The sequence below is a fragment of the Muscardinus avellanarius genome (assembly GCF_963383645.1).
Source record: "Muscardinus avellanarius genome assembly, chromosome: 18".
Taxonomy (NCBI): domain Eukaryota; kingdom Metazoa; phylum Chordata; class Mammalia; order Rodentia; family Gliridae; genus Muscardinus; species Muscardinus avellanarius.
The window spans coordinates 9,222,201-9,293,312 of record NC_137804.1 but is presented as its reverse complement, the minus strand read 5'-3'; the positions used below and the strand labels follow the sequence as shown (position 1 = coordinate 9,293,312).

Here is a 71,112-nt window from a genome sequence, read left to right as displayed (position 1 = left end):
CCTCCGAGGCCTGGATTGGAGCCTGCCGAGGGGTTAGGCCGATGCCGGGGCATCGGCTAACATCGGAGCCTGCTGTGAGGAAGGCCAGAGCTGGGGTCTCTGAGGCCAGGATCGGAGCCAGCTGAGGGGTTAGGCCGGTGTCGGAGTCAGTGAGGCCAGAACCGGGGTCTCCCATGAGGCAAGGCCACTGCTTGAGCCAGCGAGGTCTGGATCAGTCCACCGGGTAGCCAGGCCACAACTGGGGCTGTCAAGAGTGGGATCGGTATTTGCAACGCGGCATGCACAGAGAAATATCGCAGAAAATTAAAACCAGATGCTTCCCCTAATCAGCAATAACTAGGAGGAAAGGGGCAACAGGAAGTGGTCGAGCTATAGAAAGGGCCCTATAGTGAAGCAATTAAGGTGACCAATCAGAGGGTATGGAATAGGGGAGGATGGAGCCTCTTTAAAAAGCAGGAGGTACACAAACATATGTATCAAAGTTAATCACCAAACAAGCATGGGATCGAGGGAGGGGGAGAGAATGGGATGGGGGCTGGATGAGGGCTAATTGGATGATGTGTGCGTGTATATCCTCTCAAGTCTTATATTCCAATGTGATGTATGATTACAATGCACCAATAAAAATAAATTTTAAAAAAAGGTTTATTGGAAGCAACAGGGAATAGGGAAAAGTGGCCGAACACCCCTAAGGGCTGTCGGAACTTTTGATGCCCAGCAGCTGCCTTCAGGTCACTACCCGAGTGTATCCCAGGCCAAGTGCCTTCAGTTGCAAGCTGTTTTCTCCCAAAGTCCACGCGATCTGCCAGAAAAGAAGTACAGGTCACCCCTAGGGGCCCTGGTCGGCCTTGATGCCCAGCAGCTGCCTTCAGGTCACTACCCAAGTGTATCCTGGGCCAAATGCCTTCAATCGCACCCCACCTTCTCTCAAAGCTAACGCAACCTGTGAGAGAGAGAGAAAAGCTCCCCAATGGGGAGGGGTTCCCGGAGTGGGTAACCATCCTGGTGAACGGTCTAGGGGTTTATATATCTCTGCATGTCTTCTATTACTTGGAGTTAGTTCTTAAAATTTGCATAGGGTATTTGCATGTCCTTTGAGGGGTCTCCTTTCAGTCGAGGTGTCAGACTTGCTCCAGTGATGTCTCCTGGGTTTGTTGATTAGTAAACAGATGGTTTTGTGAAGCTTTGGTCATTCTTATCTCTGAACCTTGAAAAAGCTGGTCTCTTTTAGGAGCCTTGGAAGTTAATTAGTATTCGTCGCCCCTCAGGAAATTAAGTTTTTTCTACCTAGGCCTCTTCCCTATCTGCCTACTTCCTTTCTACCTCCTCAGTACTATTGCCAGCCAGGCGTGGTGGTGCACGCTTGTAATCACAGCGCTTAGGAGGCTGAGACACAAGGATCACACAGGTTCAAAGCCAGCCTCAGCTGCTTAGTAAAGCTCTCAGCAACTTAGAGAGACCCTGTTTCCAAATAAAATAGAAAATAGATCTGGGAGTGTAGACCAGAGGTAGAAGACTCCTGGGTTCCATCCCCAGTCACACAAAAAAAGTATTATTATTATATTTTGAAACAGGACCTGGCCAAGTTGCCAAGGGTCTCAGTAAATGGCTGAGGCTAGCCTTGAACCTGCAATCCTCCTGCCTCAGCCTCCCAAGTACTGGGATTACAAGTGTACACCACTATGCCCAGCTCAGAGCTGAGTTTTTGTTTTGTTTGTTTTATTTTGCGACTGTTGTTGTTTCTTTTTTGTCAGACTGGGGATGGAACCCAGGGGCATTCTACCTCCGAACTACACCCCCAGCCTTATTTTTTATTCCTTATTTTGAAACAGGGTCTCACTAAGCTGCAGAAAGCCTCACCAAGTAGCTGAGGCTGGCTTTGAACCTGCGATCCTCCTGTCTCAGCCTCCCAAGTACTGGGATTACAAGCGTGCGCCACCACGCCCGGCTGAGCTGAGTTTTCATTTCTGACTTTGACAAGTTACTTCTTTAGCTTTACTGTTTGCACCTGCAAAGTGGAACAAATAGTACTGGCGGTGATGAACTCTGTTTATTTGAGCAAAATATTTAGCATCTCTTCCTATAGCAGAAATATTCGTCTTAGGCTCGCTTGTGAAATTACAATAGTCAGTAGAATATTGTGTGTGTGTGTGTGTATCCGTGCGTTCGTGTGTGTGTGTGTGTGTGTGTGTGTGTGTGTGTGTGCACGTGCGCGGTTACTGGGGATTGAACTCAGGGGCATTTTGCCACTAAGCTACACCTCTACCCTTATTTTATTTATTATCTTTTTTTTTTTCTCTCTCTGCAGGTCTGGGGATGGAACCCAGGGGCATTCTACCTCCGAGCTACACCCCCCTGCCCTATTTTTTTTTATTCTTTATTTTAAAACAGAGTCTCACTAAGTTGTGAAGGGCCTCACTGAGTAGCTGAGGCTGTCCGTTAGCATTGAGCCTCCCGAATCCTGGGATTATAAGTGTGCGCCACCATGCCTGGCTTATTTCTTTTTTTTTTTTTTTTTTCCCTTTTTGCAGGTGTGGGGATGGAACCAGAAGCATTCGACCTCTGAGCTACACCCCCTGCCCTATTTTTTATTCTTTATTTTGAAACAGGGTCTCTCTAAGTTGCAGAGGGCCTCACTAAGTAGCTGAGGCTGTCCCTGAACCACAATCCTCTCATCTCAGCCTCCCAAATGCTGGGATTACAAGCGTGCACCACCATGCCTGGTTTATTTATTATCTTGAAATAAGGTCTCACTAAGTTGCAGAGGGCCTCACTAAATAGCTGAGGCTGGCCGCAAAATGCGATCCTCCTGTCTCAGCCTCCCAAGTACTGGGATTACAAGCGTGCGCCACCACGCCCTGGCCATTGGAATATGAGGTCATGTATGCCACTTGCAAATGTAAGTTTAAGAAATGTCCTGCAGCCAGCCATGGTGGCCCATGCCTGTAATCCTAATACTTTGGGGAGGCTGAGACAAGAAGATTGCATGTTTAAGACCAGCCTCAGCAACTTAGGGAGACCATTAGAAATTGAAAAATAAAAACAGAGCTGGGGGTTTAGCTCAGAGGTGAGCTCAATCGTGAGTACCAAAATAAGTAAATAAAATCTGTCATACAGACTTAGTCTCTCTCTCTCTCTCTCTCTCTCTCTCTCTCTCTCTCTGTACTAGGAATGGAACCCAGGGACATTCTATCTCTGAGCTCCACTCCCCACCCTATTATTTATTCTCTATTATAAAACACTGTCTCACTAAGTTGCAAAGGGCCTCACTAAGTAGCTGAGGCTGTCCTCGAACCATGATCCTCCTGTCTTAGCCTCCCAAGTACTGGGATTACAATCGTGAGCCACCATGCCCAGCTTGCTGAGCCTCGTCTGGAACCTGCAATCCTCCTGTATCGGCCTCCAAAATACTGGGATTACAAGCATGCGCCACTACACCAGGAGTAAAACATTTTAAGCCGCTGAGATAGTAGCACTTTTTTTTAACCCCAGCATATCTGTGCCTAAGGCAACTGCTAGGTTGATTCGTACCAGAGTGTTCATTAAAATTCCCTCATGAAGCCAGGTGTGGTGGCACACACGTGTAACTCCTGTTCCTGGGAGGCTGAGACAGGATGAATATAGGTTCCCAGCCAGCCTCAGCAATTTAGTGAGGAACTCTGCAACTTAGTGAGACCCTGTTTCAAAATAAAGAATGAAAGCCTGGTGTGGTGGTGCACACTTGTAATCCCAGCATTTGGAGGGCTAAGACAGGAGGATCACGGTTCAAGGCCAGCCTCAGCTACTTAGCGAGGGCTTTGCAACTCAGTGAGACCCTGTTTCAAAATAAAGAATAAAAAATAGGGCTGGGGGTGGAGCTCAGAGGTAGAATGCCCCTGGGTTCTGTTCCCCAGAACCACAAAAAAAAGAGAGAGAGAAATAAAGAAATAAAGAAATGAAAGAAAGAAAGAAAGAAAGAAAGAAAGAAAGAAAGAAAGAAAGAGGAGGGAAGGAGGGAAGGAGGAAGGAAGGAAGAAGAGAAGAAAGAGAGAGAAAGAAAGAGAAAGAAAAAAGAAAGAAAGAGAGAGAGAAAGAAATGAACCGAGCGTGGTGGCGCACACTTGTAATCCCTGTGCTTGGGAGGCAGAAACAGGCCTCGCTGGCTTAAAAGCCCCTGAGTTTGATTCCCAGTACCAAAAACATACAATAATAATTTAAAAATAATGAATGTTTTACAGAGAGTAACACATTTATTCCCGCAGCAACCACATAAGGAAAGCGGCGGTTTTTATTCCAGTGTTACAGATAGAGGAAAGGGAATCAAAGAGAAGTCAAGCGACGTCCTCCGGCCTGCCCCACCCACCCCACCAATGCTCGTGCGGCCAGGACTGAAATCAGGCATCCGATCACTGCGCGTCAGTTCTTAACCACATTCTCCTACTTGGGATATTTTATAATGGATCCAGTTTCATTTCCTGTACTTAATGAAACCGCTGAAAGTGCTGCCCAGCGCCTGGAATCCCATTTCCTGTGATATTTTTGCTCGTTTAGGAACTGATTCTCCCATTACTGCTCTAAGGGAAGCAGGGAGGTGCTTGGGCTCCTAGCACCCAGCCACAGGGCCAGCACCCAAAGGAGGCTCGATAAATGTCTATTGTCTGAAGCTCAGTTTTATGAGAGCGACTCAGAGAGGAGAAACCAATATTTTTTTTCTTTTTTTATTTATTATATTTTTTAATGGCGGTACTGGGGATTGAACCCAGAGGCATTCTACCTCAGAGCTACATCCCCAGCCCTATTATTTATTTATTTATTTATTTATTTATTTATTTTGCTCTATTTTTTATTCTTTATTTTGAAACAGGGTTTCGCTGAGTTGCAGAGGGCCTCACTAAGTAGCTGGGGCTGTCCACGAACTGCGATCCTCCAGTCTCAGCCTCCCAAATGCTGGAATTACAAGCGTGCGCCATCACACCCAGCTTATCCTTTATTTATTTTATTTTTATTTTTTTGGTACTGGGGGTGGAACCCAGGGACTTTTCTACCTCCAGTTTATACCCCCCAGACCCATTTTTATATTTTATTTGGAAACAGGGTCTCACTAAGTTGCTGAGAACCTCACTAAACTGCCTAGGTGGCTTTGAACCTGCAATCCTCCTGTCTCAGCCTCCCAAGTACTGGGATTGCAAGCGTGCGCCACCACGCCCAGCTAGGAGGACCCAGTATTGAACCAAGTCCAGTTTCTTGCGAATACAGTGCACTGCTTGGACTTTAGCTGCGACATGTACCTGCGACTTTGCCAATCCGTGGGAAGAAAGGAAGACCAGAACTAAAGGGTGGCCAGCCCACCGCCCTATGCATGAGCAGCCTTAGAGTTCTGTCCAGAGAAATCAAATAGCTACAAGAGCTATGTGCAGCTTTGCATGCAGCTAGATAGGCACTATTAATATGGTTTCCAACGTAGAAATAACACCACTGTTGTTTTGTGCTCAGCTTTGCCAGCGTGGTTTTACCCACTTGTAATTCCAGTACTTGGGAGACTGAGACGGGAGGATCAAAGGTTCAAGGCCAACTTCTGCAACTTAGGAGATTCTCAGCAACCTAGTAAGACCCTGTTTCCAAACAATAACTAAGCAAATAAATAAATATAGAAACGGCTGGAGGTATCACTCAGAAGTAGAATGCCCCTGGGTTCAGTCCCCAGCACCAAAAAAGTTAAAAAGTACAGATACAGATAAAAGACTGAAATGACAAATCAGGTCCTGGGAGAATATTTAGGAAGCCCACATTTAACAAAGGACCTCTCTCCAGAAGTGCAAAGAACTCTCACAAGGCAGAAATAAGAAAATAAGCCGGGCATGGCAGCAGCACATGCTTATAATTTCAGCATTTGGCGGGCTGAGACAGGAGGATCGTGATTCAAGGACAGCCTCAGCTACTTAGTGAGGCCCTCCGCAACTTGGTGAGACCATGTTTCAAAATGAAGAATAAAGCCAGGGTGGTGGTGCATGCTGGTAATCCCCTCACATGGGAGGCTGAGACAGGAGGATCGCACAGGTTCAAAGTCAGCCTCAGCTACTTAGTGAGGCTCTCAGCAACCCTGTTTCCAAATAAAATATAAAATAGGTCTGGGAGTGTAGCCTGGAGGTTGAAAGCCCCTGGGTTCCACCCTCAGTACTACAAATAAATAAATAAATAAATAAATAAATAAATAAATAAATAAGGCAGGGGGTGTAGCTCAGAGGTCAAATGCCCCTGGGTTCCATCCCCAGACCCACAAAAAAAAGAAAGGAAGAAAGGAAGAAAGAAATAGAAAGAAAGAAAAGAACATAGGGCTGGTGTAACTCAGAGGTAGGACACCCCTGGGTTCCATCCCCAATACTGGAAAGAAAAAATATTTTTGAAAAGATATAGAGGCCAGGCATGGTGGCGCACACTTGTAATCCCAGGTTTTGGGAGGCTGAGATCAGAGGATCACGGTTTGCAGACAGCCTCAGCTACTTAGTGAAGCCCTCTGCAACCTGGTTTCAAAATGAAGAATAAAAAAATAGGGCAGGGGCTGTAGCTTGGAGGTCGAATGTTCCTGGGTTCTATCCCCAGACACGCAAAAAAAAAAAAAAAAAGAAAGAAAAGAAAAAATAAAGCTATAGAGATGGTAGAGAAGCACATGAGATGCTTGACATCACTAATCATAAAAATTAAGACTACAATAAAATACTATTAGTACTTGTATGTTAGCTTAACTAAACACACACACACACACACACACACACACACACACACACACACACACACCTAAGGATACCAAGTGCTGGGAAGGGCTAGAACTATGATGTGTTGCTAGTGAGATTGCAAAATAATACAGCCACCCTGGAAAATTGCTGGGCAGGTTTTGATGTTTTTATTTTATTTTCTCTAGTAATGAGGATTGAACCCAGAGCTGCTGTAGCACTGAGCTACATCCCCAGCCCTTTTTATTTTACTTTGAGACAGTCTTACTAAATTGCCCAAGCTGGCCTCGAACTTACAATCCTCCTCCCTCAGCTTCTCTCAGCCTCCTGAACCACTGGGATTACTGCCTCAGCAATTTAGTGAGACCCTCTTTCAAGATTTAAAAAAAAAAAAAAAGGAGCCGGGCATGGGGGCGCGCGCTTGTCATTCCAGCTTTCAGGAGGCTGAAACAGGAGGATCATGGTCCGAGGACAGCCTCAGCTACTTAGCGAGGCCCTTTGCAACTCACTGAGAACCTGTTTCAAAATAAAGAATAAAAAATAGGGCTGGGGGTGTAGCTCGGAGGTAGAATGTCCCTGGGTTCCATCCCCAGTACCGTAAAAAAAATAAAAATAAAAAAAATATTTCCACACAGCTCAGCGCCTCGCTTTCTGACAAGACACATTTCAGATTATCATATTCTCCAATTCACGGGCAGGCATTCTGCAGTAAATTATTTTGGGCTGTAAAAGTGTGCCCGATTTATGCGCATGGCAGAGCCCCGTAAGTATGACTATTACAATGTCAATAGACAGTGGTTAAGTCCTAATCATCTCCCAGTGAGCATTTATGTGCATCATTCATTTCATTCATTTTTATTTATGGATGGATGGATGCGTGTATTGCACAGGGCTGGGGATGGAAGCCGGAGCTCCGTGTCAGCTGGGTGAGCGCCGGGCCCCTGAGAGGCACCCCCAGGCCCATCGTTCATATTTACATACAGGAGCTTAGTGAGTTGGCAGATGTCAGACAGAAGAAGGATTCTGTTTTGTTTTTACTTGCCATATCAAATCATCCACTTTTAACAGATGTCATCAGAGTCATCTTGGAGCTGGGCCTGGCAGCGCACACTGGGAATCCCAGGACTTGGGAGGCAGAGACAGAAGGATCTCAGGCTCGAAGCCAGCCTCAGTAACCACGATCCTCTGGTCTCAGCCTCCATCCCCAGTACCACAATAAATAAATAAACAAATAAATGTATAAATAAATAAAAACTGAAATAGGGCTGAGGGTGTGGCTTAGAGGTAAATCACCCCAATACAAAAAGAAAAAATTCTCTCCGATCTCGTGGATTGCTTTTGGGTTCAGAAATTGGCTCCGTCCGCAGTACCCTAGAGTCAGGACCAGGACTGCCTCCCACAGCCTGCCCGCCCCCATGCTCAGCTTTGTAATGAAGCTGGCCCACTCCCGCTCAAAGGGATTCTCCTACTTTAGCAGAATGAGACTTGCGCAGGTGTCTCACCTTGGGTCAGTGCTGAGCTGTGCCCCCTGGCGCACTCCAGGTGACCCCCCCTTCCTTCTGAGCATCCCCCGACTCTGGCCTCTGCTGCTCTCCTCCAGTGTAAGGGCTTCTTGGTGGGGAAGGTCATCTCTGGGCCAGAAATTTCAGTCCGCTGAAATTACATGAGGCTTTCTTTCTGCTGCTAGGAAGTGAAACTTCATTTTTCTGTTGTTGTTTTTTTTTTTTAATTTCTTTATGTGAGTGTGTGTGTGTGTGTGTGTGTGTACCTCTGAGCTACACCCTCCAGTGCCATTTATTTTGGAAACTGGGTCTTTTTTTTTTTTTTTTTTCCTGTGGCACTGGGGATAGAACCCAGGGGCCTTGTACCTCCAGGCTACACCCCCAGACCTATTTTATACTTTATTTGGAAACAGGGTCTCACTAAGTTGCTGAGCGCCTCACTAAGTAGCTGAGGCTGGCTTTGAACCTGTGTGATCGTCCTCCAGTCTCAGCCTCCCAAGTACTGGGATTCACAAGCGTGCGCCACCTCGCCCAGCTCATGGAAACTGGGTCTTGCTAAACTGTCACAGTCTCCTATGAACCGGGATTATAGGTATGCGCCATCAATTGCTTCAATGCTCAGATAAAATAAAATAAAATAAAAATAAAAGCCCAGACCATCCTTCTCTGAGGGGAATGGCCTTGGGAATTGGGTCCCGGGACCTGGAGCTGTGGCTGTGTCTGCTGTGTCTGCTGTGTGCCGGCTCTGGGTGCAGGACGAGAGAACCAAGCCAGGGCACCTGCAGAGCCGAGAGGTGAGCCGAGGCGTCTGGCGGCATTCCTCTGTCCTCTGCGGAATGAGTCCTCAGGTCCAGGGGCACGTCCGGTCTCCCCCGAGGCGAGCTATTTAGCTCGCATCTTGTGTCATGGGCTCCCCCATTTTTCCAGGTGGGGCTCTGAGCTTGCACCCAAAAGATGCCCAAGATAAGGGGCTAACATAGGCATTCAGGCAGGACGCGTCCCTGGAGATTGCCCCCTGGGCAGCCCTTCGGTAAGAGCTCGGGTTATTACCTGAGCATTGCACATCTGTCAGTAGGCTAAATTATCCTTTCAAAAGGCGAAACGGGACTTATGCAAATGTTGAAATAAGCACCTGCCAAGGGCTTTTTTTATTTATATCCCTGATTCATAGGAAACCAGTAAGGTGTTGCAACTGGTCCAAATAAGAATTGAATTACAAAGATTTATATCCTCTACCAGACCAAATTAATTGTTAGAGTGTGCTCTGTTATCCCAGTATTTGAGAGGCCGAGACAGGAGAATGGCAGGTTTGAGGCCAGCCTCAGCAACTTAGCAAGACCTTCAATACCTTAGTGATACCTTGTCTCAAATAAAGGGGCCCGAGCCGAGTGTGGTGGCGCACGCTTGTAATCCCAGTGCTTGGGTGGCTGAGACAGGAGGATCGCAGGTTCGCAGCCAGCCTCAGCAATTTAGCAAGGCCCTAAGCTGGGCGTGGTGGTGCACGCTTGTAATCCCCGCAGCTGGGAGCTGAGACAGGATGATTGCACGGGTTCCAAGCCAGCCTCAGCTACTTAGTGAGGCTCTCAGCAACTTAGTGAGACCCTGTTTCCAAATAAAATAGAAAATAGGTCTGGGAGTATAGCCCGGAGGTAGAAAGCCCCTGGGTTCCACTCTCAATACCACCAAAAAAAAAAAAAAAAGGACAAAAAAACAGGACTTGCTTTTCAATTTTGAGCCTCAAAAAATGCAGTAGGAAAACTAGAAAATCTTGTTTCCAGGCACCACATTCTTCAGTTCTTCCGTTTTTCTAAGCTTCTGAGGAATGTATAAATTGGTTTCTAAAAATCTTCTGAACCACGTGGTACGTACCTGTGCTCTCAGTGCTTGGGAGGCTGAGACAGGAGGATCGCAGGTTTGAGAGCAGCCTCAGCAAACAAGCAGAGACCTGCAGCAACCTAGAGAGACCTGGTTTCAAAACAATATATAAGCCGGGCGTGGTAGTGCTCGCTTGTAATCCCAGCATTCCGAGAGGCTGAGACCAGAGGATTGAGGTTCGCGGACAGCCTCAGCTATTTAGTGAGGCCCTCCGCAATCAGCTATTTAGTGAGGCCCTCCGCAACTCAGTGAGACCCCGTTTTAAAATAAAGAATAAGGCCGGGCGTGGTGGCGCACGCCTGTAATCCCAGCATTCGGGAGGCTGAGACCTGGAGGATCGCGGTTCGCGGACAGCCTCAGCTACTTAGTGAGGCCCTCTGCAACTCAGTGAGACCCGGTTTCAAAATAAAGAATAAAAAATAGGACAGGGGGTGTAGCTCGGAGGTCAAATGTCCCTGGGTTTCATCCCCAGACCCGCAAAAAAAAATAAAATAAAATAAAGAATAAAAAATAGGGGAGGGGGTGTAGCTGGGAGGTCAAATGCCCCTGGGTTAAATCTCCAGTACCGCAAATAAATAAATAAATAAATAAATAAATAAATAAATAAATCAGTCTGGTGTGTGTACCTAAGAGGTCAAACGGCCCTGGGTTCAGTCCCCAGTATCACCTTAGAAGGAGGAGGAACCAGACGTAGTTGTGCACGCTTGTACTCCCAGCTTGGGAGGCTGAGACAAGACCGGCCTCAGCAACTTAGTGGGATTCTAAGCAACCTAGCAAAACTCTGTTTCCAGAACAAAAACTGAAAAGCTCAAGGGTTGTACCTCAAAGGTAGAATGCCCCTGGGTCCAATCTCTAGTACCAAAAACAACAAATAAAGAAAGAAAGAAACTCAATAATTTTGGCAGTCACAGCCGAGCTGGGCGATACCGTCAGCCTCCCATTCGTTTAGTGTCAGCGACCGCTCTGATTGAAGCCGCCTGACGGGCCAAGATTGTTCTCTGACTAAGAAAGCCTTTGGCTTTCCTCCCTGTTCTGTATCTTAAACGACTGACTCCAAGGTTGGCTATTCCTAGAAAAAGAAACATCCTAATCAGAGGCTTCACTGCAGACTTAAAGCGCCCGCAACATCTCTGACCTCCAGAGGCAGCGGCCGCCGCATCCCAGGGTAGGGATCTGACCAGAGAACCGGGGACCGCCCGCCCTGTGCCCGGCCCGGGCAGGTGGCTCTGGAGGACGGAAGTCCATCTTCCAGCTCCCCACTGTTTGCCAGTAAAGCTCTTTCCTCCTCGTCAATCTGCTTCTAACGTTACTGCTTGAATCAGGCAGCAAAGAAAGCAGATCTTTTTTTTTCTTTTTTTTCTTTTTTTTTTCAGGTCTGGGGATGGAACCCAGGGGCATTCGACCTCCAAGCTATACTCCCTGACCTATTTTTTTATTATTTATTTTGAAACCAGGTCTCACTGAGCTGCAGAGGGCCTCACTAAGTAGCTGAGGCTGTCTGCGAACCGCGATCCTCCTGTCTCAGCCTCCCACATGCTGGGATTACAAATGTGTGCCACCACGCCCGGCTTTTTTTTTTTTTTTTTTTGTACTGGGGCTTGAACCCAGAGACATTTTACCTCCAAGCTATATTCCTAGCCTGATTTTATTTCTTATTTGGAAACAGGTGTCACTAGGATGCTGAGTGCCAAGCTCAATTGCTGAGGCTGGCTTTGAACCTGTGATTCTCCTGTCTCCTCAGCCTCCCAAGTACTGGGATTACAAGTGTGCGCCACCATGCCCGCCTGGAATCAAACATTTTAGTTTAGTTTAGTTTGTACTAGAAGTTGAACCCAGGAGTATTCTGCCTCGGGGCTATACCCCCATCCCTATTTTATTATTTATTTTGAAACTGGGTCATGCTAACTTGCGGAGGCTGACCTCAAACCTGCCATCCACCTGTTTCGGCCTCCCAAGTACTGAGATTACAGGCATGCACCACAATGCCCAGCTGGAACCAAACCTTTTATGGGTCCAATCCCTAACTCACAGGTTTACTGAAAGTTCAATGAAATGAGAGACTGCATATAAAGACTTGCACTCCCAGGCGTGGTAGTACACGCCTGTGGTTCCAGTACTTGGGAGGCTGAGACAGGAGGACCACAGGTTGAGACCAGCCTCATCTACGCAGCTAGACTCTCAAAAACCTAGCGAGACCCTGTTTTAAAACAACAGTTTTTTTGTTTTTGTTTTTGTTTTGTTTTTTGGTGGTACTGGGGTTCCTGGAAGTCCTTCTACATCCGGGCTACACTCCCAGACCTATTTTTATATTTATATATTTTTTATTTTTTATTTTATTTTATTTTATTTTTTATTTTATTGGTGGCACTGGAGTTCCTGGAAGCCCTTCCTACCTCCGGGCTACACTCCCAGACCTATTTTATACTTTTATATTTGGAAACAGGGTCTCTTAGGCCAGCACGGCTGGCTTAGAACCTGCGCGATCCTCCTGTCTCTGCCTCCCACGCGCAGGGATTACAAGCGTGCGCCACCACGGCCGGCTACTTTTTTTATATTTTTATTTAGAAACAGGGTCTCTTAAGCCAGCAACGCTGGCTCCGAACCAATGCGATCCTCCTGTCTCCGCCTCCCAAGCGCAGGGATTACAAGCGTGCGCCACCACACCCGGCTAAAACAACAATTTTAAAAAAGGATGCATGGAAAGAGAATGCCTCTGGGTTCAATCCCCTGTGCCCCTGCACACACACACACACACACACACACACATACAAAGTAAATAAATAAAAATAAAAGCCAGCCGTGGTGGCGCACACTTATAATCCCAACATTCGTTGGCTGAGACCAGAGGATCGCGGCTCGCGGACAGCCTCAGCGATTTAGTGAGGCCCTTTGCAACTCAGGGAGACCCTGTTTCAAAATAAAGAATAAAAAGCCGGGTGTGGTGGAGCATGCTTGTAATCCCAGCATTCCTTGGCTGAGACCAGAGGATCGCGGTTCGCGGCCAGCCTCAGCTACCTAGTGAGGCCCTCTGCAACTCAGTGAGACCCGGTTTCAAAATAAAGAATAAAAAATAGGGCAGGGGGTGTAGCTCAGAGGTCAAATGCCCTGGGTTCCATCCCCAGACCCACAAAAAAAAAAAAAAGAATAAAAAATAGGGCAGCGGGTGTAGCTCAGAGGTAGAATGCCCCTGGGTTCCATCTCCAGACTAATAATAATAATAATAATAATAATAATAATAATAAATAAAGCCGGGCGTGGTGGCTCACTCTTGTAATCCCAACATTTGGGAGGCTGAGACTGGAGAATCGCAGTTCGTGGCTAGCCTCAGCTACAACTCTGTGAGACCCGGTTTCAAAATAAAGAATAAAAAATAGGGCAGGGGGTGTAGCTTGGAGGTCGAATGCCCCTGGGTTCCGTCCTCAGACCCGCAAAAAAAATTTAATTCAAATAAATAAATAAATAAATAAATAAGTAAATAAATGAAGAGCCAGCCGGTCTCGTGACACGTAGCTGGTGGTAGAATGCCCGGGGTTCAATTGCCAGCACCAAAGTCAAAGGCAGCTGAGCATTAGCCGTCCTGCCAAACGAGCAGCTGGAGGAACAGACGGGGCGTCTGTGATCCCACCAACTGTTGACTCCCGCAGCTTCAGTTGGCTTTTCAAGCGAATGGAGATCATTCTAATACTTATCTGTTTGCCTACAAAGACTCCTTGCAGATATTAAAATCAGGGAGTAGATGCGAAACCACACTGAGGGGAAAAGGTTACTACAAAAGGGCTGTAAAAATAGGAACTGTTTAGTCGGGCTTGGTGGCTCACACTTGTGCTGCCAGTACTTGAAGGCTGAAACAGGAGGGTCGCAGGTTCGCAGCCAGCCTCAGCCACTTAGGCCCTCCACAACTTAGTGAGACCCTGTTTCAAAATAAAGAATAAGAAATAGGGCTGGGGGTGTAGCACGGAGGTAGAATGCTCCTTGGTTCCGTCCCCAGTATAGCAAAAAAAAAAAAAAAAATGGGGGAGGTTCACAATGGAGGAGAGGGGAAAATAAGAGGAGGAAGAGATGGAAAAACAAAAAGAAAAACATTTTGGGTTTTTTTTGAGGGGGGTACTAGAGATGAAACCCAGGGGCATTCTACCAAGTTACACCCCCAGCCTTGTTTTTTTTTTTTTTAGGGATTACAAACATGCACCACCACACCCGGCTTAAAAAAAAAAAAAAGGTATTTTTGAGAGAGAGCCTGAGCCACTTATAGATCCTCCATAAAGTAGTTGGAAGAAGATGGGGTGGGGTGGCACCATCCTTTAGGAGAGAATAAAGTTATTCTCCTGTTTCGCCACCAGGGGGTGGAACATCCCAGCCAATCCATCCCGCCTTTAGGGCCCATTACCCAAAGCAGGGTGCCCTGAAGCTACGGCAGGAAGGAGACTCTGTTTCATACGTTCAAGAATAACTGGCAACATATTTACTCAAATAATGATGCTTAAAGAAGAAATGAACTGTGGCGTTGCATTAGAGCGAACTCTTTAGGGAGTTGCATTTTATTTTAAGGCCAGCACAGGAATTTGTAACACGTAGAGATGTGTCATGGGAGAAGGTTCTGAAGAGAGAAATCCACTTGGAAGATAGAAGGTTGCCACTAAGTTTCTATTATAGTTGAGCGAGAACGCATCTTAACCCAGGTGTGCTGGTGCACTGCTTGGGAGGCTGAGACGGGGGATGGCTGGTTGGAGGCCAGCCTCAGCAATTTAGGGAAACCTCAGCCACTCAGCAATAAACCCACAGTCCTCCTGACTTCTTAGCCTCCCAGGTACTGGAATTATAGGCATAAGCCATCATGTCTGGCTCCCTGTTTAATTTAATTTAATTTAATTTTTTTGATGGTACTGGGGTGGAACCCAGAGGCTTTCTACCTCCAGGCTATACTCCCGGAACTATTTTCTATTTTATTTGGAAACAGGGTCTCACTAAGTTGCTGAGAGCCTCACTAAGTAGCTGAGGCTGGCTTTGAACCTGCGCGATCCTCCTGTCTCAGCCTCCCAAGCGTGGGGATTACAAGCGTGCGTCAACACGCCTAGCTGGCTCCCTGTTTAAAAAAAAAAAAAGAAAAGAAAAAAGAGGGCTGGGATATGCCTTTAGGTTCATCCCCACTAAAACCAAACAAACAAAAAACTTCAACCCAAATTTTTTTTTTCAGTACTGGGGGTAGAACCCAGGGGCATGCTACCTCTGAGCATTTTTTGTATTCTTTATTTGGAAACAGGGTCTCACGAACGTTGCAGAGGGCCTCACTGATAGGTCAGGTCCCTCCCTTCTCCCACAGGACCCCGCAGCAGGAAAGGAGGTGGAACCCCGGAAGCCAGAAGTGGAGCTGTTTCGAGACGGCAGGTGTCACGAGACTCCAGATGTTGTGAGAGGACCGGCTATCCCCACCCCAGGTTATTTGGCTACATAAATACCCTTAACTTCCTCTCTGCAGCATGACTCTGCCGACCGTCTGACAGTGACTCTTCCTACCGTGCCTCTGCTGACCATGTGACAGTTTGATTAAAGAGGCCTTTAATAACTTGGCTAGTAGCCGGGCGTGGTGGCGCACGCTTGTAATCCCCACCCTCCGGAGGCTGAGACAGGAGGATTGCACGGGTTTGAAGCCAGCCTCAGCTACTTAGGCTCTCAGCAACCTAGTGAGACCCTGTTTCCAAATAAAATATAAAAAAGGTCTGGGAGTATAGCCCGGAGGTAGAAAGCCTCTGGATTACACTCCTAGTACCACCAAAAAAAAATAAAAAATAAATAACTTGGCTGGTGTTTTCCCTCCTTTGGGACCCCGAACTCCATTTTAATGTTACACTCACCAAGTAGCTGAGGTTGTTCAAGAACCCGGATCCTCTTGTCTCAGCCTCCCCAGTACTGGAATTACAAGCGTGCGCCACCACACTCGACTAACCCAATTTTTTTCAATTGCAATATAAAATTACTAGCAGAGCCGGGCATGGTGGCGCATGCTTGTAATCCCAGCCTTCGGGAGGCTGAGACCTGGAGGACCGCGGTTCGCGGACAGCCTCAGCTACTTAGTGAGGCCCTCTGCAACTCAGTGAGACCCGGTTTCAAAATAAAGAATAAAAATAGGGCAGGGGGTGTAGCTTGAAGGTCGAATGCCCCTGGGTTCCAACCCCAGACCTGCAAAACAAACAAACAAAAAAAGAATAAAACATAGGGCTGGGAGCCTGGCATGGTGGCGCATGTTTGTAATCCCAGCATTCGGGAGGCTGACACCAGGGGATCGCGGTTCGCGGACAGCCTCAGCTACTTAGTGAGGTCCTCTGCAACTCAGTGAGACACTTTCAAAATAAAGAATAAAAAATAAAATTGGGCAGGGGGTGTAACTCAGAGGTCAAATACCTCTGTGTTCCTTCCCCAGACCTCCCCACCACACACACACAAAAACAAAACAAAACAAAACATAGGGCTGGGGATATAGCTCAGAGGTAAAATGCCCCTGGGTGTCATCCCTAGTACCACACACACACACACACACACAAAAAAAAAAAAAAAAAAATGCACAGGATAAGGAGATGATTTCAACGCAGATGGTGGCATACACCTGTAATTCTAGTTCTTCAGAGGCTGAGACAGGAGGATCGCAGGTTCACAGCCAGCTTCAGCAACTTAGTGAGTCTTTCAAAATTAAAAAATAAAGCCGGGCATGGTAGCGCAACCTTGTAATCCCAGCATTCGGGAGGCTGAGACTGGAGGATCACAGTTCGCGGGCAGCCTCAGCTACTTAGTGGAGGCCCTCTGCAGCTCAGTGAGACCCGGTTTCAAAGTAAAGATTAAAAAATAGGGGAGGGGGTGTAGCTCTGAGGGAGAGTGCCCTGGGTTCCATCCCCAGACCCACAAAAAAAATTTTTTAATTAAATTAAAAAATTTAAAAATTAAATAGGGCTGGGAATGTATCTAAGAGAAAAATGCCCCTGGGTTCAATTCTCAGTAACTGACCCCTCAAAATAAAGAAAAAAAAAAAAGGTTTCATCTAAGCTACTGTACCAGGCAGAAGACTAACTACTGAAGAACATCTCCCAGGCAAAGGGCCTGGAATGTCTGAAGCAGGGGAAGGAGGGCCCTCAGTAGGTCTTTCTGGACTCATGAGGCCAGATGGAAAGAAATACACAAGAGGAGGGGGTTGCAAGAGTTTGCCCAGGCTGCTGTAACAAAATACCATGAGCCACGTGCTTTAAGCAACAGAAACCGATTCTGTCTTTAATTATTTAGCTGGCTGGGCGTGGTGGCGCGCGCTTGTAATCCCAGCATTCAGGAGGCTGAGACCGGAGGATCGTGGTTCGCAGACAGCCTCAGCAACTTAGTGAGGCCCTCTGCAACTCAGTGAGACCCTGTTTCAAAATAAAGAATAAAATTAGGACTGGGGTTGTGGCTCAGAGGTAGAATGCCCCTGGGTTATATGCCCAGTATCGCCCCCCAAAAATTAATTATTTAGCTAATTAGTTTGTATTGAGGATTGAACCTAGTAGCAGTCTAGCTCGGAGCCACACCTCAGCCCTTTTTATTTTATATTTTATTTTATTTTATTTATTTATTTTTGGTGGTACTGGGGGTGGAACCCAGAGGCTTTCTACCTCCGGGCTATACTCCCAGACCTATTTTATATTTTATTTGGAAACAGGGTCTCACTAAGTTGCTGAGAGCCTCACTAGGTAGCTGAGGCTGGCTTCGAACCTGTGCGATCCTCCTGTCTCAGCCTCCCAAGCGCGGGGATTACAGGCGTGCGCCACCATGCCCGGCTTTATTTTATATTTTAAAACAGGGTCTTACTAAGTTACTGAGGGTCTCGCTAAATTGCTGAGGCTGGCTTCGAACCTGCAATCCTCCGGTCTTGGCCTCCCAAGGACTGTGATTACAGCCCCTACATGTATATTGGGCTTAGGTGTCTCCAGCCATTCAGAGCAGCAGTCACAGAGGATGACTCAGAAGTTCATTCTTCCAAGAAAGAGCTGGGGTGTTACCTTTTGCCTACTGAACGGAGATAGTTCCAGGGAAATGACCAGCGTGCTATAATTCCATTGATTTCAAAATAGGGAGCGCTCGCAGCTGCATTTTTCAGATGGTGAACAGCTTCTGCTATTTTTAGCCCTAGACTGAGGACACAGGCCACAATTCAAGTTCCCCACGGAACCTTTCTTACTTCCTTACCAGCTTCTCCTATTTTAGGGGGGAGGTACTGGGGAGGGAACCCAGGGGCATTCTACCTCCAAGCTCCACCCCCAGCCCTATTTTCTATTCTTCATTTTGAAACAGGGTCTCACTGACTTGCAAAGGGCCTCACCAGGTCACTGAGGCTGGCCGCGAACCGAGATCCTCCTGTCTCTGTCTCCCAAGTACTGGGACTCCAGGTGTTACCACCACGCCCAGCCTGTATGCTTTTCTTAAAATAGCAGGAACTACGTTTGTGGTGGCACGCGCTTGTAATCCCAGGACTTGAGAGGCTGGGACAGGAGGATCACAATTCGCAGCCAGCCTCAGCTACTTAGTGAGGCCCTCTGCAACTTAATGAGACCCTATTTCTTTTTTTTCTTTTTTTTTTTCGGATCTGGGGATGGAACCCAGGGGCATTTGACCTCCGAGCTACACCTCCTGCCCTATTTTTTCTTTAATTTGAAACCGGGTCTCACTGAGTTGCAGAGGCCTCACTAAGTAGCTGAGGCTGTCCGCGAACCGCGATCCTCCAGGTCTCAGCCTCCCGAATGCTGGGATTACAAGCGTCCGCCACCACGCCCGGCTGAGACCCTATTTCAAAATAACAAAATAGCCGGGCGTGGTGGCGGACGCTTGTGATCCCAGCACTCAGGAGGCTGAGACCGGAGGAGGATCGTGGTTCGCAGACAGCCTCTGCTACTTAGTGAGGCCCTCTGCAGCTCAGTGAGACCCGGTTTCAAAATAAAGAATAAAAAATAGGGCTGGGGGTGTAGCTCGGAGGTCGAATGCCCCTGGGTTCCATCCCCAGACCCGCAAAAAATAAATAAATAAATAAATAAATAAATAAATATAAATAAAGAATAAAAAATAGGGCTGGGATGTAGCTCAAAGGTAGAATATCCCTGGGTTCCATCTCCCCCCCCCAAAAAAAAAGGATGAAATGAAAAGAAGGTGAAAATACATCATCTTCTGCTGACCTGTGTCCTGTCTCCAGAAGGGAAAATATCTGACATAGAGCCAGAGAAACCATTTAGAGACACATGGTTTTTATTTGCCAGATAATAGGGCAATGACTATGTGTTCTTTATGCTTCTCCTAGCTCTAAGCACAACCACTGGCAATCAGCAAATAATTCTTAATAATAGTAATAATAATGTTATATCTGAGGACAATAAATACTATAACCGTGCCCATTAAAAGTAGCCTCCAAACCATTTCTTGAAATTACTTTCCAGCCAGTTTCAAACACAGCTCTATTAAGCCATTAAATAAAAGAGAAGAGACTGTGTCATAAAATGAGGATGAAAATTATGTTGGAGAAGGTTAGAAGCTAAATTTATGGTATCTGATTTTCTTAAGGCAGCAAGTGATAAAATTTTACCAAGCACAATTCATAAGTTACATAAAATAGTCTTAGGTTGAAATCTTTTTCTTTTTGGTCCAATAGCAGTTTTTTTTTTTTTTATCTCAGGGGAGTGATAAGATAATATGAAATATTTTAACAAAGGAAACAAAGAAAGATTGAAAATAATTAAAGCCGGGTGTGGTGGCACATGTCTGTAATCCCCGCGCTTGGGAGGCTGAGACAGGAGGATCGCGCAGGTTCGAACCCAGCCTCAGCTACTTAGTGAGGCTCTCAGCAACTTAGTGAGACCCTGTTTCCAAATAAAACATAAAATAGGTCTGGGAGTATAGCCCAGAGGTAGGGGGGAAAAAAGCCTTTGGGTTCCACTCCCAATACAAATAATAATAATAATAATAATAATAATAATAATAATAAAAAATAACAACAACAACAACTAAAATAGGTAGGACTAGGGTGTAGCTCAGAGGTAGAATGTCCCTGGGTTCAATCACATAAATAAAAGGTAAACAGAGAGAGAAAGAGAAAGAGAGAGAGAGAGAGAGAGAGAGAGAGAGATGAGAATTTAAGTAAACTTCATCTGGCAAAAAAAGTGAAACACTTCAAATTTTGCAGTTTTGGGGATAGTAAGCAATTGGCTTTGTCAAACATAAATCCAAAATGATTTTTTTATGGGGGTGGGGGTGATGGGAGACTGGGGATTGAACTCAGGGTATTCTACCTCTGAGCCGCATCCCAACTCTATCTTATTTTTTATCTTGAAACAGTCTCATTAAGTTGCTGAGGCTCCCACCATGTGGCTGAGGCTGTCCTCCAACCTGTGGTCCTCTCGTCTCTGCCTCCCAAATACTGGGATTCCAGGTGTGGCCATAATGCCATTTCCAAAATGTAGGTGCATATTACCTTCTATACGTGAGACTCTCTGCAGAGTAACAAGATGCAATTTCCAAATAAAAAATAAAATGGAGCTTGGGATGCAAGTCAGAGGTAAAAGGCCCCTGGCTTCCATCCCCAGCACCATAAGAAGAAAAAAATATTAATGCTTCTTGCTGGTAGACAAATTTAGGAGTTTGCTGAATTTTAATTGATGGATTTTCTTAAGCATGTTCTTAGAGTTTCATAATTTGTATTTCACTGAATAGTTTCCCTCTTACTTCCAACGCCATAAAACAACTTGAAATATATAGTAAATCTCAGTGATTTTGTAGTTATTTTTGTCCAACTTGTCAAAATATGAGAATCTGAAGAGCTGTTTTAATTCCAAAACTGCTTTCAAATATGTGTATAAATTTTGTAAGATTAATTTTCATCTTAACAGGAAGTCTTATATTTTAGTACCTAGAATTAATTAACTTGAACTTAACATGGTCCTGTAGAATTTAAAATCTGACAGACCATGATGCTGGTCCTAAGGTTAGGAATTTAATTATAAAGTACTTGGCACCTAAAAGATACTCCCTGAATGGGCCGGATGGGATGGAGGACCACACGTGCTAATAAAAGCCTGTGATCCCAGTATTGGGAGGCTGAGACAGGAGGATCGCAGGTTCAAGGACAGCCTCAGCAAGTAGTGAGGCTCTCAGCCATTTAGTGAGACCCTGTTTCCAAATAAAGAATAAAATAGGTCTGTGAGTATAGCCCAGAGGTAGAAAAGCCCCTGGGTTCTACCCTAGTACCACAAGAAAAAAAAAAAAAAAAAAACCAGAAAAAGAATAAAAAATAGAGCTGGGGTATAGTTTAGAGGTAGAATGCCCCTGGGTTCCGTCCCCAGGTCTGCAAATAAATAAGTAAATAAATAAAATTAAGTGGATTGGTAGCTGGACGTGGTGGCACACGCTTGTAATCCCAGTATTTGTGAAGGGTCCAAGAATTGCCCACCAACCCAAATATCGAAGGACTCACAAGAGATGTAAAATGCAAGCGAGGTTTATTGTGCTGCAGCTGTCCCGGCTAGCCAGGGGTCGAGACCCAGACACCATGGCCGAGGTTCGACCCCTCCCCACTCCACGCTCTGAATTTTATAACCCTAGGAGGGAGTGGTTACACACGAGGGAGTGGTTACACATGTCAGAGCCCGCCAACCTTAGAATACAACCAATCAGATACAAGGACAAACAAGTACAACCAATAATTTTAAAACATGCATCCACACACGTCAGAGCCTGCTCTGCCTTTCCCACCCACCTTGGCTGGGCCAGGCTTATCTCTGCACTGAAGAATCTGCCTGGAGAGCAGATCAGCCTGGACTTGTTTGCTGATCTGGCTCAGAGATATGGGGATGGGGTCCCATTTACAAAGACCTTGGCCGGCAAGCTGGAGATCAGAGGCTTTGACCTTGTGGGTCCCCTGCCCTCGTCCTTGAATCCTGCAACCTGGGCAGCTGGGCTTATGGATCTTCATTCTATTTCTAATCCTACCTTACTTCTATATCTTAACTCTATATTTTAATACCTTATTTCTAATCCTAACATGGAAGAAGACTTCTCTAGTTAACCTCTCATACTGGGGGGAAAGCGCTTCTTCCAGCCTGCTTTCCAGCACCCCTACACTTGGAGTGCTGAAGCAGAGGTATTACAGGTTTGAAGTCACCCTCTTTAACTTAGTGAGACCCTATTTCAAAATAAGAAATGGGGGGTGTACTTGGAGGTAGAATCCCTCTGGGTTCCATCCCCAGGACCACAAGAGTAAAAAAAATAAAGAAGCTGGGCATGGCGGTGCATGCTTGTAATCCCAGTATAAAGAATAAAAAACAAATCCGGGCATGGTGGCGCACGCTTGTCATCCCAGCATTAGGGAGGCTGAGACCCGGAGGATCGCGGTTCGCAGCCAGCCTCAGCTACTTAGTGAGGCCCTCCACAACTTCGTGAGGCCCGGTTTCAAAATAAAGAATAAAAATAGGGCAAGGGGTGTGGCTCAGAGGTCGAATGCCCCTGGGTTCCATCCCAGACCCACAAAAAAAAAAAAGGTCTGGGAGCATAGCCCGGAGGTAGAAGGCCCCTGGGTTCCATCCCCAGTACTACCACGAATAATAAAAAATAAAATAAAGAAAGAATAAAAAACAGGACAGGGGGTGTAGCTCGGAGGTGAATGTCCTGGTGAATTGCCAGACCTTGAAAAAAATAATAATAATAACAAAAATTTAAAAAAATAAAGAGAATGGTTTAAGGATGGCACAGGCCCCCTGCTGGGAAGGGATCCAAGAACCTTTTGTTCAAAGGTCTTTTTCCCTTTGCAGTGCTAGGGGTGGAGCCCAGGGGCATCTACCTCTGATCTACACCCTCTGCCCTATTTTTAATCTTTATTTTGAAACCGGGTCTCACTGAGTTGCAGAGGGCCTCACTAACTAGCTGAGGCTGGCCGCGAACTGCGATCCTCCCGTCTCAGCCTCCCGAATGCTGGGATTACAAGCGTGCTCACCATGCCATGCTGCACGTAGCTTTGCACAGTTGCAAGAAAACACCCATGAGCTAGTGTCCAGAGCACTAATGTGGGTTGTGAAAGTAAGTTTCAAAATCAGCTGTGTGAGTGATTAGGACAGGAGTGAATTTATGCTTCCAGATCAATTTGCAGAAAGACAGCCGGGACTGTTGGGTAAGAGCCTGGGAGAGGGGGCGAAGGGTAAAGCTTTGCGAACAGTGAAAGTCAGCAGGAGACAGAAGATTAGCAATGGAATGACGGGCCGCTCCGCCCTCCCGCGGAGGGAGTTCCCGAATTCTGCCTTCCAGGCCAGAGGAGTTTCAAACTGACTGCTTTAGCCTGTGCATAGAATTGGCCAGGACAGAAAGGGGGGAGGGGGAGAGGGAGAGGGAGAGAGAGGAGGAGGAGGAGGAGGAGGAGGAGGAGGAGGAGGAGGAGGAGGGGGAGGAAGAAGAAGAAGAAGAAGAAGAAGAAGAAGAAGAAGAAGAAGAAGAAGAAGAAGAAGAGGAGGAGGAGGAGGAGGAGGAGGAGGAGGAGGAGGAGGAGGAGGAGGAGGAGGAGGAGGAGGAGGAAGAGGAAGAGGGAAAGAGAAAATGTGTGTGTGTGTGTGTGTGTGTGTGTGTGTGTGTGTGTGTGTGTGTGTATACTGAGGATGGAATAACCCCAGGAGCATTCTACCTTCTAGCAAAACCCTTAGCCGGATTTTTTTTTTTTTTTTTTTTTTTTTTTGCGGTGCTGGCGATGGAACCCAGGGGCATTCTACCTCGGAGCTCCACCCTCAGCCCTAGTTTTTATATTTTGAAACAGGGTCTCACCGAGTTACAAAGGGCCTCACTAAGTAGCTAAGGCTATCCTCCAATCACATTCCTCCCGTCTCAGCCTCCCAAATGCTAGGATTACAAGCATGCGCCACCATGCCCAGCTTTGAAATTTTTAACAATAAAATGTCAAGCCAGGCAAGGTGGCACATACCTGTAATCCTAGTATTTAGGAGGCTGAGACAGGAGGATTGCAGGTTTGAGGCCAGCTGCAGCAATGTAGTAAGTCCCCTGGGTAACTTAGGGAGACCCTGTTTCAAAGTAAAAACATAAAATAGGGCTGGTGTGTAGCTCAGAGGTAGAATGCTCCTGGAGTTAGTCCCCAGTACCAGAAAAATATAGAGTAAAATAAAATGTTGGATCCAGATGTAGTGGTGTGTGCTTTTAATCCCAGTACTTCGGAGACAGAAGGATCACAGGGTCACAGCCAGCTTCAGCAACTTAGAGAGACCCTGTTAAAAAAATAAATAAATAAGCCGGGCGTGGTGGCGCACGCTTGTAATCCCCGTGCTTGGGAGGCGGAGACAGGAGGATCGCGCAGGTTCGAAGCCAGCCTCAGCTACTTAGTGAGGCTCTCAGCAACTTAGTGAGACCCTGTTTCCAAATAAAATATAAATAGGCCTGGGAGTACAGCCCGGAGGTAGAAAGCCTCTGGGTTCCACTCCCAGTACCACCATATATATAAATAAATAAATAAATAAATAAATAAATAAATAAAATAGGACTGGAGGTATAGTTCACCTCTAGGTTTAATTTCTAGTACCACACATACAAAAAGGGGGGCCTAGGGGTATAGTTTGGGGTAGAATGCTCCTGTATTCAATTCTGAGTACAAAAAGAAACAAAAAAGACGAAGAACAAATGCTTCTTTATCTACAGTAAAATTAAAGGCACCTACGTATCACCATCCGGTCACTAGTGGACACCTAGTGAAGCCCTTGTTGGAAAACCTCCAGTGGCGCACGCTTGTGATCCCCGCGCTTGGCAAGCTGAGACAGGAGGATCGCGCAGGTTCAAAGCCAGCCTCAGCTACTTACTGAGACCCTGTTTCCAAATGAAATATAAAAAATGTCTGGGAGTATAGCCCACAGGTAGAAGTTTCCATCCCTAGCACCACACACACACACACACACACACACACACACACACACACACGAATAAAATGGGGCTAGGAGTGGAGCTTAGAGGTAGAATGCACTTGGCTTCAATCCCCAGCCCTGCAAAAAATTAATTAATTTAGCCGGACGTGGTGGTGCACGCTTGTAATCCCAGTACTTGGGAAGATGAGACAGGAGGATCGCCTTTTAAGGCCAACCTCAGCTACTTAGTGAGGCCCTCTGCAACTTAGGGAGACCCTGTTTCAAGATAAAGAATAAAAAAATAGGGCAGGGGGTGTAGCTCAGAGGTCGAATGCCCCTGGGTTCCATCCCCATTAACTAATTAATTAATTAAAATAAGGCTATCCGTCCCATTTCTTTTCGGCTTCTTTTCAGAAGCAAGCAAGATAATGAATTCTACCAAACAGAAAGGATTTTTGTCCCTTTTTTTTTTTTTTTTTACCTTGAATATGCGGCGGAAGCAAACCCTGATATTAGTCCCGTGTCTTGGATAACCCAAGTTACAGCAGTTTATGTACTAAAAATATTTGCGTGTTTCAGTTCTGGGTGAGCGACCTCGCCAGCGCCTGGTTTCTGGGTCCAGCTCTCTGGGTCGCCGCTGAGCTGGCTGGGGCTCACTGCAGGAACAGAACCACGGAATGTCGCCTTCCCTCCGGAGCATGCCGGGCTGACGCTAACCTACTCTCAGGGGAGCAACAGCTGCTACCTATTTTTAACCACAAAACAAGTGACCACTTCCCGGGGAATCCTGCGGTGGGACAGGCAGGGAGCAGGGTTAGAGCTCCTTGCTACAGGCCCAGGGATAAACAGACCGAGGCCGTCTCTGCAACCAGACTTGGGGGGAAGAAGGCTCCGGGCCACCAGGGACTGGTAGGTCCCCTTCTCATGAACAACACTGGTGTAGCCGGCGCACCTGTGTGGTACACACCTGTAACCCCCCGCACTTGGGAAGCTGAAACAGGAGGATCACAGGTTTAAGACCAGTCTCAGCAACTTAGCGAGCTCCATCCTTGGGAGGGTGAGAGAGGAGGACCCCTGATTTTTGAAGCTAGCCTCCACAATTCAGTGAGGTTCCCAGCAACTTAGGTAGACCCTGCTTCTGAATAAAAAAAATTAAAAGGGCTAGGGGTGTAGTTTGGAGATAATATCTCTGGGTTTAATCTCCAGTACCAAAACACAACAAAAAATGAAAAAAGAAGAAAGAAAAAAAAAAGAATGAAAAAATGATATGTATAAGCCGGGCATGGTGGTTCACGCTTGTAATCACATCGCTTGGGAGGCTGAGACAGGAGGATCGCAGAGGTCCGAAGCCAGCCTCTGGTACTGAGTGAGGCTCTCAGCAACTTAGTGAGACCCTGTTTCCAAATAAAGTATAAAATAGGTCTGGGAGTATAGCCCGGAGGTAGAAAAGTACCAGTACCACACACATACAAAAAAGATATGTATAAACATATTTATTTATTTATTTATTTATTTGTTTATGAGTTTATTGGTACTGGGGATAGAACCCAGGGGCATTCTACCTCCAATCTACACCCCCTGCCCTAGTTTTTATTCTTTATTTGGAAAGAGGGTCTAAGGTGCAGAGGACCTCACTAAGTAGCTGAGGCTGTCCGCGAACTGCGATCCTCTGGTCTCAGCCTCCCGATTGCTGGTATTACAAGCATGCGCCACCATGCCCAGCGTTTATATTCTTTATTTTGAAACAGGGTCTCACTGAGCTGCACAGGGCCTCCTCACTAAGTAGTTGAGACTGTCCTCGAACCGCAATCCTCCTGTCTCAGCCTCCCAAATGCTGGGATTACAAGCGTGTGCCACCACGCCCGGCTCCCCTAGTCCTTTTTACTTTTTATTTTGAGATTGGAATTTGCGAAGCTGCCCAGGCTGGCCTCGAACTTGCAAATCTCCTGCCTCAGCCTCCTAGTAGCGGGGACGCACCTGTTGGAGTGAGGGCAAGCTACCCTGCCTAACTGATTGTTTTCCTTCTCCACTGTAACCAAGTGTGTTTTTCCTCTGAAAAAATCTTGTCAATAGTTGCATTTCCTTGGATCTGGTAAAATATAAAGACTAAGCTATGTTTTCAGAAGCATCACATTTTTTTCAAGACAAATATTATGTGGAATGCACTCAGAAGCCTGGCTGCTTTTAATGGTCTTCTTTCTAGTGTGTAGGAGTTGGTTTCTGGTCTTTTTTCCCCACAGGAGATGGGCAACTTGAGATGCAGTTCATTATCTCTGTCCTTCTGTCCCTGTGTCACTAGGGGGCGCTGCTTCTCTAGGCAGGATGGTGCCAAAGCTGCAGGTTCTGACCCCAGCCATCCTCTCTTCAGGACCGATGGGAATGCCCCAACCGCTCCTTTTCTTCTCAGGCCAAAGAAAACTTGGCCATTTGCTGATTTCTGAAAGCTAGTATTCTTCGAAATGTTTTGCTGGGCGTGGTGGCGCACGCTTGTAATCCCAGTATTTAGGAGGCTGAGACAAGAGGATTATGGTTCCAGGACAGCCTCAGCTACTTAGGCCCTTTGCAACTGAGTGAGACCCTGTTTCAAAATAAAGAATAAAAAAAAAAAAAAAAAAGAATAAAATGCAGGGCTGGGGGTGTAGCTCAGAGGTAGAATGTCCCTGGGTTCCATCCCAGTACTGCAAAAAAAAAAAAAAAAAAGTGTTTCTATTTTTTTCCTTTTTCTTTTGTTATAGGGTGAGCACCAGAGAAGACCACTCACACTTACTTTAAGCATAATAGAACGTCTTTATTAGCCAGTTGGCAACTACACTGCAGGGCAGCTAGTCCTGAGTGCGGCCCAGAGAAGTTTATCAGGGTTCCTTTTATAGGTCAAAATCACAAGCTCAGGAGTAAAGACTTTAGGTTCTCACAAATATGGACAACACCCAACAGCTCCTCCCAGCAGGTGTGCAAGGAAAGCGGAAAAGACAGAAACCAGGACCAGCGTGTGCAGGGGCTCAGCAGCCCAAGACGGTCCCTTCATGGTCCACCTTTTGATTGTTTTAAGGATAGAAAGCTCCTTCCGGCCTTTTTCTCTGCAGGTGTGAGCCAAGCAGGCGTTGAAGCCAAGCAAGCAGCTATGCGTGACCAGCCAGGTTCCTGGGGACCAAAACTAGTGCCTTGGAGTCACCTAGGGGAACACGGTGTTCCTGAAGCTAAGGCATAGGCTGGCTTCATCACACTAAATAAACAAAGGCGGAGCTGGGCGTGGTGGCGCACGCTTGTAATCCCAGCATTTGGGAGGCTGAGACAGTGAGGGTCAGGATCGTGGCTCGGGGACAGCCTCAGCTATTTAGTGAGGACCTTTGCAACTCAGTGAGACCCTGTTTCAAAATAAAGAACACATGCTGGGCGTGGTGGTGCACGCTTGTAATCCCAGCACTTGGGAGGCTGAGACAGGAGGATCGCGCAGGTTCAAAGCCAGCCTCAGCTACTTAGTGAGGCTCTCAGCAACTTAGTGAGACCCTGTTTCCAAATAAAATATAAAATGGGTCTGGGAGTATAGCCTGGGGGTAGAAAGCCTTTAGGTTCCACACCCACACCCAGTACCACCAAAAAAAAAAAAAAAAAAAAACAACCCAAAAACCAAAATAAAGAACACAAAATAGAGCTGGGGGTGTAGCTCGAAGGTAGAATGCCCCCTGGGTTCCATCCCCAGTCCCACAAAAACAATTGGGCAAAAGGCATTTGGTCCCCAAGACTCAATTCTGACCAGTCATAAAAGAGCAGATGGAAAACCTTAATAAGGTATAACAGCCCACCTCCCGGAAGTCAGTGGTTACTGTCTTTTGGGGACCCCTCCCCTCTCTGGGGGAGCTGTTTTTATCTTTTTACTTTCCATGACTAAAATAATCTACTTTCCTATTACTTTGCATTCATTTGACTCCATTAAAATCCACAGCACCAGAGCCCAATAAAAAGACAAGGGTCCTTCTTCCTTCTGTCTCTCCCCAGCTTTCCTGTGGCTCTTCACTAAAGTAACGGTTGTCCCTCCCCGAAATCCACCAAAAGCCGGGTCTCTGGCAGAAGTCAGCTGACTCGGGGACCAGCACTGGGTCCTCTGTTCTCTGCAAAGCCTCGCCCATCAAGATCTAAAACATCAGAGGACTGACACCCGCCCAAACACCGCACTAGCTCCCCTCCCTCATAAAGGTAAGAACCTCACCATTCCCACTGTGTGTGTGTGTGTGTGTGTGTGTGTGTGTGTGTGTGTGTGTGTGTGTGTGTGCTGGGGATGAACCCAGGTGTATTCTACCTCCAAGCTACACCCCCAACGCTATTTTTTTTTCTTTGAGGTACTGGGGATGGAATGCAGGGGCATTCTACCTTCGAGCTACACTCCCAGCCCTATTTTTCAATTCGTTAGCTTAAAACAGGGTCTTACTTCCTGTTTTCTCACTGAGTTGCGGAGGACCTCACTAAGTAGCTGAGGCTGTCTGCAAACTGCAATCCTCCTGTCTCAGCCTCCCCAATGCTGGGATTACAAGCGTGTGCCAACACCCCCCAGCTCTATTTATTATATTATATTATATTACATTATATTAATTTATTTATTGCGGGTCTGGGGATGGAAACCAGGGGCATTCAACCTCCAAGCTACACCCCCCGCCCCTGCCCTATTTTTTATTCTTTATTTTGAAACTTGGTTTCACTGAGTTGCAGAGGGCCTTACTTAGTAGCTGAGGCTGTACGCGAACTGCGATCCTCCAGTCTCAGCCTCCTAAATACTGGGATTACAAGCGTGCACCACCACACCCGGCTTATATTTTATTTTTTATTTAGAAACAATCTCCCTAAATTGCTGAGAGTCGCTAACTTGCTGAGGCTGGCTTTGAACCTGTGACCCTCCTTTCTCAACCTCCCAATCCTAGGATTACAGGCCTGCACCACCATGCCTGGCTTCCCACCACTGCCCGGGAATAGAGATTCTATTTTGTATGAAGCCAGGAAATAGACCCTACATTTGTGTTAAAATGGTTCTGTATCTTCTGTCCTCTGGGAATAGTGAAACTTTATCTTATGAAAGCAGAAAAGTAGATAACATTCTTCCTCTGGGAGGGTCTAGGGACTGGGACCTCAGGCCTGCTGTGCAAACACTCTACCACTGAGCCAGGACTCCAGCACTGCAAATATTTTTGAAAGAGGAATAGGTAGTTTCTGTTTCTCCCTTTACAAATAATTGCCTTCAAAGCGTGCCTCGTTCTCTATTCAAGGTGAATTAAGCAGGACTTGAATCTCAGTTGGTCTGAAATATTTTATTTGTTCGTGTGTGTGTGTGTGTGTGTGTGTGTGTTGGGGGGGTACTAGAGATTGAACCCAGAGGCATTCAACCTTTGACCTACACCCCCAGCCCAAGTTTTTTTCTTTTTCCTGTACTGGAGATAGAACCCAGGGGCATTCTACCTCCGAGCTACACCCCCAGTCCTATTTTTTATTCTTTATTTTGAAACAGGTCTCACTGAGTTGCAAAGGGCCTCACTAAGTAGCTGAGGAGCTGAGGCTGTCTGTGAACCTGTGATCCTCCCGTCTCAGCCTCCCAAATGCTGGGATTACAAGCGTGCGCCACCACGCCTGGCTCCCCCGGCCCAATTTTATATCTTATTTGGAAACAGGGTATTACTAATGAGAGTCTCCGTACTTGCTGAGGCTGTCTTCGAACCTGTGAGCTTCCTTCCTCAGCCTCCCAAATTACAGGGATCACAGGTCTGCACCACCACCCCTAGTTATATCTGGAGACAAGGTAGCGCTATGTTGCCCAGGCTAGTCTGGAACTTGCCATTTACCTTATAATTGTAATAGTCACAGAATATAATACTATATAACGATTGCTTTCTCTCCCGTAGAACTCTGGGATTGAACCCAGGGGCATTCTAACTCTGGGTTACACTATCAGCCCTATTTTATTTTGAAACAGTGTCTCACTAAATTGCTAAAGGTCTGGCTTGCCTTGAACCTGCATCCTCCTGTTTGGGTGTTCCATGAACTGAGATTACAGGCCAAGGACACCATATCCTGTTAATCACTTTTTTTTTTTGGCAATACTAGGGATGGGACCCAAGGGTATTTTATCAGCTCAGCTACACCCCCAGCCCTGTTTTTTTATTCTTTATTTTGAAACAGGGTCAGTGAGTTGTAAATGGCCTCAGTATGTAGTAGAGGCTGGCCGCAAACCTACAATTCTGTCTCAAGTACTGGGATTACTGTACCAGTATGTGGGAATGGCCTAGGAAGATTTTTTTTTTTTTTTTTGGTGATACTAGAGGTGGAACCCAGAGGCTTTCTACCTCCGGGCTATACTCCCAGACCTATTTTATATTTTATTTAGAAACAGGGTCTCACTAAGTTGCTAAGAGCCTCACTAAGTAGCTGAGGCTGGCTTCGAACCTGTGCGATCCTCCTGTCTCAGCCTCCCAAGCGCTGGGATTACAAGCGTGCACCACCAGGCCGGGCAGCTCTGATTATTAATAGATATATTTCAGAAATAATTGTGTCATGGCAGTCCTGGAGAGAGAAAGGCTTGGCTGGTCAGGAAGCAAACAGCTATTGAAACTTAGATTGACTTAGCTAAAAGTAATTAGCACGTCAATAGGAGAGGGGAGCTAGGGCTTTCTCTGTCTAAAGACAGATCTACATGATTAGATAAGCTAGCTAGGATGGGAGGAGGGGTCACCTTGCCACACCTTGCTGGGGGAGGAATCGTACAGAAAAGTACAGAAACGTACAGAAACGTTTACTACATCAGAATTACATAAACAAGCTAGGCATGGTGGCACACACTTGTAATCCCGCACTTGGGAGGCGGAGACAGGAGGATCGCGCAGGTTCGAAGCCAGCCGCCTGCGCTGGCTCAGAAGACCCTGTTTCTAAATAAAAAAAAATATAAAATAGTTCTGGGAGTGTAGCCTGGAGGTAGAAGGGCTTCCAGGAACCCCAGTACCACCAAAAAAAGAAAAGAAAAAAAAAAACCCAGTACCAAAAAAAAAAAAAAGAATTACGTAAACAAGATGGAGGTCATGGGTATAAAAAAGTCCAGTCCACATGCTGTGTCTTTGGGTGGTGAATTGGCTTCTGGCATGGAGCTGTAACTATCTTCTGTATTTCTATCTTTTTAATAAACTTCTTTAAATCTTCAGCAGGTGTCCGAGCTATATATACTTATCCTTAGCTCAGGACAAGAACCCACGGTTTTTCTGGTTTTGGTTGTTTGGGGTTTTGTTGTGGTTTGAAGGAAACTGTGTCCGGGACCCTAACAGGGGTCGTCAGTGACAGTTTCCCCGCACCTATAACATGCCCACCATAACATATTTCACCGCAACAGTTACCAGTGTGTACTATCACGCCTGGCGGCAGCCCCTTTTATACTCCGTTTTGAAACAGGGTCTCCCTCAATTGCTGAGAGTGTGCTAAGTTGCTAAGGCTGGCTTCAAACCTGTGGTCTTCCTGTCTCAGTCTCCAAGTACTGCAGTTATAGTCAGGTGCTACATTGCATGGCAGTAAGACCCTGTTTCAAAATAAATAAAATGTGCCAGGCGTGGTGGCGCACGCTTGTAATCCCTGCGCTTGGGAGGCGGAGACAGGAGGATCGCGCAGGTTCGAAGCCAGCCCCGCTGGTTTAAGAGACCCTGTTTCCAAATAAAAATATAAAATGGGTCTGGGAGTGTAGCCCAGAGAAGGGTTCCATCCCCAGTACCACCAATAAATAAATAAATAAATAAAGGTCTGGGCGTAGTTTAGAGGTAGAATGCCTCTGAGGTCAATCTCCAGTAGCAATAAATAAACAAAAAATACACAGATGAGCCTAACTGTAAGCACTGGGTGGAGCTTCTTGCCTAACCCATAGTAGTAGCTACTGTATTTATAATTATCAGCTCTCTTTTTACCTAATTATTACTTCTCAGAAAGACTCCAGACCACCCAGAGAGGAGGTTCAGACGTTCCCAGGTGTCTACCCCCTCGGGAAAGCAGTAAAGTCCAAGCCCTCCTTCCAGATCTCCTGCAGACCTCTCACCTTGAGACCTCTTAGGAAAAGCTCTGCCCTGGCAGCTGGGCGTGGTGGCATGCCCGTGGTCCAGCACTTGGGAGGCTGAGACAGGAGGATCTGGGTTCGCCGCCAGCCTCAGCTATGTAGTGTGGACCACCGCAACCTAGTGAGCCTGTTCCAAAAATAAAGAATAAAAAATCAGGCTGGAAGTGTAGCTCGAAGGTAGAATGCTCCTGGGTCCAATCCCCAGCACCAATCAATCAAGCAGTCAATCAATAATAAAAAAAATTTAAAAAAATTAAAAAAAAGCTCTGCCGTCTCAGGCATGACCCCTCCAGGCTCCCCAGAGATGCCAGGGTGCAGGAAATTGCCTTGCCTACTCAAGAAAACCAGGAAGCTTCTACTACCTTCATTATTTGTTTACTTTTTGTGTTACAAGCTGTATGTACTGAGGATGAAACCCAGGGGCTTTCTACCTCTGAGCTACACCCTCAGCTCTATTTTTTATTCTTTATTTTGCAGCAGGGTCTCACTGAGTCGGGGAGGGCCTGAGCAGCTGAGGCTGGCCCTGATTCTTCATCCTCAAGTCTCTGGCTCCCAAGTCCAGCAATGATATCCCTGGGCCACCTCGCCATGTATTTATTTACTTTTGTTGCACTGCAGATAAAACCCAGGGATGTTCTACCTCTGAGCCACACCCTAGTTCTAGTTTATTATTTATTTACTATTTATTTTGCGGGTCTGGGGATTAAACTCTGGGGCATTCTACCTCTGAGGTGTACTCCCAGCCCTATTTTATTTATTTATTTATTTATTTATTTATTTATTTATATTTTTTGGTGGTACTGGGGGCAGAACGCAGGGGCTTTCTACCTCTGGGCTACACTAGACCCATTTTATACTTTATTTTGGAAAAGGTCTAAGTTGCTGAGAGCCTCACTAAGTAGCTGAGGCTGGCTCTGAACCTATGTGATCCTCCTGTCTCAGCCTCCCAAGCACTGGGATTATAAGTGTGTGTGCCACCACGCCCAGCTTTATTTTTATTTTTTATTTTTTTAGTACTGGGGATGGAACCCCCGGGGCATTCTACCTCTGAGCTACACCCCCAGCCCTACTGTTTATTCTTTATTTTGAAACAGGGTCTCACTGAATTGCAAAGGGCCTCATTAAACAGCTGAGGATGGCTCTGAACCTGCACAGTCCTCCTGTCTCAGCCTCCCAAATTCTGGGATTACAAGCGTGCGCCATCACATCTGGCTCCCAGTCCTATTTTTTACTCTTTATTTTTAAACAGGGTCTAGCTAAGTTAACAAAGGGCCTAAGTAGTTCATGGCCATGAACCCATGATCCTCCTGTCTCAGCATCCCAAATGCTGAGATTACAATCCTGTGCCACCGCACCCGGCTATTATTATTATTATTATTATTTGCAATATTGAGGATTAAACCCAGGGGTATCCTATCTTTGAGCTACACTCTTGGGCCTATTTTATATTTTGAAACAGGGTCTGGCTAAGTTGCCGAAGTCCTCACTAAATTGCTGAGGCTGGCCTTGAACCTACAATCCTCCTTGTTTAGGCCTCCCAAGTATGGGGATTAACAGGCACTTGCTGCCCAGTGACCCCATGCTCCCTGGGGGGAGGTCTGATGTAATTTGTCTAGGGTGGTGCTGGGCTTGGGGATGTGTTAGAGCCTTGTGACTCCAATACACAGCCGTTGATAATCACTGTTAAAGGACTTTGTCCTCTGTCAAGCTGGTGTCTGCAGACATGGAGAAGGAGTGGTGTTTCATTAGTCCCATAGGAAGGTACAGGCTACATCCCCAGGCCTGTTTTTTTTTTTTTTTTTTTTTTTTTTTATTTGGAAATATGGTTCCTAGAACCTGCAATCCTCCTGTCTTTGCCTCCCTAGTACTGGGGTTACAGGAGTGCACCACCAGGGTCTTTTTACCTCTGAGCTACACCTCCAGCCTTATTTTATTTTGTATGTATTTATTTATTTAATTTTTGAAGTACTGGGGATGGAACTCAGGGGCATTCTACCCCTGAGCTACAACCCCAGCCCCATTTTTAAATTTTTATTATTTAATTTTTTTTAGGTACTAGGGATGGAACCCAGGGGCAGTCTACCTCTGAGCAACATCCCCAGCCCTATATTTTATCCTTTATTTTGAAACGGGGTCTCACTGAGTTCCAAAGGGCCTCACTAAGTAGTAGCTGAGGCTGTCCTTGAACAGTGATCCTCCCGTCTCAGCCTCTCAAATGCTGGGATTACAAATGCTGGGATTACAAGGATGTGCCACCACACCCGGTTTATTCTTTATTTTGAAACAGGATCTCACTGAGTTGCAAAGGACCTAAGTAGTAGCTGAAGCTGTATGTGAACTTGGATCCTTTGGTCTCCCAAATGCTGGGATTACAAGGGTTTGTCATCACGCCTGGCTTATTTATTATTTATTTATTTATTTATTTATTTATTTATTTATTTATTTATTTATTTATTTATTTGTGGTACTGGGGATGGAACCCTTCTACCTCTGGGCTACACTCCTAAACCTATTACAGGGTCTCTTAAGCCAGAGAGGATGGCTTCGAACCTGAGCCATTCTCCGGTCTCTCCCTCCCAAGCAGAGGTGATTACAAGTGTGCGCCGCCACGCCCCGGCATCCTATTTTATTTTTAACTTGGAAACAGGGTCTCACTAAATTGCTGACAGTCTAGCTACATTGCTGAGGCTGGCTGTGATCCTCCCGTTTCAGCCTCCTAAGTACTGGGATTAAAGGCGTGGGCTACCACTCCCAGCCCAAGTTTCGATCTGCCTCCAGGATAAAGACTTCAATCCTGAAGTGCAGGCAGGTACCTTCCAGCTCACGGCCTAAATCCTCAAAAACCTCCCCCACCTTCACTAGGAAGGAAGTTCTGGGGTGCCTGCTGTGTCTAGCAGGCACCGAGGAGGAAGAGGCTGCGAAGGGCACCTCGACTTCTGGCCCCCGTCTGGCGGAATCAGAGCCCCTCTGGTCTCCGGATTGCGGTGGCAGCTGGCCCCCACAGGGAGAAGGTGGTGCTGCCCCGGGCGAGGGCGAGGCTGCTGGCCGGGGAGGGTGCGCGGCGCCCTGGGGCTCAGAGAGTCTGGCCTCTGGCGGCGCCCAGGGTGCAGACTACAAGTCCCAGCATGCCCGGGCGTGGGCGTGGCTGGAGGCGTGGCCGGCGCGCAGAGGCTCTTGGGAGCGGTGGGCGGGTCTTCCCGGCTGTCAGCCTTGGCCCGGGCGCCGGGACCCCGGCGGCCGCCGCCATTGGCCCAGAGGCCGGCGGGGCGGGGTCGCCGCGAGCCCCGCGGGCCTGGCGGAGCGGGCGGAGGCCGGCAGCCGGCTGGGGCCCCGAGCGGCTGCAGCACTCCGGCCTGGCGATGGCAGCGGCGCCGCTCAAAGTGTGCATCGTGGGCTCGGGGAACTGGTGAGCGCGGCGGGGGCGGCGCGGGCTCCGCCTGCAGGGAGCCTTGCCGGCGGCCGGGGCTGGCGCCCTCGCGGCGTGGGCACCGGGCACGGGTGCTCGCCACGCCGGGGTGTCCTGCAGCCACACCCAAGGGTGCTCTGCCTTGCCCGCCGATCCATCGCGCAGGGCAGGGCGTGGAAGGAGGCTCGGGCGTTCTTTCTGCAGTTTTGGTGTTGGGGAAACTGAGGCACGGGGGGCTAACGGGGCTCTTGCTACCCGGGTGTCAGGTGGACAGGCGCTTGCCCCTGCAGGTGCAGGTCTCACTGTCCCCTTCGCTTACGTCCAGTATCACAGTAACGTGGGATCCAGAAGAAAATCCGAGTTCCAACAGGCCTCGCTGGAATTCCCGGGGCGCTGGAATTCTCCGGAGGCGCCTGCAGAGCTTGGCGTCTCCACTCGGCCTTGCGAGACTTGTACAGAGCTTTGCGCGCTCGGTGCTCCCGCGAGCACCCTACCTACCTGCATCGCACCTGCACTGGGAGGCTCCGTGCCGAGCTGGGTGGCCGATGGGCAGGAAAGGCGCGGGATGTGGCTCTGGCATTTTGCAGCCTCTCTCCCCTGGTCGCTGTGCTCTTTCCCACGTTGGAGGGAGTAGGTCCTGGGTCCTTGCTCTTTCCGTGTTTCTTGTTTACCTGTGTGGTGTGTGACCTGACTCGCATTACAGTTCGGACTGCTAGGAGCGCGGCAGGAGTTGATACTAGGTATTTGGTCTCCTTTAAGGTTCGGTGTAGTGGAGCATGCCTGTAATCCCAGGACTTGGGAGGGTGGACCGGAGGCTCACAGTGTCAAAGGTAGCCTTTGGCAATTTAGTGAGGTCTCTGCAACTTCCTGAGACTCTGTTAAAAAGACTAGGCCCAGAAAGTAATTCTTAGAGGAAACCTTACAGGTTCTCCACTTTGGCATTTCTTGGTCCTATATTGATCACCTTTGTCCCTGCACTGGAATAATTTATTTAGTTTTCTGCCTCTGCAACTTTCCACCTGACTTTTGTGTGTGTGCCTACTGGGGATTGAACCGAAGGGTATTCTACCTCTGAGCTACACCCCCAGCCCTATTTTTTATTCTTTAGTTTGAAACAGGGTCTCACTGAGTTGCAAAGCCCTCACTAAGTAGCTGAGGCTGGCCTTGAACCGCCATTCTCCTGTCTCTGCCTCCCAAATGCTGGGATTACAAGCGTGTGTGCCACCACACCCAGTTTATTCTCTATTTTGAACCAGGGTTACTTTAAGTTGTGAAGGGCCTAAGTTGTTGAAGCTGGGCGGAAACCATGAATCCTCCTTCTCACTCCCAAGTACTGGGATTACAAGCATGGTCCACCACGCCCAGTTTCCCACCCAACTCTTTTATTTATTTATTTTTGGGTGGTTCCGGGCATGGAACCTAGGGGCTTTCTACCTCTGGGCTACAGTCCCAGACCTATTTTTATATTTTATCTGGAAACAGGGTCTCACTAAGTTGCTGAGTCTCACTAAGTAGCTGAGGCTGGTTTCTAACCTGCGTGATCCTCCTGTCTCAGCCTCCCAAGAGCAGGGATTACAACTATGCTCCACCACACCCAGCCCCACCCAACTCTTGAGACTAAATCTACCCTAAGTGCCTGGCCTATTTTAAGTAAATACTAAATGAATGTTTGATTTAATTTTTGCTGCTAGGGATTGAACCCAGGGTCTGTCAAATGCTAAGCATGGGGTCCACCACTGGGCCATATCACCAGCCCCCAAATGAATTGTGTAACTATAATTAAATGTCTCGAGTTCAATCCTCTGTACCCAAAATAAAACAAAAACCCTAAATTATATTTGATTCGATAATATATTCACTCTCCCCCACCCCGGGATTGGAGATTGAATTCAGGGGCATGCTACTTCCAAGCTACACCCCCTAGTTGATTTTTTTTTTAAATTTTGAAACAGGGTCTTGCTAGGTTGATGGGAGTTTCACTATTTCCTGAGGCTGTCCTTGAACCTGGGATCCTCCTGTCTTATACCTGCTAGGCAAGCCTACCAGTCACTGTGTGTGTGTGTGTGTGTGTGTGTGTGTGTGTGTGTGTGTGTGTGTGTGGTACTGCGGGGGTGTGGGGCGGAGCTGAACCAGAGCAAGCACTCTACCACTGAGCTACAGCCCAGCCCTTTTTTAATTTTTATTTTTTCAGGGATTGAACCCAGGGCCATTCTACCTCTGAGCTACATCCCCAGCCCTATTTTTTATTCTTTATTTTGAAACCGGGTCTCACTGAGTTGCAGAGGACCTCACTAAGTAGCTGAGGCTGTCCACGAACTGCGGTCCTCCGGTCTCAGCCTCCCGAATGCTGGGATTACAAACGTGTGCCACCATGCCCAGTTTATTATTATTTTTTAATTCTTTATTTTGAAACAGGCTCTCACTAAGTTGTGAAGGCCCCCACTAAGTAGCTGAGGCTGGCCACGAACCTGTCATCCTCCTGTTTCAGCCTCCCAAATGGCTGGGATTATGAGTGAACTGAACCATGCCCAGGTTAAATTTTATTTTGAGACAAGACCTTTCTAAATTGCCCAACCTGATCTCAAACTCTCGGTCCTGCCTCAGCCTTTCCAGTTGTTGGATTGCAAGTGTGTGCCACCACATCCCACACACCACGTCACGCGCGCGTGTGTTACTGGGGATGGAACCCAGTGGTCTTCTATCTCCAGGTTATCCTCCAGCCCTCCTTTAATCCTTTTTTTTATTTTGTTCTGAGGGCCTCATTAAGTTCCTGAGGCTGACCAGGTACCTGTGATCCTCCTGTCTCAGCCTCCCAAGTACTGGGATTATAAGCATGTGTCACCATGCCCAGCTTCATTCATGTGTTTTTCTTTCTTTCTTTTTTTCCTCAGTTCTGGAGATGAAACTCAGGGGCATTCTACCTCTAAGCTACACCCCCAATCCTACTTTTTTTATTCCTTAGTTTGAAACAGGGTATCAATTGAGTTACAGAGGGCCACACTAAGTAGCTGAGGCTGTCCTCGATCCTGTCTCAGCCTCCGGAATGCTGGGATTACAAGCATGCGCCACCACGCCCAGCTTCATTCATGTGTTTTTAAAAAACTAGTAGGTCCTGCTGGACGTGGTGACTCACACTTGTAATCCCCGCGCTTGGGAGGCTGAGACAGCAGGGTCGCACAGGTTCGAAGCCAGCCTCAGCTACTTAGTGAGGCTCTCAGCAACTTAGTGAGACCCTGTTTCCAAATGAAGTATAAAATAGGTCTGGAGTATAGCCCGGAGGTAGAAAAGCCCCTGGGTTCCACCCCCAGTACCACAAGAAAAAACAAACAAAACAAAACAAAAAAACTAGTAGGTACTAAAAACAATAACAAAAAAAGTGAAACATTTTCCATTTTATACTTGTGCCCCTAAAATACCTCCTATAGTGAAAGCCAGTGTAGTAATCTCCTTCCTGGAGGAATTCCGTCAGACACAGCGGCTGTTTACCTATGTCCTTATCTTCTTCTGTCCTGTAAATACAAGGGTATTAAGAACTTTTTGGCACAATATAATTTTTCCAACCAACAGCAGGATGTCCCTTGGCAACAGGGAGTTGTTAACACCCAGAGCTTTCTTTGGCTCTGCCAGGCTTTTTGAGGTACTGGGGATGGAACCCAGGGCCATCCTACCTCCAAGCTACACCCCCCAGCCCTATTTTTTATTTTTTACTTTGAAACAGGGCCTCACTAAGTTGCAGAGGGTCCCGCTAAGAAGCTGAGGCCGGCCCGTGAACTGCGATCCTCCTGTCTCAGCCTCCCGAGTGCTGGGATTACAGGCGAGTGCTACAGGCCTGATTTGGGGGCTCTGCCAGTTGTGTTCAAGGTCACTGTCAATGTCAGCTGCCCTTTGGACCAGCCATTGGAAAAGCACCGTTAGCATCAGCTCCCGTAGCATTGCTTTGCTTTTTTGTGTAATTCTTCCGACCCCAGCCCCCTTTCCTGGCATGCAGGTGCTGGTGCTGGTAGGATAGCTCTGCCAGGCTGGGCATGTGCCGAGCAGGAGTGGTGAGCGAGCTGGGCACGGCAGCCCAGGCCTGTAATCCTAGTACTTGGGAGGACCGCGCTTTCTGGGCCAGCCTCAGCCAGCTGGGCGCCTACCAGCAGCCTACCCAGACCCTGTTTCAAAACAAAACAATACAATAGGGCTGTGGGGTATAGAATCTCCTGGGTTCAATCCCTGGTACAAAAAGAAAGATTAGTACGAGAGCCTCCCACACCCTCCGAGATTTGGCTGCCATCCAGGGCTTCATTCTGCTGTGCCTGCCCGGGAAACGGAGTAGAGCTTGGCCGCAGGCGCGCAGTAGAGATGTGCTGACGCTTTGGGCTGGCTGCCGGGCCCATTCATTACTGATCGTGGGGGAACAGTTGTGGCTTCCCTGCTTCCGCCTGGGGTACAGAGTCCCTCCAGTCCTAGACAGTGGGCACCACCTCTCCCCGAGATTCAGGAACTTGGAACTGGAACCCGCGATAACCCCTAGACGGGGAGGCACTCTGGCCTTTACAGGAACACCAACAAACACCCCAGCACACAGACCCTGCCCGGAGGCAAAAAACTCACCCTTTGATAAAATCAAAAGTACTAAGTGGAATGCAGATCTGTGACCAGATGGGTTACATTTAGGATACATTTTAAATAGCATCTTTTAAAACCCACTTTAGGATTTGTAAGGGCTGAGGCTGAAGGATCTTAAGTTCAAGGCCAAGCCTGGGCCACTAAGGGAGACCCTATCAAAATACAAAAAGGGGGGCCCTGGATGTAGCTCAGTGGTAGAGTACCCCTGGGTTCAATCCCCAGTCTTGCAAGAAAAAAAAAAAAACATTTTTTAAGGAGTGGGCCGAAGATGACTGGCTCCAGAATTACCTTGGAAGCTCCCTGAAGGTAGGGCAGATTTTTCTCTAAGGGACTTTACTTTGTATTCCTAAAACCAATTCCTGGGTGCTGGACCTAGCCCCCCAGATCTGGTTCCTAACCTCAGGGATTTCAAGTGCCTTAAGCAATATTTACATTGGGACTCTGAAGTCACTGGGGGTGCTTATGTAAATATCAGTTGTCCTTGGTAAACTCACCTGCCCCCCCTCCCCTCGGCATCTGCCTCCAGCAGCCGCTGGCCAGGCAGCCTCATCCAGGAAGGACGTGGGTGGGAAAGCAGAGTTGTGCAACATGTTCTTGTCCTGTCCTTTGGCAAGCTTGTCTTCCTCCAGACAAGTCAGAAGAGGAGCCCTGCTAGCTGGGGGACCGGAGGGGCTGCTTAACCCTTCACGCCCCGTGACTCGCAACAAACAAACCACCCCAGTTTCCTTCAAACTTGTAACGGTTTCCTTATCAGCCCCTGGGGAAGGTCACCCAGACAGCGCAAATTACAGCCCTAGAACCAAAACCTTGGCTACGTTTACACCTCTGGTAGGGAGTGTAAACCCAGAATCATACATACCGCAAGCCTGCTTTACAGGCAGGGTGGTGCAGTGGTATGAGGAGGGGCTTTAAAGCCCACCCCCTGGGTTTCTAGCCTAGTCCCCTGCTTGGTAGCCCCTTGGGAAAATGGCTTTTCTTTGTGAATCATTGCTTACGAGATTGGTTCCTGCGGACTAGGATTGCAGTGGGATTATAAGTGACCTGAGCCGGGTGTGGTGATGCTGGTTTTGTCATCCCAGCATGTGGGAGGCTGAGACCAGAAGCTGAGCAGGCAGCCTCAGCTACTTAGTGAGGCCCTTTGCAACTCAGTGAGACCCTGTCTCAAAATAAAGAATAAAAAATAGGGCAGGGGGTATAGCTCGAAGGTCGAATGCCCCTGGGTTTCATCCCCAGACCCGCAAAAAAAAAAAAAAAATGACATGGGGAGAGTGTATCATGGTCAGCGCCCAGTACAACAGGTAGCTGATGTTATTAATTTCTCTTTGTGTGTGTGTGTGTGTGTGTGTGTGTGTGTGTGTGTGTGTTGTGTGTGACAGAGAGAGGGAGGAAGAGAAAGAGAGACAGGGGATTGAATCCAGGGGTGTTCACACGCAGCCCTATTTGTGTGTGTGTGTGTGGTACTTGGGATGGAACCCAGGGGCATTCTACCTCTGAGCTGCACCCCAGCTCTATTTCTTATTTTTATTTTGAAACAGGGTCTTGCTAGGCTGATAATAAAGAGTCTCACTACTTGTCGAGGCTGTCCTCGAACCCGCAGCCCTCCAGTCTCAACCTCCCAAATACAGGGCTTGCAAGCACGTGCCCCAGCACGAGGCTTTGTGTATAGTTTCTTCCTCCCTGGCCAGAGCCATCACAGACACAAAATGGTCGGGGCTGGAGTTTGGCCAAGGAGCAGAGGGGAGGATGGGAAGACAAGAAGAGCGGCCCACGCAGCTGGAGTGGTCCTGGGCTGCCTGCCCATCGTGGCCCTTCGCCAGCCATCGTCCCTGAGACAGGACAGGTGCACCCAGCGCCCCGCCCTCGGCTCCCTTTGGTCTCTTGCTGCAGAGACTGAGAAACCACCCTGCAGCCAGGCGGGGACTGAGCTACTCAAGGCCGACTGCAATTTAGGGAGACCCTGTCTCAAAACAAAAATGTGGTTGCTCAGTGGTGCAGTGCCCCAGGGCTCAGCACCCTTCTGCAGAGAAGCAGAAGGAAAGAAGGGGCAGGCGGGCAAAACCACTTGGAGCCACTGTCATTTGGCCACGGTGGTCAGAAGCAATCCCGCCCCCGTCCACAGGAGGCGCTGCCGGCCATGCTCCGGGAGCGGGAGGCTGAGGTTGGTGGTTAGATCCCGGCTGGGAGAGGTCAGAGCTCCCTCCCCGCCAGGGCGAGGATTTTGTACAATTAAAGAAGAAGGGATGCTGAGTCCCCTGTCTCCATCGCTATCCCCTTCCAAATAAAAATAGGATAGCCGGACGTGGTGGCGCACGCTTGTAATCCCCGCGCTTGGGAGGCAGAGACAGGAGGATCGCGCAGGTTCGAAGCCAGCCGCGCGCGCTGGCTTAGGAGACCCTGTTTCCAAATAAAAATGTAAAAAAATAGGAAAATAGGTCTGGGAGTGTAGCCCGGAGGTAGAAGGGCTTCCAGGAACCCCAGTACCACCAAAAAAAAAAAAAAAAAAAAAGGAGCAATGTTCTAGGAACAGTGAGCCACTCTCAGGGTTCTTATCTTAACCCCACCTGTTTGGTTTTTTTCTTGTGTTTGTGGGGGGGGGGTACTGGGGATTGAACTCAGGCGTATTTTCTCTGAGCTAAACCTCCCAGTTTTATGCTATTTACTTATTATTTTTTCGTGGTACTGGGGGTGGAATCCAGGGACTTTCTACCTCCGGGCTATATTCCCAGACCTTTATTTTATGTATTTTTATTTGGAAACATGGTCTCACTAAGTTGCTGAGAGCCTCACTAAGTAGCTGAGGCTGGCTTCGAACCTGTGCAATCCTCCTGTCTCAGCCTCCCAAGAGCGGGGATTACAAACATGCGCCAGCACACCCCGCTTGTTTACTTATTTTTTTTAATTTTTTAAATTTTATTTTGGAATAGTTCTCACCAAGCTGCTGAGGCTGGCTGCAAACCTGCGACCCTCTGGTCTCAGCCTCCCAAGTACTGGGGTGACAGGTGCACCCCACCCACCGCTGGTGGCATCCCACCTGCTTATTTATCTCTCTCCTGCACGCCCTCCTCTCCCTTAGCAGGGAAAGTAATAATAAGGAACACTCATTGGTTCCTGTGTGTCTGGAGTGTGGATCTCAGCACTTTTAAACCTCAACAAGCTGGGTGTGGTGGCGCCCCCTTGTGGTGCCAGTACTCTGGAGGCGAGATAGGAGGGTCCCAGGTTTATGGCCAGCCTCAGCTACTTAGTGGGGCCCTCTGCAATTTAGTGAGACCCTGTTTCAAAATAAATAATAAAAAATAGGGCAGGAGTGTAGCTCAGAGGTCAAATGTCTCTGAGTTCCATCCCCAGACCCGAAAAAAATAAAAGATAAATAAAATAGAATCAAGGTCTCACTGAGTTGACGAGGGCCTACTTGCTGAGGTTGTCCCTGCACCTGCCATCCCAGTCTCAGCTTCTCAAGTACTGGCATGACAGGCCTGCACCACCCTGCCCAGCTGACTTTAAAGTTTTTAGGTTTTTTGTTTTTTGTTTTTTGTTTTTTTTTCCCAGTACTGGAGATGGAACCCAGGGACATATTACCTCCAAGCTATACCCCCAGCCCTGCTTTTTATTCTTTATTTTGGAACAGGGTCTTACTGACTTGCAAAGGGCCTCACTAAGTAGCTGAGGCTGTCCCTGAACTGTGATCCTCCCGTCTCAGCCTCCCAGATGCCGGGATTACAAGGTGTACCACCACTCCCGGCTAAATTTTAGGGTTTATAACTAACTGGCAGGCAATTTACACTGTGACCCAGGATACTTCCCATAGAGCTGAAAAGAAGTATTTCACAGTAGCAAATGAGGCTGGGGTGAAGGGGGTGTTTCCTCCTGTGTTACTTTAGAACCTGCACAGCCCAGTTTGAGAAACATTGTCATTATTTAGAGCTTGTAACAGTTCCGCATTCCCATCCTTGGCTACAGGGCTGCCCCAGGTGGCCTTGAGCACTGTATCCTCAGTTGACTCCTACCAGGCTTTCCCAGTGCTGAAAGAGGAAGTGTTTTGCATGGCTTTAAACAGACAACCAAAGCCCTAGACTTGATGTTTCTCTACCTCTGGAAAAGGGCTCTCGCTGAACAAACGGCTAGACACTGCCTATCTGAACAGAAATATCCCCAGGAGAAAACCAGTAATTCACGTAGCCACCCCAGTGTGGTGGAAAAAATATCTTCGAGATCAAAGACCCCTTTTGTCCAAAATTAGACTGAATATTTTATTTTTTGCGGGTCTGGGGATGGAACCCAGGGGCATTCGACCTCCGAGCTACACCCCCTGCCCTATTTTTTATTCTTTATTTTGAGACAGGGTGTCACTGAGTTGCAGAGGGCCTCACTAAGTAGCTAAGGCCAGCCGCAAAACTGCCTCTCAAATACTGGGATGACAAGCGTGCACCACGCCGGGTTTTTTGTTTGTTTGTTTTTTGTGGTACTGGGGTTTGGAACCAGCAGCATTTGCCAGGTGTGGTGGCGCACGCTTGTAATCTACACTCTTGGGAGGCTGAGACAGGAGGATCACACAGGTTCGAAGCCAGCTTCAGCTACTTAGTGAGGCTCTCAGCAACTTAGTGAGACCCTGTTTCCAAATAAAATATATAATAGGTCTGGGGGTATAGCCCGGAGGTAGAAAGCCCCTGGGTTCCACCCCCAGTACCACACACACACACACACACAAAAATCAGCAGCATTCTATTTCTGCACTCCACCCACAGCCCGAATTTTTTATTCTTTATTTTTTTGGTGGTACTAAGTTGCAGAGGGCCTCACACAAGCTGCAGAAACTTAGCAAGACCCTCACAGAAAATAGTGGAAGGCAGATATGAGCGGATGACTTATGACTTACAACGTTCTCCGGGACCCTTGGGTGGGGCTCCTGCAGGAGTTGGGGGTCTCCTGCTACTGATGCCTTTGACTCTAACAGGAATCCACTGAGGCTCACTCCAGTCCCCCGGGCACCTTCCCCCAGGGTGCTGACCACGCCCTGGAGAGATGTTTTAGAACAGGTCAGCAGAGGTGACCCCCACCCGGGCTGACTGCTCTGACTCGACTCTTCTGAAAAAACCCTGGAAATTGATATTGGCTGAAGCCCAGCCTGGGCACGTGTGGCTCCTGCCCTCCCTGGGGCTTTCTCAGGGCTTGAGACCAGCTGAAGCTTGTCTGATTTAGATTGGGTTAAGATAGCTAAAAAGATAAGACCCCTTTATAATTAAAAGGAAGGCTAACTTTCAGTGATACTCTGTTTTGGAAAATTGGGAACATTAAGTAGGAAGAATACAGCACCACGCCCTCACGATCCTATCCACAAGAAAGTGCCTTGTTCTGGTAATAGTTTGTGCCTGGAGCTTCTTAGGGGCAGTGATACAGGGCAGACTCTGCATCCAGGCCCCAGAGGGGCTTGAGGCTAACTAAGCATTTCTAATAGGTTCCCGGGGACACCCCCCACCCCGCACCGTGGGGCGTTCCACCTCAGAGCTACACCCCATCCCTTTTTGATTTTTATTTTGGAACAGGGTCTTGCTAGGTTGACCCTCTCGCTCCTTGCTAAGGCTGTCCTCGAGCCTGTGAGCCTCCCGTCTCAGCCTCCTAAGAACTGGGATTATAGGCGTGTGCCACACGCCAGGCTGATATAAACTTTTCTTTTTTTGCAGTACTAGGGATAAAACCCAGGGGCATTCTACCTCCGAGCGACACCCCCAGCCCTTTTTTATTTTTATTTTGGAACAGGGTCTTGCTAGGTCTTGATATATATACTTTATTTTTTTGCAGTGCTAGGGATAAAACCCGGGGGCATTCTACCTCCGAGCGACACCCCCAGCCCTATTTTTTTTTTTTTTATTATTCTTTATTTGGAAACAGGGCCTCACTAAGTAGCTGAGGCTGGCTTCGAACCTGCGCGATCCTGTCTCGGCCTCCAAAATGCTGGGATTACAAGCGTGAGCCCCCACGCCCGGCTCCTGTTTCTATTTTTAATTGAGCCCATCTTTGGGGAGTGTGAGCAGTGTGTTTTTTAATTGGGAATGATCCCAAGGCATGTCCCATTTAGCGTCCTGCTTTGAGTTGAACCTATCCTTCTATAGGAAGCACTCCCGTCTGCAGTTTGAATTTTGTAGATAGAAAAGTTTTCCTGCCTCTTTTCTTTAAGTGAAGCTCTTCACACTGACCTCTCCCCCCTCCCTCTGGTTTATTCTTTTGATTTGAAGCGTAGAAAGCTCACCTATCCGGAGATCAAATAGACATCCAGCAAGGCGCACCTGTTTTGAAAGCACTTCATTTTCTTACACCTGCATCTAACACTCGTGGCGGTCCCACTGTATGTGAGGAACCTTCCACCACAGAGAATCACACACCGTGTCAACTGCGGCTCTGCCCGGGCGCGGAGATGATTCATCGTTCTTTTTTCTTCTCTCATGTTTTGCTTGTGTGAGTGAGGAATGGATTTTATTTACGCCAAACTTGGCCACCGTCTGGTGCACGGAGCCGTAGCCCAGCTCAGCCCCGGGGAGATAGGCTGCCAGAGTCCAGCCGAGCCCTGGCCCAGTCTCACTTTCTTGCTTGGTGAGAGGAGAGATGGACGGGAGGGTCCCTCCTGGCCGCTATGGACCCTGCACCTGAGGAAGGCTGGGCGAGGCCATCCTGGGCTCCGCCTGACTCGCTCAGTGGTCACTCCCTGGCTGGTGGACAGCCCACGTCTGATTAACACTGCACCACCTTGGAGAGGACGGGCCGGGCCTGGGCAGGGATGCCTTGGGGACACCTGTGTTCCCCGCTGGAGTTAGGACCTGGCGACCTGTAGCTGGTCCTCAGGGTGTAAGAGGGAGGTGGTGGAGGCCGGCCCTGGGGTGTGGACCCCTCTGTTTGCCCATGAACCACCTGCATGACCCCCTGGCTTCGGTTTCTTCATGTAAAAGGGGTTGTGTGAGCCACGTGTGGTGGCATACACTTGTGTTCCCAGTGTTTGGGAGGCTGAGATAGGAGGATTGCAAGTTCGAGGCCAGGTCAGCTTCCCACCTGCGCTGTTACTTGCTGATTAAACACTTTTTTGGTACCTGGGATTGAACCTCGGCACTTTCTACCTCTGAGCTACATCCCCAGCCCTTTTAATTTTTTTAAAAAAGATTTTGAGCCGGGCGTGGTGGCGCACGCTTGTAATCCCCGCGCTTGGGAGGCAGAGACAGGAGGATCACGCAGGTTCGAAGCCAGCCGCGTGCGCTGGCTTAGGAGACCCTGTTTCCAAATAAAAATGTAAAAATAGGTCTAGGAGTGTAGCCCAGAGGTAGGCGGGCTTCCAGGAACGCCAGTACCACCAAAAAAAAAAAAAAAAGATTTTGAGCCAGGACGTGGTGGCGCATGCTTGTAATTCTAGCTTTCGGGAGGCTGAGACTGGAGGATCGTGGTTCACAGACAGCCTCAGCTACTTAGTGAGGCCCTCTGCAACTTAGTGAAACCCTGTTTCAAAATAAAGAATAAAAATAGGGTGGAGGGTACAGCTCGGAGGTCAAATGCCCCTGGGTTCCATCCCAGACCCGCAGGAAAAAAAAAAAGATTTTGAAACAGGGCCCCACTAAGTTGCCAAGGATCTTGCTAAATGGCTGAAGCTGGCCTCAAACCTGCGGTCCTCCCCTCTCATTCTCCCAAGTGCACCTGGCATTACAGGCGTGCACCTGGTTCTTAGTAGTTCCGGCGTCCACTTAACGTTTCCTAACTCTCTGCAGCGCACACCTCAGGTTTGCCTGACACCTGGCTCCCTCCTTGGCCGCTGTAGAGCAGCTGCACGCCAGGCAGGTCCTAGGGAGCAGGGGCCTCGGGGTCCTGGTTTTATTTTTGGCTCGGAGTCCCATCAGTTGCTGCCTGATGCCCAGCAATCATGTGTGTGTTTTCAATCTTGTGTAATTCCTTTGATTCTAGGGGATGCTGGGCCCTGGAGCCCTGAGCCCCCGTGAGTCCCCAGCAGGTGCTGCACTTTCCAAAATTATAATAAAGACAATCGTGATAGTGGGAAACTCCTTTTTTTGTTAATTTTTAATTTTTTAATTTTTAATACATTTTTATTGGTGCATTGTAGTCAAACATCACAATGGAATACAAGACTTGTTAAGATTTCCAAGTACTCATCATCCAATCATCCTTCATCCAATCCCCATCCCACTCCTTCTCAATCCTATGCTTGATTTAGTGTTTAACACTGATATATTTATTTACGTACATCATGTGCTTTTTTGAAGAGATTCCATCTTCCCCCATCCCATCCCCTCTGATTGGTCACCTTAATTGCTCCTCCATAGGGCCCCTTCTTCCATTAGATTCCCTCCTATTACCCATTTCTTCCTAGTTTTGCATATTAGGGAGAGCATCCATTTTTTTTTCACTTTTCTGTGATATTTCTTTGTGTATGCCTCTTTGCAAGTTCCAATCCCACTCTTGAAGGCCCCGACACCGCCCTGGCCACCCGGTAGACTCTGCTCACGGCCTCGCTGGCTCCAGTATTGGCCTTGTCTCCTGGCAGGCTCCGATCCCAGCCTCGGGGCCCCAGCACCAGCCTTGTCTTTAGGCTAGCTCCTTTCTCGGCCTCGCTGGCTCCAGCTACGGCCTCACCAAATGGCAGGCACCGATCTCGGCCTTGCTGACCCCAGTACCGGCCTTGCCGCATAGCAGGCTCCGATCTCGGCCTCCGAGTCCACAGCACTGGCCTTCCCCCTCGGCAGGCTCTGATCCCAGCCTCCGAGGCTCCGGCACCGGCCTTGCCTCACGGCAGACTCCAATCCTGGTCTCCCTGGTCCCGGCACCATTCTCACCCCTTGGCAGGTTCTGATCTCTCCCTCCAAGGCCCCAGCAACGGTCCTGCCTCACGGCAGACTCTGATTCCAGCCTTGCTGGACCCGACACCAGCCTCACCCCTCTGCAGGCTCCTATCTCTGCCTCCAGAGCCCCAGCACCGGCCTTGCCTCATGGCACGCTCTGATCCCAGCCTCGCTGACCCCAGCACTGGCCTCACCCTTTGGCAGGCTCCGATCCTGGCCTCGGAGTCCTGGCCTCCTTTCTACAAAGTTTCAGGAGGACTGGATTAGCAGTACTTATCTAATGAGTCGGCTTGCTGGCAGAGTAAGGTGCAGCTGCCCAGCACTGACATTTAAGGCTATTTTGTGATGGAAAAGGACTTCAGAGTTCTAAGTCAATCCATAGAACAGCAGCTCTGGGCTCTGGCGACACAGGACTCACTGGGGAGCTTTAACAACTACATGCACAGCTGGGCAAGATGGTGCATGCTTGTAATCCCAGTACTTGGGAGGCTGAGTCAGGAGGATCACAAGTTTAACGCCAGCCTTAGCAATGTAGGGAGGCTCTCAGAAACCTAATGGGACTCTGTTTCAAAACAAAGAAATTAAAAGGGCTGGAGCTTGGAGGTAAAATGCCTCAATCTCCAGTACAAATAAATAAATAAATAAACAACAAACAAATAACCACACTCACTAAACCAGGTATGGAGGCTCAGATAGGAGGATCATAGGTTCTAAGTCAGCTTAGCAATTTAGTGAGGCCCACCGCAATTTAGTGCCACCTAATTTCCAAAAACAACTATACAGCCGGCGTGGTGGCGCACGCTTGTAATCCCCGTGCTTGGGAGGCTGAGACAGGAGGATTGCACAGGTTCGAAGCCAGCCTCAGCTACTTAGTGAGGCTCTCGGCAACTTAGCGAGACCCTGTTTCCAAATAAAAAATATAAAATAGGTCTGGGAGTATAGCCCAGAGGTTGAAAAGCCCCTGAGTTCCACCCCCAGTACTACAAAAAAAAAACCCCAACAACAACTATACCTGCTGATGCCAATTTCATTGCTGAAGGGTGCAGCTTGCAACTCAGGATTTTTAACTTCACTGAGTAATTCTAGTGTGTAGCCAAAGTTTAGAGTCACTGGTTTAGTTTATCCACTCTATCTCAACAAAGAGAAAATAATTATAATCTATGTTAGGTGTGTGGTGTGTGTTTGTATGTACTGGGGTTTGAGCCCAGGGGCATTCTACCTCTGAGCTACACCCTTAACCCTATTCTATTTTTATTTGGAAACAAGTTCTTGCTAGGCTGATGAGAGTCTCACTACTTGCCGAGGCTGGCTTCAAGCCTTCAGTCCTGTCTCAGCCTCCCAAGTACTGGGATTATAAGCTTGTGCCACCATACCCTGCTAGGTCTATTTATTTATTTATTTACTTACTTACTTATTTTGTGGGTCTGGGGATGGAACCCAGTGGCATTTGACCTCCAAGCTATACCCCCTGCTCTATTTTGTGTGTGTGTGTGTGTGTGTGTGTGTGTGTGTGTGTGTGTGTGTATGAAACCAAGGGGCATTCAGCCTCCGAGCTACATCCCCTGTCCTGTTTTTTATTTTTTATTTTGAAACAGGGTCTCACTAAGTTATGGAAGGCCTCACTAGGGTAGCTGAGGCTGTCGGTGAACCGTGATCCTCCTGTCTCAGCCTCCCGAATGCTGGGATTACAAGCGTGCGCCACCACGCCCGGCTAGGTCTTCTGAATTTTAATCAAATGCCTTTTCTCTTCTGCCCAAGCGAGCTCAATTTTCTCCTTCTTTTCCACAATTTCCTTTGTAGGGGTTCGGCTGTTGCAAAAATAATTGGTAATAATGTCAAGACACTGCAGAAGTTCGCCTCCACCGTCAAGATGTGGGTCTTTGAAGAGATGGTCGATGGGAGAAAACTGACGGACATCATTAATAATGACCACGAGAATGTAAAATACCTCCCTGGACACAAGCTGCCTGAAAATGTGGTAAGAAGCCGGGGTGGACAGTGCATTCGGTTCATCCTGCTGGGTATGCCGGGCCGGGCAGCACCGGGCAGGGTGGGCTCCACCGTGCTCTTATATTTGGTGCCAGGGATTGAACCCAGGGCATTCTGCCTCCAAGCTCCATCCTCAGCTCCTTTTTTATTTTTTTGTTTGGAGACAGGGGCTTTTTTGTGTGTGTGTGGTACTGGGGGTAGAACCCAGAGGCTTTCTACCTCCGGGCTATACTCCCAGACCTTTTTTTTTATATTTTATTTGGAAACAGGGTCTCACTCAGTTGCTGAGAGCCTTACTAAGTAGCTGAGGCTGGCTTTGAACCCGTGCGATCCTCCTGTCTCAGCCTCCCGAGCGCGGGGATTACAGGCGTGCGCCACCACGCCCGGCAAGACAGGGGCTTTTTAGATTGCTCAGAGTGTAGCTATGTTTCTGAGGCTGTCCTTAAACCTGCAAGCCTCCTGTTTCAGCCTCCAAAGTACTGGGATCAGGGGCATCCGCCGCACAGGCAGCTACGGGCACTTCTCCCAGGGGAGGAGGGTTGGAGCCGAGCGGTGGGGTGAGCTACACCAGCTCCCTACCGCCCCAGGCCAGAGGCAGCAGGTAAACCCGGGGTAGGAGTAACTGCTTCCTCCTGGCTCAGGTTGCTGTCCCCAACCTCGGCGAGGCCGTGCAGGATGCGGACCTGCTGGTGTTTGTCATCCCCCACCAGTTCATCCACAGGATCTGCGATGAGATCACCGGCAGAGTGCCCAAGAAAGCCCTGGGCATCACCCTTATCAAGGTAACTGGTGTGCAGGTCAGACGTGGGTCACCTGGAAATTCCATTAAAGAATTTTTTTTGTGGTACTGGAGATTGAACCTGGGGGCATTCTATCTCCAAGTGGGAATTCCCCCAGTCTTGTGTTTATTTTTATTTTGAGACAGGGTCTCCCTAGGTTAATGACAGTCTACTTGCTGAGGCTGTCCTCAAACCTACGATCCTCCTGTCTCAGCCTCCCAAGTACTGGGGTTACAAGCGTGCGCCACCGCGCCTTGCTGGCACCTACTCAGAATCACTCCTTGACTTGATGGCGCCTCTTAACTCCCCAACACCTTTACAGGGCATCGACGAGGGCCCGGAGGGGCTGAGGCTCATCTCTGACATCATCCGGGAGAAGATGGGCATCGACATCAGCGTGCTGATGGGCGCCAACATAGCCAGCGAAGTGGCTGCGGAGAAGTTCTGCGAGACCACCATTGGTGAGGGCTTCGGGGCTGGGTGTCTGTGTCCGTTCAGGCCTGCCCTCCCGCCCTCCCTCCCTTTCTTTTTTGGTACTAGAACCCAGAGGCATTCTACCACCAGCCTTCACCCCAGCCCTTTTTTCTATTTTTTAAAATTTTTAATGCTTTTTTTGGCGGTACCTGGGATGGAACTCATGGACGGAACCATGCATTCTACCTCCGAGGTACACCCACAGCCCTATTTTTTATTCTTATTTTGAAACAGGGTCTCGCTGAGTTGTGGAGGGCCTCTCTAAGCAGCTGAGGCTGGCCAGGAGCCTGTCTCAGCCTCCCAAGTACTGGGATTACGGGTGCAGGCCGCCACACCCAGCTTCTGGTGTTTTCTTTTCCTTTTTTCAGGACTGAGCCCAGGAGCATTCTACCTCTGGGCTACACCCCCAGCCCTTTTTATTTCTTACTAGGAAACAGGTCTCTAAGTTGCTGAGGGCCTCATCAAGTTGCTGAGACTGGTTTTAAGCCTGCTATCCTCCTGTCTCAGCCTCCCAAGTACCGGGATGGTAGCGGTGTGTCGCCACACCTGGCTAGAAACCAGAGTTCTGACTCTCAGATGCTAGTAGTACTGGGACCAGTACCTGAGGCTCATTCTAGTGAGAGAAAAGTGATGGGAACGACCCTCATTTTCAGGAGAATAAGCCGTGTCTTGGAGAACAGATAACCTGTCCCCAGGTCACACGCGCAGACTCCAGGCCTCCCTTGTCCTAAAAGAGCTGTGCCTCTGTGCTCACGCGTTATGAAGTAGAGGCGTTATTCCCACGTTGGGTTGTGAAAATTCTCATTCCCTTTTAAAGGGGGCTGTGAGAGTCCTCAGCTGTTGCCGGATCATATTAAAGGATGTGCTGTTGGAAAAGTGACGGTATTGTATTTTTAGCTGCTTTGCTGTGAAAGTTTGTTTTATCCAGCGCCGCGGAGCTTGCTTCTCCCTGGTCAGGTGTGTAAGTGATGTGAGTCGTTTCTCCCTGACGGCTTCCTACTCTTTGCTTTAGTTTATAATATAGGGGCATTTTACTGTACAATTAGGGGAAATGGAGAATCTGAAGATGACCTTTTTTGTTTTAATGTCCAGTTGGCAGGCACACAGTGATCCCAGTACTTGGGAGGCTGAGACCAGAGGAACACAGGTTTGAGGTTAGCCTCAGCAACTCAGTGAGACCTTTTTTTCCAAATATAACATAAGGCTGAGGGTGTCTCTCGAAGGTGGGATGCCCCTGGGTTCAATCCCCAATAGCACTAAAAAATATCTTTTCTGTGAAATATGTACTGTTTGTATTTGTGCAAACTATCATGTTTACTGTCAGCCACACACTGTCTTGTAATTGCTACTTACTATGTAACAAACAGTTGTGTGGGGGGTGCTGGGGACTGATCCCAGGGACGTCCTGCCCCAGATACACCCCAGTCATTTTTTAATTTTATTTTAAAACGGGGTCTCAACAAAACCTGGTGCAGAGGAGTAGGCCTGTAATCCAAGTACTTAGAAGGCTGAGGCAGGAGGATTGCACATTTGACGCCAGCCCCTGCAACCTAGGAAGCCCTGTCTCAATATTTAAAAAATGAAACTTTTGTTTTGTTGTTTATTTGTTTGTTTTTTTGGGTTTTTTGTTTGTTTGTTTTTTGTTTTTTGTTTTTGGTGGTACTGGGGTTCCTGGAAGCCCTGCTACCTCTGGGCTACACTCCCAGACCTATTTTTGCATTTTTATTTGGAAACAGGGTCTCTTAAGCCAGCGCGCGCGCGGCTGGCTTCGAACCTGCGCGATCCTCCTGTCTCTGCCTCCCAAGCGCGGGGATTACAAGCGTCCGCCACCACGCCCGGCAAAAACGAAACGTTTTTTAAACTGTAATTTCTCATCCAGTTCCCTCTTCCCAGAGGGAATTACTATTAGGAGTTTCTAAATATCCTCCCAGAAAAGTCTTTATGTACATATGTATTCTAGTACATACTAACGTACGTATGTACAGATCTCTATAAACACACGTGTGCGTATACACATCGGTCGGTACTGGTGGATGTAGACATGGATATTATTATTTCACAGTTTATTCTTTATTCATCTGCAGTTTTAGTATAGCTTGTGAAATGATCTAATTACTTTTCTCCTCTAAAAAGATTAGCTATTCCAACTCGATCCTACTTGCCAATAATCCTTTCCCAGTTGGTTAGAGCTGACTGTTTGATCACCCTGTAAGACTTGGAATTGATCTCCAGGCCCTGGTGTACACCTGCACACGTGGGCCAGGCCCCTGACCGGCCTCGCCTGATGCAGGAAGGTCCAGCTGGGCGTGGGAAGCGCTGGCCCTTTGTAAAGAGAGGTTGGGGCGCAGAAGGCACCCCTTTCACTCAGCGCTTCTGTCTTCTCTATGGGTTGGACTGTGGTTGACACTGGTGACCTGAATTAAATTAAGCCACACGTTGAAAGTGAGATGGTACATGAAAGTGATAATTTAAAAAAATATCTTATATAACTCGAGTTTGGTCATGAGGAAATATCGGACAAACCCAAAAGTAACAGACATGATCCTAAACAACTGGCCCACGCTCCTCAAATTAATGGTAGAATGCCTTGGGTTCAAATGCCCAGCAAAAAAAAAAAAAAAAAAAAAAGGATCTATCAACCGGGCGTGGTGGCGCACGCTTATAATCCCAGTCCTTGGGAGGCTGAGACAGGAGGATCGCAGGTTCGTGGCCAGCCTCCGCTCCTTTGTGAGGCCCTCCGCAACTCAGTGAGACCCTGTTTCCAAATGAAGAATAAAAAGTAGGGCCGGGGTGTAACTCAGAGGTAGAAATGCCCCTGGGTTCAATCCCTGGTATCAAAAAAAAAAAAAAAAAAGCCACTGTCATGAATAGCAGGGAGAAGCTGATGGGCTTCTTGGGGTGGACACCTGGGAGCTGGGCCAGTCGGCGCAGGGCTGGGCCTGGGCTGGGAGGGAAGGGGGCTGCGCAAGTCAGCACGGCCGGCTGGGAGATGGCCGTGGGCCGGACGGTCGCCAGTGCTGCCACGACACTCACTTTCTCGCGCTTATAGCTGCACTGTGGTCATTCGGGCCTTCCTTCTTGGGGAACTTTGGGACCTTATTTTCTTTCCCCTTGTTTTTTTGGTGCTGGGCATTTGAACCCAGGGCATTCTACCATCAAGCTACAGCCCCAGCCCTATTTTATTTATTACTTGGAAATGGGGTCTCATTAAGAAAGAGTCTTATTCGGTTGCTAAGGATGCCCCTAAACGCGTGATCCTCCTGTCCCAGCCTCCCAGGGACTGGGATTAAAGGCAAGCACCATCACCCCAAGCTGGGTCCGGCTTAATTTTTTTCCCCTGGGGGTATTTTACGCCCAAGCTACACCCCCAGTCCTACTTCTTTTTTCTTACCAGGGTCTCGCTAAGTTGTTGAGGGCCTAGTTAAGTTGCTGAGGCTGGCCTCAAACCTGGAATCCTCCTGTCTCAGCCTTCCCGATAGCGGTATTATAGGCATGTGGCACCAAGCCTGGTTGGGATCAGCTCAGTTTTGTCTGGTTTGTGTGCTGGGGATTGACCCTAGGGCAGTCTGCCTCTGAGCCACATTCCCAGCCCTATTTTATTTTGAAACGGGGTCTCACTAAGTTGCTGGGGATCTTACTAAATTGCTTAGGCTGGCCCTGAGTCTGTGGTCCTCCTGTCCCAGCCCCTCAAGCACTGGGATTATAGGTGTGCGCTAGCATGCCTGGCTGAGAGCAGCTAATTTTTAATTATGGTAGATTCAAGAGTCTTGGCTTACTTGTGTCCTCTGTAGAGGAAGAAAAATGGTGTAATTCTTGAAGCCCTTCTACCTCCGGGCTACACTCCCGGGCCTATTTTTACATTTTTATTTGGAAACAGGGTCTCCTAAGCCAGAGCCCGCGGCTGGCTTCAAACCTGCGCGATCCTCCTGTCTCTGCCTCCCAAGCGCGGGGATGACAAGCGTGCGCCACCACGCCCGGCAAAACGGCAAAAATGGTGTAATTCTTAACATCTTTTAGAAATGCTGTCGTGGTGGGCGATGGCGCCCCCTTCTGGTGGGAACTCCCGTTCTTTCCGGGGCTGAGGTCAGAATCTAAACCTCCTTTCACAATGTTTTAGCTGGGTGGATGTGGTATGCCTGTAATCCCAATCTTTGCGAAGCCAGCCTCATTAATTTAGTGAAACTCAGTTTCAAAATGAAAAATAAGCCGGGCACGGTGGTGCACCTGTAATCCCAGGATGTGGGAGGCTGAAACCGAAGATTACAGGCTGAAGGACAGCCAAAGCCATGTAGCCAGGCGTGCTGGCGCACACTTGTGATCCCAGCATTTGGGGGACTGAGACAGGAGGATCCAGGTTTGTGGGCAGCCTCAGCTATTTAGTGAGGCTCTTTGCAACTCAATGAGACCTTGTTTCAAAATAAAGAATAAAAATGTAGGGCTGGGGTGTAGCTCAGAGGTAGAATGGTTCTAAATCCAATCCCTTCTACAATAAGTAAGCAAAGGGTTGGAGTGTAGCTCAGTGGGATAGAACCACCACTGGGTTGTTCAATCCCAGCACATGTATATGTGAGTGACTATATATCCCCATACCGCCACGCTACTGATGACTGTTGCACTCCAGAGCCTGCGATTTGTTTTATTTTGCTTTTGGTACTAGGGATTGAGTCCAGAGGCATTCTACTTCCAAGCTACACCCCTAGCCTGATTTTTTTTTTTTTTCTTGTTGTGGGTCTGGTGGTAGAACCCAGGGGCATTCAACCTCTGAGCTACACCCCCTGCCCTACTTTTTATTCTTTATTTTGAACCTGGGTCTCACTGAATTGCAAAGGGCCTCACTGAGGCTGTCCGCAAACCACGATCCTTCAGTCTCAGCCTCCCAATTGCTGGGATTACAAGAGTATGTGGCCACACCCGGCCTTTTGTTTTCTATGCTTGTAATAATAAAACACTTATTATAGCCAGGTGTGGTGGCACACACCCTGTAATCCCAGGACTTGGGAGGGTGACACAGGAGGATTGCAGGTTTGAGGCCTGCGTCAGCCACTTAGCGAGTCCCTGTTTCAAAATTAAAATAGGGCTGGGGATGTAGCTTGGAAGTAGATGTCTCTGGGTCCTATCCCTGGTCCCCCAAATAAGTAGGTACGCAGGCATTCCTGTTGTAAGAAAAGTCACTACTTTAACCTCTGTGAGGTGTGGACATTAAGATTAGAGGCCGCTACTCATGTCCTTTGGCCCCTCGACTTTCACCAGGCAGCAAAGTCATGGAGAACGGCCTTCTCTTCAAAGAACTCCTGCAGACTCCCAATTTCCGAATCACGGTGGTGGACGACGCGGACACGGTGGAGCTCTGCGGCGCCCTGAAGGTAGAGTCCACCGGGCAGAGAGCCTTGCTCGCCACTTCCGGTTCCGGCTTTATTACTTCCGGTTCCGACTCGATCACTTCCGGTTCTGCCCAGCATCCTCATCCCGGTGGCTGAGCATCCTCTCCTCCGCTTGCTTTTGCTTGTGTATATGGGAGAATTCGGATGTTTTGTTGTGTGGGCCGTTGGCAGCTTGGCAGCATTCGTGTTTGACTTTTGGGGATTTACCCAGGAGCAAATGATCCCATCCGTTCATCTGTCCTGTGTTTTAACGTGGGGACTGAACCCAGGGGCATTCTGTCTCCGAGCTACACACCCAGCTCTGTTTTTATTTTTGAAACAGTATCTCTGGGTTGATGAATTCTCACAACTTACTGAGGTTGTCTTCAACCTGTCTCAGCCTGCCAAGTACTGGGATTGCAAACGTGTGCCACCACTCCTGGCTCTGTGTGTGTGTGTGTGTGTGTGTGTGTGTGTGTGTGTGTGTGTGTGTGTTACTGAGGACTGAACCCAAGGGCATTCTACCTGTGAGCTCTACCCCCCAGCCCTACCTTATCTTCATATTTATTTATTTATTTATTTATTTTGAAGGGGAGTAAATGGTTTATGGGAAGCAGCAGGGAATAAGGAAAGATGGCTGAACACCCCAAAGGGGCTGTCAGAACTCTGGGGTCCAGCAGCTGTCTTCAGGACAATACTTGGGAGTAGCCCAAGACGAATGCTTTCAATTATAGGCTGCTTTCTTCCAGAGACCATGCGATCTGCCAGAAAAGAATAGGGAAAGTGACAGAACACCTCTAGGGCTGTCGGGGTCTGGTGTCCAGTAGTTGCCTTTAGGTCACTACCCGAGTGTCCCCGAGCCAAGTGCCGTCAGTTGCAAACTACTTTCTCCCAGGGTCCACGCGATCTGCCAGAAAAGAGGTGCAGGTCACCCCTAGGGGCCCTGGTCAGCCTTGATGTCCAGCAGAGGCCTTCAGGTCACTACCCGAGAGTAGCCCGGGCCACGTGCCGTCTGTTACACTCCACCTTCTCTCAAGGCCAACACGACCTGCGAGAGAGAGAAGCTCCCCAACGGGGAGGGGGTCCCAGAGTGGGTAACCCTTATCTTCGTTTTTATTTTGAAATAGAGTCTTGTTAAATTACAGAGGCTGGCCTCAAACTTGCAATCCTCCTGTCTCAGTATCCCAAGTACTAGGATTACAGGCATGTACCACCAAGCCTCACCACCTCCAGCCTTTTTAAAATTAAATTTTGCTGGGTATGATAGTGCACGCTTGTAATCCCAGCATTCAGGAGGCTCAAGATAGGGAGATCACAGTTCGTGGGCAGCCTCAGCTACTTAGTGAGGCCCTCTGCAACTCAGTGAGACCCTGCTTCAAAATAAAGAATAAAAACTAGGGGTGGAGGTGTAGCTCGGAAATAGAATGCCCCTGGATTCCATCCCCAGTACCGCAAAAGTAAAAAATATATATTTATTTTTTTGGTGGCACTAGGGATTGAACTCTGAGGCATTTGATCTCTGAGTTTAACTCCAGCCCTATTTTAGTTTCTATTTCGAAAGGGTCCCACCAAGTTGCAGAGGGCCTCCGTAAGTTGCTGAGGCAAACCTGCGACTCTTCTGTCCCAGCTTCTATTTTATTTTGACAGGGTTTCGCCAGGTTGCCTAGCCTTGAACTTGTGATCCTCTGGCTTCAGGCTCTCAGGTTGCTGAGATTACTTTCCCCAGCACCTGTGTGTCATGTTGCGCTGAACTCCCTGCTATAGTCGTATGGTGATTTTGCTCTTCTCCCCAGTGCCCAAGGGAAAATAGCCTGCTGCTGACTAGAGGTTTTTCCTGGATAGTTTATCTCTGCCCTTGAGAGGGAAAAGATCAGGTTACAGAAGTAGCCTCTATGGGTCCATGGCTGGGGGCTTGGGGAGCGGCCGAGACAAAAATCACAACAGATTTTGTTATAGAAATTGACCGATTGATTTAGACTCGATTCAGGCAAGGAGCAGCCGGCACTCTAGACAATAACATGAGCTCCCCACCGGACAATGGCGGAATTGGGGGGCAGGGAAGTTGCAAGGCAAACACCGGAAGGCAGAACAACAGAGAGAACCTGATTGGTTACTGTAAGGCTGCTTCCGGCGACTTTCTGGAGGGTAGGAGGAAGGGAACAGCCGGGCGTGGTGGCGCACGCTTGTAATCCCCGCGCTTGGGAGGCTGAGGCAGGAGGATCACGCAAGTTCAAAGCCAGCCTCAGCTACTTAGTGAGGCTCTCAGTAACTTAGTGAGACCCTGTTTCCAAATAAAATTTAAAATGGGTCTGGGAGTATAGCTTGAAGGTAAAAGGCTCCTGGGTTTCACCCCCAATACCACCAAAAAAAAAAAAAAGGCAGGGAACTTCCTCATGCTGACTCAGCCACACCAGACTCTCCAGTTCTCAGGGAAGCCTGGTTTGTTTGGGGATCTGTCTGCTTCTTTGGAGTTTCAGTGTGATGATGTGGCACTTAGCATGAATGGCTATTTGGTTTTGGTCTGGCCCCATGCAGGAGCTTAGTGCTAAACAATGGCCCTTTTTATTTTTTTATTATTTTTTTGTGTGGTACTGGGGATTAAACCGAACCCAGAGGCATTCTACCTCTGAGCTACATTTTTCTTTTTGAGATTATATGTTTATCTATTTTTTATTCTTTATTTTGAAACAGGGTCTCACTAAGTTGCAAGGGGCCTCAATAAGTAGCTGAGGCTGGCCGAGAACCCAGATCCTCCTGTCTCAGCCTCCCAAGTACTGAGATTACAAGCGTGTGCCACCACGCCCAGCTCCCTCAAACCTATTTTATTTTTATTTTTTATTTTTTTGGTGGTACTGGAGGTGGAACCCAGAGGCTTTCTACCTCCGGGCTATACTTCCAGACCCATTTTATATTTTATTTGGAAACCTGGTCTCACTTAAGTTGCTGAGAGCCTCACTAAGTAGCTGAGGCTGGCTTTGAACCTACGTGATCCTCCTGTCTCAGCCTCCCAAGCGCGGGGATTACAAGCGTATGCCACTACGCCCGGCAGACCTATTTTATTTTTTATTTGGTAACAGGATCTCGCTAAATTGCTGAGGCTGGTCTCGAACCTGCAATCCTCCTGTCTCAGGCTCCCAAGCACTGGAAATGCAAGCGTGTCCCACCACGCCCAGCTTCCATCATTTTGAAACATTCAGTACAGGGGCTTCTGACTCATCCACCACTACCCTTGAAGCCTTGGTCATGGCCTCATTCTGTCCTAACTGGGAAACAGTCACCAGTGTTATGGGGTCCAGATAACGCGTGAGAGAGACCAGCGACTCAGAAGATGTAAAGTTAAAGATTTTATTCCACAGAGAGGAACTCTGGCGCACCAGGGCTACACTCAGGGTCTGAACCTTCCGAATGCAGCCCCGAGCTACCAGGGAACATAGGTTTTATAGCCCCAAACGGCAGATAATCTGGAACGTTCACAGAGGCTCCTTGGGCAAAATGTACAAAATAAACCAGTTTGCTTCAGCGTGACAGGATGCACGTCCAGATAAGGTTGTCTTCCCTGAAGCCATAAAATCATTAACTCATGCCTCTGTCTTTCTGGCCCAGGAACCAGGTGCAGTTATCTCTCAGTTTTAATATGGGCTGCGGCAGGGGGGTGGGGGGGAGCTGCCAGTATATTTCTTTTTTATTTTTTTGCATTCGACCCCCAAGATACACACTTTGCCCTATTTTTTATTCTTTATTTTGAAACAGGGTCTCACTACCTTGTGGAGGGCCTCACTAAGTAGCTGAAACTGACTGGGAATCATGATCCTCCAGTCTCAGCCTCCCGAATGCTGGGATTACAAGCGTGCGCCACCATGTTTGGTTTGTATATTTCTTTTTATATAAAAACTTGAGCATTTCTGTGCCCTGTATCAACCAGGCAGCTACCTGATTCTTCTCCCCTTGGGATCAAAGTCACTTTAGCTGCCATCTACCGATGGTATAAGGGGAAGCATTCCAGGGTTCTCAATGTAAATACCCCGTGTGTGTGTGGGGGGGGTATTGGGATGGAACACAGGGGCCTTCTACCTCTGGGCTACACCCCTAGCACCACTGTATTTTTTATTCTTTGTAAACTGGACCTTGCTAAGTTGCTGAGGCTGGCCAGGAACATGCAGTCCTGTCTCAGCCTCTCAAGAACTGAGATTACAGCGGTGTGCCACCACACCACTTTTTTTTTTTTTTTTTTTTTTTTTTTTTGGTGGTATTGGAACCCAGAGGCTTTCTACCTCCAGGCTATACTCCCAGACCTATTTTATATTTTATTTGGAAACTGGGTCTCACTAAGTTGCTGAGAGCCTCACTAAGTAGCTGAGGCTGGCTTCGAACCTGCGCGATCCTCCTGTCTCAGCCTCCCAAGCGCAGGGATTACAAGTGTGCGCCACCACGCCCGGCTCCCACGCCACGTTTTAATACCCTATTTGAGGCTTTTTTTTTTTTTTTTTTTTCTGTACTGGAGATGGAACCCAGGGGCATTCTACCCCTGAGCTACACCCCCAGACCTATTTTATTTATTTTTTAAACAGAGTCTCACTAAGTTGCTGGGGCTGGCTTCAAACCTGCGATCCCCTTGTCTCAGCTTCCCAAGTACTGGGGTTACAGGTGTGAGCCACCAAGCCCAGCTACCTTCCAACTATTCATAAATTGTGCATTCTACCTCTGAGCTTCACGCTCAGCCCTTTTTTTTTTTTTTTTTTTTTTGCAGTTCTGGGGATGGAACCCAGGGGCCTTCTACCTCCAGGCTACACTCCCAGCGCTATTTTATATTTTATTTGGAAACAGGGTTTCACTAAGTTGAGGCTGTCCACAAACAGTGATGTCCATCTCAGCCTCCCAAGACCAGGATGACAAGCGTGCGCCACCATGCCCGGCTTGCTCCCAATTTAAAACCATTTTCTGGAATTAACCTTGTTTGTACATGTGTGGCCACGATATATGATGAGCATTTAAAAAATTAAAGCCAGTTAAACCCTGGGCTCCCGGGCAGTGCACGTCTGTGTTTCTACAAGCATCTATATTTCTCAATGTTAGCATGGGGCATTTTTCCCATTCGGAGCAGCCGGGTTGCACACAGAGGACGCCGGCACGGAATGCTTTGTTTATTTTCGTTGGTTGAGATTTTTATGTGTTTTTAATAGTCCTCCATTAGACTAATGACTGCTTGACAGCAGGGGGCACCACGAATGCCTCGTTGCTGAGCACTGGCCAGAGCGGGTTTTAAATGACTGGCTATTGTTGTTGTTGTTGTTGTTGTTGTTGTTGTTGTTCTGTATTAGGGATGGAACCCAGGGGCATTCTACCTCCGAGCTACACCTCCAGCCCCATTTCATTTTATTTTGTTTTATTTATTTATATATATATATATATATATATATATTTTTTTTTTTTTTTTTTTTTTTTTTTTTTTTTGCGGGCCTGAGGATGGAACCCAGGGGCATTTGACCTCCGAGCTACACCCCCTGCCCTATTTTTTATTGTTTAATTTGAAACAGGGTCTCACTGAGTTGCAGAGGGCCTCACTCAGTAGCTGAGGCTGTCCGCGAACCGCGATCCTCCGGTCTCAGCCTCCCGAATGCTGGGATTACAAGCTTGCACCACCACGCCCGGCTTATTTTTTATTCTTTATTTTGAAACAAGGTCTCACTGAGTTGCAGAGGGCCTCACTAAGTAGCTGAGGCTGGCCGCAAACCGCCATCCTCCTGTCTCAGCCTCCCGAATGCTGGGATCACAACAAGCGTGCGCCCCCACACCCGGCTTGACTGGCTGTTTTTGGTGGTGGATGGGGAAGCTATGAAATCCTGCCCAGAACAAAGGGTGCTGGGTGAGAAGATTCTAGATGAAGGCTCTGGAAAAGCGGCTGCTAATGGGAGCCCTAATGGGAGCCCATGCTGGTCCCATGTTTGAACTGAGAATGTCTCTTCGTTTCCCCTGGCAGGAAGCTTGTAAGTTGATGTGGGCCTGCTGCCCTGATGAGAGTGCCCGCAGCGGGGTAGAGGCGGAGGGGCCCGGCTACTTAACAGCCTTCCCTCTGCCTCTCCTTTGAAGCCTCCCCAACACTGCTCCAAGGGGCCCGCATCAGAACTGGGATTTTGTTGTTGGTGGTGGTGGTGTTGGTGATGGTACTGGGGATGGAACACAGGGGCCTTCTACCTCCAGGCTACACCCCCAGAACTATTTTATATTTTATTTGGAAACAGGGTCTCTTAAGCCAGCAGAGGCTGGTTTCTAACCTGCGTGATCCTCTTGTCTCAGCCTCCCAAGCGCAGGGATTACAAACATGCGCCACCACGCCCAGCGAACTGGGATTTTTTTGAAAACAGCCCAACAGGCTTTGTATCATACAAAGTTCCAGAGGGTGAGCCGGGCGTGTAGTGCACGCTTGTAATCCCATTCCTTGGGAGGCTGAGGCAGAAGGATTGCAGGTTCAAGGCCAGCCTCAGGCCCTGTTTCAAAACAAAAAAAAATTTTTTAAAGCTGGAGGTATAGCTGGGAGGTAGAAGGCCCTTGTGTTCCAGCGCCCCCCCACACACACACACACACAATGGGTCCAGAGGATAAGTAGCTTCAGCGTAGTAAATGCTGGCGTGGTGGGAGTGTCAGCGCTCGTTTGGGGAATCTTCATCTAGGATTCTTTGGTTACTACGTACAACTTGACTTTTCTGGTTCACTTCCAAGAGCTGTAAATAAAACGAGACCTCCCTCACCAGAACAAAGGCAAACGGCCATATGTTTCCTTCAGCACATAAGTAAGAGCCGTGTCAGGCTTTCCCCTGATTATTATCCTGTAGGGTACGGGAGATTCCTAGCAGCGCATCCTACCTCTGAGCTTCGCCTCAGCCCTTTTTATTTTATTATTGGGGGACCAGCCTCACTAAGTTGCGGGGGCCTCACTAATGAGCAGCTGAGGCTGGCCATGAACCTGCAGCCCTCTTACCTCAGCCCCCTAAATACTGAGATGACAAGTGACACGACCCTACCCACACTTCCCCTGATTACAAAGTCATCATACTCATTGTGTCGCCTACAGTGGAAAGGTAGAGAGAAGCTCTTACATCCTGAAATAACCTTTGCTGCTGTGTCTTGTGTACTCTCCCAGACTTTTTAGCAAATATATGTGCTTTGCCCTTTCTTTTGTGGTCACAGGGATTTATCTCAGGGGTATACTACCTTTGAGCCCCATCCTAACCCTTTTTAAAGTTTTTGAAGCGTGGTCTTCCTGGATATCTGAGAGTCTTACTAAGTTGCTGAGACTGGTCTTGAACCCGTGACCCTCCTGTCAGCCTCCCGAGTAGGGAATTACAGGTGCTTCATCATGCTTGGCTTTGTGCCCACTTTTATTTATTTATTTATTTTTTTGGTGGTACTAGGGGTGGAACCCAGAGGCTTTCTACCTCCGGGCTATACTCCCAGACCTTTTTTATATTTTATTTGGAAACAGGGTCTCACTAAGTTGCTGAGAGCCTCACTAAGTAGCTGAGGCTGGCTTCGAACCTGCACGATCCTCCTGTCTCAGCCTCCCAAGCGCGGGGATTACAAGCGTGCGCCACCACGCCCGGCTATGCCCGCTTTTAAAAACAAAAACTAGAGCCTGGTGCATGCTTATAATCCCCGTAGTTGAGAGACTGAGAAATGGATGCGTGTTCACATCCAACCTTGGCATCTTAGCGAGACTTTCACCAACGTAGTGAGACCCTGTTTCCAAATAAAATCAGAAGCAGGGTGTGGTGGTGCACGCTTGTAATCCCAGTACTGGTGAGGCTGAGACTGGAGGATTGCAGTTTGGAGGACAGCCTCAGCAAGTAGTAAGATTCTCATCAGGCCGGGCGTGGTGGCACACGCTTGTAATCCCCGCGCTTGGGAGGCAGAGACAGGAGGATCGCGCAGGTTCGAAGCCAGCCACGCGCGCTGGCGTAGGAGACCCTGTTTCCAAATAAAAATGTAAAAATAGGTCTGGGAGTGTAGCCCAGAGGTAGAAGGGCTTCCAGGAACCCCAGTACCACACACACACACAAAAAGATTCTCATCAACCTCGCTGGACTCTCTTACCAAATAAAAATATAATAGGGCTGGAGTATAATGCCCCTAGGTTCAATCCTCAGTCACATACACACACACACACACACACACACACACACACCATATATACACACGATTCAGTTGTGTAGGCCTGGCGTCCACCTTGAACCTGCAAGCGTGCGCCACCACGTCCAACTCAGTAGCTGAGGCTGGCTTCGAACCTGCATGATCCTCCTGTCTCAGCCTCCCAAGCGCAGGAATTACAAGCGTGCACCACTACGCCCGGCAACACCACGTCCAACTCAGAAACTTCTTTTGGACATTGTTGCTTGAGCAAAGGCAGCTGCCTAGCAGGACATCTGGCTCAGGGGGCCAGGCATGGGCCTGACCTCGGCCTCGCTGGACACCTCAGCCAGGCTGCCTTGTGCAGGGCCCGGCTCTGGCAGGACCGAGTCTCCTGCCCTGTGGCAGCAGCAGGGAACAGGGTTTCATCCCCACAACCAGACACACAAAAAAGACAGCTTAAAGCCAAGCGTGGTTGTATGCACCTCTAATCCCAGCACTTGGGAGGCCGAGACTGGAGGATCGCATGTTCGAGAACAACCTCAGTAACTTGGCAAGACTTTTAGCAACTTAGCAAAGACCCTGTTTTGAAATAAAAAGTAAAAGGGGCTGGGGTGTAGCCGAAAGGTTCAGTTGCCCCTGAGTTCAACTTCCAGACCCAAAAACAATAAAGAAAGTTTGGAGACGGGTCAAAGGAGTCCATGGTGTGAGAGCGGTCACGTTTGGAGGGGCGGGCTGGAAGGGGTCCCAGGGCTCTTTGAGGATCAGGGTACTCGTCACACATGTGTTTGGCTTCTGGATATTCCCGAGGCTGCACACTTAGGATGTGTACACTTTTCTGAACACGTTATGGTGAAGGAGAGCGCTTCGTTTTTTTGTTTTTTGTTTGTTTTTTGTTTTTGGTGGTACTGGGGTTCCTGGAAGCCCTTCTACCTCCGGGCTACACTCCCAGACCTATTTTTACATTTTTATTCAGAAACAGGGTCTCCTACGCCAGCGCGCGTGGCTGGCTTCGAACCTGCACAATCCTCCTGTCTCTGCCTCCCAAGCGCAGGGATTACAAGCGTGGGCCACCACGCCCGGGCGGAGAGTGCTTAGTTATAATAAGGCAAAGTGATGGGTCCAAACAGAGCTTAGCCAAGGGCTGCCTCCTGCCATCCTTTTTTCTGGATGGCTGATGCCACTCTGACCCCGGGCTCTTCCTCCCATGAAGGAGAACGAAGAAGGCAGGTCTGCCTCCCTGCCTCGACTTGGTGCAGGAGGCCGGGGCTGAGCCTTTCAGTGGAGGCCGTGCACCCAGCCTCCCCCGCGCATCCTCCAGTGCTCTACTGACTGGGGCTGTCATCTCCTCCCCAGAACATCGTGGCGGTAGGAGCCGGCATCTGCGACGGCCTGCGCTGCGGGGACAACACCAAAGCGGCCGTCATCCGCCTGGGTCTCATGGAGATGATCGCCTTTGCCCGAATCTTCTGCAAGGGCCAGGTGTCCACGGCCACCTTCCTGGAGAGCTGCGGCGTGGCCGACCTCATCACCACTTGCTACGGGGGCCGGAACCGCAGGGTGGCCGAGGCCTTCGCCAGGACCGGGAAGGTAGCCCAGCCGCTCTGCGCGCGCCCTCCTGCGGCTCCGCCCTGTGACATCACCCGCTCCGCTCCTTCCCCTTGCCCCCCGCTGCTTTTCAAACCCTGCTCCTCCTGCCTCAGCCTCCCAAGCACTGGGATTGCAGGCGTGCACCACCGTGCCAGGCCGGCCTGTAGCATCTTGATCCTTAGCTTGCAGAACGAGGTCCGAGCTCCCCTCTCCCCACTCCGCTAGGAATAAACGCTTCTCTAGTCTTTACCGTAGATTTCTTTTTTGTATCCCTTGCTTTTAAGACCATTGAACAACTGGAGAAGGAGATGCTGAATGGGCAGAAACTCCAAGGGCCTCAGACTTCTGCCGAAGTGTATCGCATCCTCAAACAGAAGGGGCTCCTTGACAAGTAAGTCTCCCACGGTCTGCAGCCCCATTCCCGCGGCCCCCCGCCCGCAGCGGGAGGAGACCGCCGGTGTCCTGCACCCAGGGCAGCACTGGCTTCGTTCAGCCTCTGTGTGAAAGTGGGAAATAGCTACCTACATCCACCTGCACTCAGACAAAACCAGGCGCTGTGAGATATTAATACAGAGCATTACAAAATTTATTTTTTGTGATGCTGGGATTTGGAACCCAGGACCTTCCTAGTTACTCCCCCATACCTATGTGACTTTTTTATTTGGAAACAGAGTCTCACTATGTTGCAGGGGCCTCACCAAGTTATTGAGGCTGGCCACAAACCTGTGATCCTCCTGCTCCAGACTCCTAAGTAGCGGAATTACAAGCGTATGTCACCACGCCTGGCTGGTATTACAAAATTTTAAAGTTTGAAATTCTAGTTTGTCCTGCAGGGTATTTGGGAAGAACTACGTGCCATAAGTTTTTCATTTTTCAAAAGTCAATTACTGCCGGGCGTGGTGGCGCACGCTTGTAATCCCCGCGCTTGGGAGGCGGAGACAGGAGGATTGCACAGGTTCGAAGCCAGCCGTGCTGGCTTAAGAGACCCTGTCTCCAAAAATAAAAAAGTATAAAATAGGGCTGGGAGTGTAGCCTGGAGGTAGAAGGGCTTCCAGGAACCCCAGTACCACCAAAATTAAATAAGTAGTGACAAGAACTTGGACTCAGGGCAGATTTGACCAAGATCCTGAGCTAAGTTCTTTCTACAAATGTTCACTGCTTTCCCTGGAAAGATGGCCAGGTGGCTGGTTCACCAACAGAGCAGTCACAGCCCCTGAGGCAGAGGGTCTAGGGGGTCCCCAGGCCCATGGCCACGGCGCAGAAGCTCACACTGGCTTGCGGAACGATAGAACGGCCGCTGTGTCTCCTCCAGTAGCAAGCTCACGTGCAGCTGGCAGGCAGGACAGGGTGGCGCACGCTTGTAATCCCCGCGCTTGGGAGGCAGAGACAGGAGGATCCTGCAGGTTTGAAGCCAGCCGCCGTGGCTTAAGAGACCCTGTTTTGAAATAAAACTATAAAAAATAGGTCTGGGAGTGTATCCCGGAGGTAGAAGGGCTTCCAGGAACCCCAGTACCACAAATAAATAAATAAATAAATAAATAAATAAATAAATAAATAAATACAAGAAAAGCAGTTTTGTTTTTTTTGTTTTGTTTTGTTTTTGGTGGTACTGGGGTTCCGGGAAGCCCTTCTACCTCTGGGCTATACTCCCAGACCTATTTTATATTTTTTGAAACAGGGTCTCTTAAGCCAGCACGGCTGGCTTCGAACCTGCGCGATCCTCCTGTCTCTGCCTCCCAAGCGCTGGGATTACAAGCGTGCGCCACCACGCCCGGCAGAAAAGCAGATTTGTTCAGAGAAAACGGGGTGGCCTGAGCTCCTGTCACGCTCCCTCTTCCAGGTTCCCCCTGTTCACCGCGGTGTATCAGATCTGCTATGAAGGCCGGCCTGTCTCCGAGATGCTGTCCTGTCTCCAGAGTCACCCCGAGCACATCTAAAGTGGCCCGTGCCTGCCACGGCCGGGTGGGTCTGCCTCCCCTAGTCTCGCGGTTCACGTGGAAGCCAGGACTGGCCTCTTGTCGCCCATCTCGGGCAGCGAGAATGGTTCCAGGTTCGCTTTCCAGTCTCGAGGGGCCATCCGACAGCTGAGACGCACCGGGCCGCCCCTGAGCACGCATCCGAACGTGTGTGCGTGTTTGTTTCTCATTCTGGAGGTGTTTTTATGAACTAAAATCATGTCCTTTTTTAATGATCACATTTGAAACTTCCCCCGCTATGGTACTCTGCAAGATTGGAACTCTTTCAGCTACGTGATTTTAGATGTAATTTATATGCCTTGGAGTGGAGAAATTTTTTTTTCCTCTTTTGATGATTAAATTTAACCAGCATTAAAGTTGTAGGTGGGAGGAGGAGAGGCTCAAAGATCTCCACATTTCTCTCTGAAACACTATCGCAAAGCCGGCATAGTTAGCCACCCTGATTATGGGCTGATCCTTTTCTGTTAAACAATTCAATTGTTTTTTTCAGTACTCAGGGTGGAACCCAGGGGGCCTTCTACCTCAGAGCTACACCCCCAGCCCTATTTTTTATTTTTTATTTTGAAACAGGGGGGTCTCACTAAGTAGCCGAGGCTGTCTACCACACCCGGCTTCAATTCGATTTGTGTGTGTGTGTGTGTGTGTGTGTGTGGTACTGGGGATGGAATCCAGGAGCATTTTACCTCCAGCTATACCCCCAGCCCTATTTTTTTTTTTTTATTCTTTATTTTGAAACAGGGTCTTGCTGAGTTGCTAAGGGCCTCACTAAGTAGCTGAGGCTGTCCACGAACCGTGATCCTCCTGTCTCAGCCTCCCCAATGCTGGGATTACAAGCGTGCGCCACCACGCCCGGCTTCAATTGGATATTTTTGATTAGATAATCCACTTAGATATTTTTCCTCTTGCTGCAGTTTTTCCCACGTTTGGCCTCTGCTATC

The 71,112-nt window shown here is 48.4% G+C and overlaps 1 protein-coding gene across 1 annotated transcript; it reads left to right on the top strand.

Moving 5' to 3' along the window:
- Nucleotides 1-36,396: 36,396 nt before the first annotated feature.
- GPD1L (glycerol-3-phosphate dehydrogenase 1 like) lies at nucleotides 36,397-70,135 on the top strand (the record flags this gene model as incomplete). The annotated part of the gene is made up of 8 exons (XM_080715930.1): nucleotides 36,397-36,446; nucleotides 51,686-51,863; nucleotides 52,516-52,656; nucleotides 52,976-53,114; nucleotides 58,378-58,490; nucleotides 67,965-68,198; nucleotides 68,483-68,589; nucleotides 70,039-70,135. Exons 1-8 carry the CDS (start codon nucleotides 36,400-36,402, stop codon nucleotides 70,133-70,135), a joined length of 1,056 nt encoding a protein of 351 aa, XP_080572056.1. The 5' UTR covers nucleotides 36,397-36,399.
- Between the last annotated feature and the right edge of the window lie 977 nt (nucleotides 70,136-71,112).